The sequence below is a fragment of the Amborella trichopoda genome, chromosome 6 (genome assembly GCF_054954075.1).
Source record: "Amborella trichopoda isolate Santa Cruz 75 chromosome 6, AtrichopodaSantaCruz75HAP2 v2.0, whole genome shotgun sequence".
Lineage (NCBI taxonomy): Eukaryota > Viridiplantae > Streptophyta > Magnoliopsida > Amborellales > Amborellaceae > Amborella > Amborella trichopoda.
In genome coordinates, this window is record NC_142341.1 from 38,681,455 (window position 1) to 38,753,543 (window position 72,089).

The 72,089-nt window shown below is 36.9% G+C and overlaps 3 protein-coding genes across 12 annotated transcripts in view; 1 reads left to right on the forward strand and 2 right to left on the reverse strand.

The window, feature by feature from the left end:
* Positions 1-6,846, reverse strand: part of LOC18437204 (monocopper oxidase-like protein SKU5) — an 11,930-nt gene extending 5,084 nt beyond the window's left edge. Inside the window, exons 1-7 of the mRNA XM_006847420.4 lie at positions 6,314-6,846; positions 2,823-2,932; positions 2,462-2,732; positions 2,237-2,375; positions 1,748-2,117; positions 912-1,277; positions 750-828 (exon numbers count right to left, since the gene is read on the reverse strand). Coding sequence (XP_006847483.1) covers positions 750-828; positions 912-1,277; positions 1,748-2,117; positions 2,237-2,375; positions 2,462-2,732; positions 2,823-2,932; positions 6,314-6,454 — 1,476 coding nt within the window. The 5' untranslated portion in view covers positions 6,455-6,846. The remainder of the gene's footprint in view (positions 1-749; positions 829-911; positions 1,278-1,747; positions 2,118-2,236; positions 2,376-2,461; positions 2,733-2,822; positions 2,933-6,313) is intronic.
* A 19,344-nt stretch (positions 6,847-26,190) lies between these two features.
* LOC18437201 (transmembrane protein, putative (DUF2358)) lies at positions 26,191-51,867 on the reverse strand. 8 transcript variants are annotated; one of them, XM_088870501.1, is made up of 6 exons: positions 51,665-51,867; positions 41,910-42,188; positions 38,913-39,139; positions 30,809-30,889; positions 28,564-28,914; positions 26,191-26,401 (listed from the first exon to the last, which is right to left on the reverse strand). In XM_088870501.1, exons 3-6 carry the CDS (start codon positions 39,057-39,059, stop codon positions 26,300-26,302), a joined length of 681 nt encoding a protein of 226 aa, XP_088726627.1. In that variant the 5' UTR covers positions 39,060-39,139; positions 41,910-42,188; positions 51,665-51,867; the 3' UTR covers positions 26,191-26,299. The 8 variants fall into 8 exon arrangements, 4 of the variants coding, with proteins under 4 accessions (XP_088726627.1, XP_088726628.1, XP_011624493.1 ...); XM_088870502.1 differs by having other exon boundaries at positions 41,910-42,195; XR_016058324.1 differs by lacking the exon at positions 41,910-42,188 and having other exon boundaries at positions 28,564-28,910.
* A 13,795-nt stretch (positions 51,868-65,662) lies between these two features.
* The window catches only part of LOC18437197 (serine carboxypeptidase 1), a 7,578-nt gene continuing 1,151 nt past the window's right edge, over positions 65,663-72,089 (forward strand). For all 3 annotated transcript variants that reach the window (XM_088870504.1, XM_020669050.2, XM_011626190.3), the window contains exons 1-11: positions 65,663-65,884; positions 65,986-66,131; positions 66,938-67,014; positions 67,209-67,331; positions 67,476-67,578; positions 67,735-67,772; positions 67,880-67,981; positions 68,075-68,395; positions 71,644-71,709; positions 71,805-71,926; positions 72,065-72,089. The exon at positions 72,065-72,089 is cut by the window's right edge and continues 89 nt beyond it. In XM_088870504.1, coding sequence (XP_088726630.1) covers positions 65,736-65,884; positions 65,986-66,131; positions 66,938-67,014; positions 67,209-67,331; positions 67,476-67,578; positions 67,735-67,772; positions 67,880-67,981; positions 68,075-68,395; positions 71,644-71,709; positions 71,805-71,926; positions 72,065-72,089 — 1,272 coding nt within the window. In that variant the 5' untranslated portion in view covers positions 65,663-65,735. The remainder of the gene's footprint in view (positions 65,885-65,985; positions 66,132-66,937; positions 67,015-67,208; positions 67,332-67,475; positions 67,579-67,734; positions 67,773-67,879; positions 67,982-68,074; positions 68,396-71,643; positions 71,710-71,804; positions 71,927-72,064) is intronic.

Here is a 72,089-nt window from a genome sequence, read left to right on the forward strand (position 1 = left end):
CAAGGGAATTTCAGGAAACATGAGTATCAAACTGGGAAGTGTAGATATTTTGGATGGAACAAAGTACGATAAAGCCCAAAGATAACAAGACGTTGAGCATAATTTGTTAAATTTAAGAGTATCAAAATCACGTTAAGAATTCAAGAGAGGCAATTTAGGCAGAATATTGGTGAAGATTCATAATAAACCTATAGATCTTGGTTTCTCAATGTGGCATGCCTGTTAACTATGCTACATATATCTATGCTAACTATGGACATATTTCTGCACGGCACATTCACAGTTCATAAATGTCATCACATAGAGAAGGAATTGAGAGTTACATAGCCCAGAGATAGATTGATAGATAGATAGAGAGAGATGATAGAGAGCGAGATATGAGAATTAGCACATGTTGAATTTTTACATTTTTAGGTTTAAGTTTATACCACTCGTGCCTAGGAATTTCGATGATGTTTGGTTCCAGCTTAGTGAATGAGTATCTGAGAAGGGAAAGGTCTAGCAAGTCTGTAGAAGTGCAGAGAATGTGGATTAATATTCGGTTGCAACTAATGTAAATGGTTAGAATAGGAACTTAATTATGGGTTCAAGTTTTAGGTACTTGGGGTAGATTTAATTATGGGTTCAATTATAATCACTAGGAATATATGAGCAGAATAGTTGATAAATTTGATGTTGAAAGACATTAAATTTCAAAATTGTGGTGCTGTATGATGTCAGATTTTTTCAAGCTACTAGAATACACGTACTTGTGTTGTGCATCGAGCAACTCCATCCCATTTGTTATAAGTGCCTCTGCTGTTCTCAGTCCACTCTCCATAGTCCATTCTGAAACCCATATGCACAGCCGCGTAATGCAAGATTAATAATTTGCCGATAACATAAAAAAAAAATATCTCAATACAGCTTACCCAACAACAAAAAATGCATATCCATCCAAGTGGTAGCTTTGCACAGACGTGTCATTATTCTGGAAAATAATTTCAAAAAACCCTCTATATGTAGCATTGATTATAGATGTGTCCAGTTTCGGTGGTCTATCCATCATTTGGTTTGGGAAATCAAGCTTGAAAACTCCAGGAACATTGAACTGTTGGGCAAGCCTTAGAGGTGTTGTTGGTGCAATATATGACAACCCATTAAGAGCGGTCCGTGGCTTCCCATTTATCATCTCTGGAGCTCTATTAAGCAACACATACACATCTGTGACAGGAATCTGACCATACTTAAATGACCCCTGTGGATTAGGACGAGCGGCACCAGCAGAGACATTCCACCTGATCATCAAGTTAAAGTTCCACAGCTAAAGAACATGAAATTGATCAGAAAGGAAGTATGTGACAATCCAATCAAATAAGGAAAACCAAAGTCCAATGGGTCATCACTGCAAATAAATGATGGATGGTAATTTGGGGGGGGTGGGGGGACAGAGAGAGATATTGTGGCCATCTCCTGCTCTGGTGGGTCACTCACTCTCCCGGTCACCATCTTTCACTTCAATGGACAGTGGTTTTGCAATAGTCCATTAGATTATAACATACTCTCTCTGGATAAGAAAACAAACAATTCTCTCCACAACCATCCAACATTTCAATGGTTGGTGATAAATGATGACCCAATGGACTGACCATTCCATAGTCCATTTGATATGCTTTCCCTTCATTAAATCGAAAAGAAACATGTAAACAGAATACACACAATACATATAGATGTTTATATATGGATAAACACATAGAAATCTCCATACTTGATGGATCTTGCCTGGTTCATTGAGAAGTACTTGTCATATTCATCATTCGGAGGATCTGGAAGCGGACCTGACGCAGGACCCTGGGAATTGGAATAGTGTAAGATGGCAACACCAATTAATCCTGTCCATGATGCAGCTGGATTGAAAAGCCGAGGACTTGCAACAATATAGTAGTCACTACTAGCATTTTGATCCATAGTGACCAAGAATGAGTAGGACTGCCCAACATGGATATCCATATTTGTATAATTTTGTTGGATTGTGTAGGAACCTTCAGTTTCCACAAGGAGCAAATTATGATTCTGGATTCGGAAGTTTAGGCTAGTCCTCATGCCCACATTGTGAACTCGAATACGATATGTTTTACCTGATATTTACACAAAAATAATGCGACATCAATTTGCTAAAAAATAAATAAATAATTATACGAAATGGTAACTTAGTAATCAACAGAATTAAGTATTGGAAGAGGTATTTGCATCTTACCTGGTTCGACATCTATCTTTGCATAACTAATCCCGGCAGGAACAATAGTCTCATTGTAGCGATAGGGCCCCAATCCATTGAAGAGAATTCCATCAGGAATCCCAAGGTCATTGCCATCTTCAAGGGCCTTCCGCAAATCCTGTCATGCAGGTTGGTTGAAATGTTATTCTAAGAGGAAACTAGCTTACCTTATTTCATTGGAGATTAGAGAGCACTTAATATGACCTTATGGCTTCTGGTATACCAATCACTTATGAACAGTGTAATATCTCCATCTGGTGTCCCAAAAGGTACGGGAATAACTTCTCTATTGTTAACAATGATTCCACCGTAGCCACCAGCTGCTCTTTGGAAATGGATGGAAGGGAAATAAAAAAAGCTCCCAATTTGATCTTTAACTTGAAATTGATATGTCCAATTCCACCCAGATGGAATAGGGCAGTTTGTCCCTAAGACACCATCCTGCCAAGAGTTTCTTCTAACTTGTATTCCATTCCTAGCATCGTTAAGATACATAACTTAGGGGCTCTGAGGATATAGTTTCATTATGTAATACAATTATTCAGAGTAAATACAAAATACGTACCATGTAAGAAGTAAAGGCTCATCCAAATTGTTTTGGACATTTATTACAAGGTTCCAGTTTGTGGTTGCATTCACAGTAGGTCCTGGGAAGTTCCCATTAATACCAATAACCTACAATAGCAGCTGAAATCTGATTAACTGATGAACAAGACAGTCGCAAGTAGGAGAACAAGCATTATCAAGCAATACCATATTCATTGTGATTACCGCATTCACCCAACATGATCACAGCACAGATTAAGATACACACTTTGTGAGAAGTTACAATAAGCACTTTGTAGCAAATGGTTTTAAGTGTGACTAATGGTACAAACAAACTTACAAACAGATATAGCCATGTCCAGATGGCTTGGACAAACTATTTCAATAAGTTGTGTAAGCTATACTTTGCTGGTTCCTTTCTTGTTCTGTTTCTGACAGTCAAGGGATGTAACTTGGATATGTGTGCCCATGGTTGTTGGCATGTGTCGACGCGTATAGATCCAATATGCATGTCTAACACCTCAAAGACTCAGAAGCATCCGTGTACCCTTTTTTGCTAGGTAAGTCGCTAATCAAGTCAGTTACTCAAAATATCACCTTCTGCGCTCTTAATGAGCAATGACATATGGACTTGTTGCGTTTGAATGGCCATATTTAGGGTCTGTGTTTCTGATGTGGGTCTGTGCATTTTTAGCATACTTGTATTAAGGCCAGCCACCATATATTGATTCTTCTTCTCCTTATGTTTCCTAGGCAACTATGTTAACTAATAAATACTTTGTCAATTAATAAATATTCTTTCACAGAGATAAGTTGAAAAAGTCAAAAAGCAAGTCAACTTCGTAACCTACAACTATTCATTCTGTTATACTGATAAAAGAATTTTTTTTTTGTTAACTTAATTTCATTCCTAAAAAATTTTTATACTTCTCTATACAAATCGGGTTTGAAAATAGTTAGAACTGCTATATTAGTTATTATATTACAAAAGACGGTTTGGAGACCCCTTCCCCTGCCAAGAGATCCGCCAGCTACTCAGCTTTTCTTATATAGTAAAAATTTTTGCTTGATTCCCAAAATATTTGCCAAATGCTGTGGACATTCAGTCTCTTTGCAGCCTTGCATCTCCTTCTATTTGGACTTGCCTCCAGCTAGGATCTCAATAACCCGTGTAATAATGCTCTCGATTCTGCCCTTGTTAGAGACACACAACAACCAGTGCTCCAGAAAACCGCAATAATATTCATTGTCTGTGATCTATTGCTACTCCCCTACTCCAGCAGGGCCATAATTTCTCCCTTGAACTTGCACCAAACTTAAGTTTAATCACCCCCTCAAGATCTGTCTTAAAAAAACCAACAAGCTGGCCAGCCCTTTTTTTTTCTTTCTACTCTACCCCAAGCTATGTGCTGCAATTATGTTTGAATGTTCACTGTCAATAAACCCCAGAACTTTTTTTCTCAACCTTGGCCAAGATATAAAAGGATTTGGAATATAGAATTGTACACAAATTATTGAGAAGGATACAAAATTTAATAAACTCAAAGTCACAAACCTACGAGATAGGAAAAATGCAAAGAAAATGATATTTAGCAATCTATGTGCTATTCTAGATTGAAGACCAGAAAAGGACATCAGAAGCATTCCCCAGTGCTCAAAAAAGTCAGGCTCCGCCTTATGATTAAAAAGTTGAATTTGCCACTGGAAAATATTTAGAATATTTTCTCATTCAGTTGCAAATAAAAAAGGATACATACAACAAAAATGAAGAAAAAGAAAAAGAAAAAAATTAGGAAGAAGGGATTAAGACTGGATGAAATAGTTCCCCAGCAGTAGGATGAATAACCCCACTCCTTCCTCAACTAACCAATCAAAGATTTTGATGTTCTATGAGATAGAGCAGAAACAAACCCCAGCTGAGCAGTTGCAAGGGATGGTTTCTTCCATAAGGTCACCCAAACTCCAGGGCACATGGATTCCTGCCTCCCCACTTAATGACATTGCCAAAGAGTTAGCTACCCCACTGGCTTCCTGAATGTATTCAATGATCTATCTCTGAGCAATTGCCCATGGTCATGCATTATTCCCCAAATCCATCCTGTGCATGTTTCTTTAAGAAGATGCTCATAACCCACAAGGCGTCCTCTTCAGTTGCTCCATTCCTAAAAAGCATATGCCTTGGCAGAGCCTAATACCCTCAAACCAATGCTTTTCACAAACACGATGACAACTATGGCTGCTTCCATAACAGTTGCTTGAACATCTGTGACAATGCACCTGGCCTTGAACCCCTTGATTTCCACCTGCAACCCATCAAAGTTCATCTTCAATACACTAACTAAAAACTTCTCCTACTTTGGTTTCTTAAACTTCATCTTCCTCAGCACATAATGTCGCTTCATTGAAATCCTTGGGACAAACAAGCTCGTGCAAATTCACAAAACAACAAAATGTATCAGTCAATATTGCAGGGCAACTTTCTGCATTGATCTTAAGAAGACCACATCCTCTCACTTTAAATCTGCCAAATTTCACTGAAAGAAGCATTTTGTATTTCTCCAAATACTAGGATGAACTTCTACAAAAGCAGGAGGCACTTCTAATGTAGAGTAGTCATAGAAACTAAAATCCGTGCCCTTGAGTTTCTGGTAAAAGCTTTCAGAGAAGGCAGCATTTGTTTTTTCAATTGCATAGAAGAATCTGCGATGTTATATATGTTTAGTTCCAACATCAAGAAGCGAGATGAACCATAGCTGTACTCCCTAATCTTCAAACAGGGAAACCTGAAGAATGACAAGGACCAATGTCTTCCTTTTACTTTTCCCCAATTGGAAACCACTTTCTCCACCAGTTTCACCACTAAGCATTACCCTATCTTCTTATTGATTCTTCAGGCATTATCACAGATTAAAATACAGAGAAGGAAGCATAACTTCGATATGACACTCAACCCTCTCCAAGCAAATAGCACTTCATGAAAATTTTCAGCTTTGATTCTAGGATTTTCTAGTTCCAAGCCAGAGATAAAAGAAGCACACTGACAGAAAACAAATTTTCTAGTTCCAAGCCAGAGATAAAAGAAGCACAATGATAGAAAACAAAAAAAAAAAGAGATACCAAACAGAAATGCAAATGACAAAATCTACAGAACAAAGTAGACCCTCAAAAGGAACACTAAAGGTAAGAAAGAACAAAAAACCCACTTTCACTGAATAATTTTTCCCTTGCAAAGTACTCCCATATCATCAGAATACAGACTCGAAGAAAACGAAATCAGGGATTCATAAAGAGTAGAACACTAAAAGTAAGAAAGAACGAAAAACCCACTTCCACTGAATAATTTTCCCTTACAAAGTACTCCCAGATCATCAGATTACAGACTCGAAGAAAGCGAAATCATGGATTGATACAGAGTAGTGCAATTCTTGAGGAATTGTACAGTCTAATTGAGAATGCCAAATAGTCATGGAACAAATAGTAACATCTGCATAAATCTAAACAATTAAATACCTGTTGCTTCACTCCAAGGGGAGAGGCAGTGAGATAAGAGACTTCCCAGTTAAAGAAGGTAAAAGGGTCTCCACAGAGGCCAAGGCTCACGAGGAGGAGGAGGCAGAAGAGTACAGCGCAGAAGCGAAGGAAAAGCAGCATTCCTTTTTCTCTCTGTCCCTCTTCTCTTCTCTTTCTCTCTCTAAACGAAGAGGAAAGGCGAGCAGAGTTTGGGAGAGGAGCCTCTTCAGTGTTCGAGCAACTGCAAGGGAGATAGAGACTTGCCCGTAAGAGAGAGAAACAGTTTCGAATAGCGAGTAGACAGTGGGGTCCAAAGGCGCGTACATTTTCCAATTTAATTTAATTTTAAAAGGTCCAAATTCCACTTTCCCGTAAATGATTTTCAATGCTCTTGATTCTAGATTTTTTTTTATTTTAAAGGAGAAAATAATAGTGTTCTAAAAAGGAGAGCTCTTAAAAAGTACAACTAATGAGATGGTATTCTGCGAGGTAATTTATTTTTGGTACATAGATGTTTTGATACTGATGGATTAGATGTCAAATTGGATGATTGGGATGTATTATAAAGCTCGAGAATTCGTTTTTGAACTTGGAGTCTAGTTAATGATACACTTGGAGCCATAGGGTTTGAAATTTGATGGACAAAAGTATACCTGACCTCATTATATTAAAAGTAAAGGAAAAGTTTATAGAGCGCCTAGGCTCTAAACAATCAAATTAGAGCCTACATTAGTAGAAGAGGTTATTTTGAGGCCTAATTATCATCAAATTGATCATCTTTTCATCAAGATGCATGGACATGAGAAAAAAAATGGATTTCAAGTTTTGGATAGTGCATCTTGTAATACATGTTCGGACCGTGAAGATTTTTAAGTTTTCATAGATCTGATCGAACTACACTATATTTGAAGCTTAAATTTTATAACTAAAGATGAAAATATATTTTAAGGCTTTCATAAAAAATTTCAACAATAAAACCATATTTCTTGATATTATAAGAAGGCAGGCTTTAATTTGATTGTTTAGAGCCTTGACTCTATGAAAACCACACCTTAAAAGTAAATTGTCTCTTTATATACTTTCCCATAACAAATATGATTCAAATATTTTTCTTCAACTCCATTTTTTTTATTTTTTTCGGAGAGAAATTATTTTCCTCCGGTTTTTTTTTGGGTAAATTTCCTCAGGGTTCTATACACGAGACTATTTATCTTTGTTACAAGGAGGACATAGTTACTCTTAGGCATTAGATGTCAAATTAGATGGCTTGAAATGGTTCACAATTTTTTTTTATTTTGTTTTTTTGAATTTCAAGTCTAGTCTATGATACTCTTACAACTACTCGATTTGAAATCTTATGAACAAAAGTAATTGTGACCTCCTTGTATCAAAAGTATTTATGATCACTTTGTATACTTTTCCATTTTTCTCCCATATTGAACATTGAAACTTACCGAAAACTATGGAATAAACAAAATAGGGTGGCAACAGGTCTGGTTGAGACCCGAATCCAGACCCAACCAGACCCGGATAGTGTTTGGGTCCAAGATCTTGACCCAGACCTGACCCCACCCGTCGGGTCCAATTTTTAAACCCATACCCAAACCCGGATCGGGTCTACCCCTTGGATCCCAAGTCTAGTCCAGGTCCATTGCCATCCCTGAAGAGATGGCAAAGGGTTCAAATGCTTTGTGTTATGATAAAAGGAAATGGTTTAATAGGGTTGCAACCTTATCAAAATAAGTAAATCCTTATCTCATGCCTGATAGAAAGGCAACCTTATTAAAATAAGTAAAGCCTCATCTCATAACTTATCGAAAATTGCAATTCAAGGATTGCAAAACATTTACATCGATCATCCAGATTTGAACATTATGTTTATGAAAAAAAATTAAGATTTTAAGCTTTAAAATAGTGTATATTATAATAAATTATCTAGACCATCGCCCTATAAATAAGTATTTGCAGATCTGTGACATCTTTCAAATTTCAAATTTTATTATCAACGTCGAAAATTGCTTTTAGAGCCACCTTGGAGATTTTCGTTGCCAAAAGTGCTTTCCATACAAAGATTTGAGGTGAGGCTTTACTTTGTTTTCATAAATCCTAGGCCTTATAGAAACTTCATCAAGTCATTTAACATTGACACAAGGAGGTCACAATCACTCTTATCATTAAATGCGAAATTAGGGTGATAATGACTAGTTCAAATTTTACATTCAATAACTAAGTGATGAAGACTTTACGATATCAAATGTAAATGATTAAAAATATATATATAAGCTGCAACTTTATACAATAAAGGTAAGGTGGACCTTGAAAATCCAGTAGGAAAAGGTGTTTCGATGTTGAAAAACCGTCAAATCGATTGGCTCAATCGAGAGATCTATAGATATAAAAGGGAAAAAAAAATTAAGTCTTAAAAATAGTACATTTTGTAACAAGTTATTTGGAGCGTCTATGTTCAAGATTTTTTTATAGATTTGCTCGATTTGCACCGTTTCTTGAATTTAAAAATTCATAATTAAGATTGAACATGGATTTTCAAACAATCACAAAGTTTCTGACACTAGAACTACATCATTCAATAAAATGTAGAGTTGTGCATTACTTGTATTGTATAAGGTGGGCACATTATCCAAACCGTACAGCATATAATTACTAAAAAAAAAATATGCATTCAGCTCAATGTAAAAGGACATTACCATCTTTCCATGTGGACCAGTGTTTCAAAACCAGACTAGTGGGGCCGATCATTTACCCACAGATTCATGTCAAATAGCTAGATCGGCAATCTATATCAGATTTGAATCAATCACAATTAGCGTTCTAAAAAAATTAAAAATATAAAAAATAAAATAAAAATAAAAACAATGATTTATGGGGCAAGGATGTAAAAGGCACCTAAAAAACACTAGATAAACTTAAAAAAGGAAAAAATATAAGTGGGGGGTTTGGGGGGTGAATCGGGCCAAGACCAATACCATCTCGAGTCGGGTTGGTTCTGACCATAGTTAGCAAGTTGGGGAATAATAAAGTATCGGTAGACCAAAATATCGTTAATAAATCGGTTTTATTCCAAAAATTCAAACAAAAAAATCGAGTAAAAAATCCGGATCGCCAAAAAATAAGGTAAGTTATAATATCGTGAATCTTTCAGATTTGGTTCAAAAAAACAAAGTGAAAAAATTGGATATGTAAAGATGACACAATATAAGATTATAATTTGCAGGTATTACATAGATATATTAAAGCCATTAAACAATAATTTTATAGCCTTACTAGTGTCATTAGAGTAATACTTGACAAATTTTTGTGGAAACTTTTAATAAATCTAGCAACAATGCTTATTTTGTTGTCACAGTACAAAGCATATCACAAATTTATTAGGAGCATAAAAATTAAGCATCAACAACAATAATAAACACAATAACTAATTAGCAAATAACAAGGGTTGTGAAACCAACGTATAGGATTATTTTTTAAAAAAAAATGCCCTCAACATAGGATTGCAGTTAATTAAAAGAAAATACAAGACCCAAATATGTAAAATAGTGGTCCATCCAAAATGCTATGTTGTATAAACCAATGAAATAAAAAGCAAAAAATAAAGTATGAAACTAATCAAACTTCTCTATGCATAAAAAAAACAACAAAATGCTTAAGCAAATTCGAATCTCGTACTGAATTCCTTGCAACCTAAATTTTTTAGCATGATTGAATCTCTCTCTTGCCCTTTATAAGGATGTTATGGGTTTAAAGAAAAAAAAATTGAGTTACTCTTCTTCTAATTCTACCTATTATTTTAAAATATATGATTGTTTTGATTATTTTTTTGGGAGAATATATTGCTCAAATTTTTTCATATACTTTTTTTTTAAGGGAACTCATTGGTGAAATATTTTATGGAATTTTTGTTAAATCAATATTCTTAATTTACTCCCACTGTTAATATACTTATCTTTAAATCAAAAGTCAACAAAATTAAGTTAATGAAGAAATAAAATTATAGGGAAGAAATTCTTTAAAAAATTTTTTTTAAAAAAGATAAAATACGGATTTATATCAGTTTTATTAAAAAAACATGATTTTTTGAAGATCTTTTGAAAAACTTGGAGTTCTTAATGGATTTCAAAAAATTGGAGTTTTTATTTTTTAAAAAAACCTATTTTAAACAAAAACTTGCCGACCATGATTCTAACTAATTACCATCTATAAAAAAGGGATAAAAGTTTATATAAAATTGAGCCTCTAAACAATCAAATTAGAGCCCACCTCAAAAATCTTATTAGAAGAGGTTTCTTTTGATGCCCAATTATTTTCAAATTGATAGTCTCTACATCGAAATGCATGGACATGAGAAAAAATAGATTTCGAGTTTTGAAAATAGTGCATCTCATAACGCATTTTTGGACCATCAATTTTCAAGATTTTTATCGATCTGCTCGATCTACACTATTTTTTAAACTTTAAAATTTATAATTAAATTTGAAAATATACTTTAAAGCTATCACAAAAAATTTCATTATTGAAACCATATTTCTTTGCACTATTTGTTTTAGTATTGAAACCATATTTCTCTGCACTGTTTGAAGGTGTGTTTTACGTTTGATTGTTTAGACATTTCAAACATTGGTGTGAACCAGTGTTTAAAAAAATGCCGAGTCGAACCAGACTCGTCCGGTTCGACTCGGGAATCGCCATGAACGGATCGAATCGGCGAAAAAAACGGGAATCGTCCGGTTCTAGAGAGAACCGGATGATTCTGTACAGTGACTTGCCAATTCACTGTACGGAATCGGCGAGTCCCGTACGGAATTTTTTTTTTTTTTTTTTTTTTTTTTTTGCAATCCATGATAGATTTTTTTGTAATACTTCATAGATTTTTTTGTAATCCATGATCGAATTGTTTTTTTTTTTTTTGTAATCCATGATCGAATTTTTTTTTTTTTTTTGTAATCCATGATCGAATTTTTTGTAATCCATGATCGAAATGTTTGTTTTTTTTTCTTGTAATCCATGATCGAATTTTTTGTTTTTTTTGTAACCCATGATAGAATGTTATGTAATCCATGATCGAATGTTTTGTAATACATGATCGAAATATTTGTGTTTTTTTTGTAATCCATGATCGAAATGTTTGTTTTTTTTTTTTGTAATCCATGATCGAATTTTTTGTTTTTTTCTTTTTTTGTAACCCATGATAGAGTTTTTTGTAATCCATGATTGAACTTTTTGTAATCCATGATTGAATTGTTTTTTTCTTTTTTTGTAATCCACGATTGAATTTTTTGTTTTTTTTTGTTTGTTTTTTTTTGTAATCCATGATCGAATTTTATGTAATCCATGATCGAATTTTTTGTAATCCATGATCGAATTTTTTGTAATCCATGATTGAATTTTTTGAAAATTTGTGATTTTTTTTTTTTAATCCATGATCGAATTTTTTTTTGTAATCCATGATAGAATTTTTTGAAAATTTGTGATTTTTTTTTTTTAATCCATAATCGAATTTTTTTTTGTAATACATGATAGAATTTTTTGAAAATTTGTGATTTTTTTTTTTAATCCATGATCGATTTTTTTTGAAAATTTGTTATTTTTTTTTTTAATCCATATTATTCAAAGAGAAAATGAGAGAGATGATGATTCTGAAGCCACCTTATCCCAGCCATATTATTCACATATCGAGTCCCAACAGCAATAGTGTAGGGATGAGCACGACAGTGCAGGTGAGCATGAAGGATGGACAATCTTCGGGGATTTTAGATTGGGAACACAACAAAACACTAACACTCAAGGATTTGGGAATAGTCAGACGCCTGCTAATATCGATGATTCATTTTTAGATCGAATCAATGAATTGTTAAACGAATTCAATCAATGGCACCAGCGTGACCAAGAAGAACAATAACGTCATCTATCATTTTATTTTTAGATCATATGTTACTAATTTTATGCTTTATTGTAGTCCATGTATGTTGATATACTTATTCCATGATAATTATATGTTTATCCTTTGTGTGATGTAAATTAAATGCTGAATGGCGGTTCATGCAGGGAAAAAACATATCAATATTCGCATATTCATTCAAAAACATGAAAATTCTTAATGGAGTACCCTCATTTCTTATTGAATTTCTAGAAAACAATATTTATAATGAATTTTAATAATTTTTTCGGATTTTTTTTAAGCTTTATTCTAACCGATTCACCCGATTCCCGATCCGGATCGCCAATTCGTCGATCCGGATCGGTTTTTTAGAAGCCGATCCGGGTCACCGATCCGTTTTTTAAACCATTGGTGTGTATGTTCATTATTGCCGCCCAATCAAAAGATGGATATTGACGGAGAGGAGTGGAACCCACCACAGCATGACATCACCAAAGTAATGAGTTCCGCTCTATCTCCTTTACCCTCCTTCATTCCAAGTCTTTGTGATGCAAATCGATTGGGGCGCACTTGAAATCTCAAAGATGGATTTGACTCAAAACTTGGAATAAGAAATAGAAATCTTAGATTATGAAGAGATCTGATGTTTGGAGAGTATCTAGATAGAACCTAGGTTTTATATTTCCTTTATTTCGCTTACTTATTTGTAAGATGTAGATTTGGCAATTTCAGTACATTTTCGAGTTCTCTGTTTTCCTTCTTTTTCTTTTAGATTAAATTATATCATTTTTTAATTCTCCCCAAAGTTCTTAGGTTACATCATTTTCTATTTACTTTATTGTAATGTGATTTAATTTTTTAATAACTATTCATTTTTATTTAAAACTATGACTTTTTTCTTCGAAGATCAATTTTTTTTAGTTTCTCGATCTCCTAAAATAACATGATTTGGGCATTTGAAACTTAGAGCCATTGACCATTTGAAAAGTTTTTGCAACTCCTTTCTCTTCTCCAACCATGTTGTTTTATTGGTTCATGACTATTGATTGCGCTATTAGACCATGTTGATTGACTATGCTTATGGAGCATAAAATGATTTATGCATTCATGATATTGTTGGGTGAATGTGACCATTAAAGGCATTATGAGTGCTTATAAAATAAAATGATATAGTAGAACATGAACTCAGTGGGAGTGTAGTCCCTCGTAGACCATACTAAGCAAACAATGTTTGCTAATACCAAACTGTGCTTGATGTTCTAGGCCAGTCGGTTGGGAAAAACCTATATTACTTGGGCATAGAAAATTCACCGATAAGGGATTTAATGGGTCATCCCTTGATGATGTCGGAGTATGCCCGGATGAGTAAGCCGATGGACTGTGTGACCCTTGTGTGTGATGGTGGCCTTTAGAGATGGGGGACCAAAGCCCCATCCATGTACCATCACACGACATGCATAATGATAGACCATTTTGGGAAAGCGAATTACCTTTCATGGTAAAGCTTATGTATGAGCGAGAGACACCCATATGCGCCATAAGAGTTGTGGTCCCATCAAGTCTAGATGACATTGACCCGTCTTTAGGGGAGAACCTGAAATCCACAAACCCAGATTGCGACCCCTTGGATCATGGGCTAGACTTAGGTGATCCACTAATGAGCTCTTGCATGGACTGTGGGTCATGGGAAACACTGGGTCGGTTTCATAAAGCGAGTGTGGTCTGTGATCTACAGTTTAAGGTGGAGTGCCGCAGATTATTTATGCCTATACCATATGGATCCTTATCCCATCTAATGAATTTAATTGTGTTTATTTTATGATGATATGATTTTAGAATTATTATTTGAATTTTTCTAGATCTTTAGATATTTTATTTATAAAATTTGGATTTATAAAAATGAATATATTGATTTTTAATGTTTTAAATATTCAAATTAATTCTAAAATCATTTATTGATTTTTAAGTATTTAACAATAGCATTGGGGGCCCATTGTGCATATAGGCCCACCATGCCCTAAATTGGTGGGAGCAACAAAAGCCACCATATGGGTGGCACGCTCCAATTTTTTGGAGCTTCCTATTCCCATGGCGTGACACACCGTATTTTTAGGGGGTTTCTTATCTTTTATGGGATAAGTGGTTAAAGAAGATTTGAGTGAATCTTTTAAAAGGCTTAATAAAGTTTGTGCGTATTTTTGGATTAAACACAATATTATTTGATTTATATTTAATGGGATAATGGTCATAGGAAAGAGGGAGATAAAGGTTCTAGCATCTTCTATAATGTTGATAGCCCATCTATAGAATGGATACCTCAAATCTATCACCTCACAATTCACCCAAGATCAATGGTTCATATTCAATCTCACAAAAATAAGCAAACCAAAAAATCTCTACACCTTATCTTTCTATCTCTCTCCTAAGAAAGTTTCTCTCTCTCTCTTGAAAGCCCAAAGGGGGCACGCCCCACTTTCTCATCTTTGATCTCTCTCTCTCCCATATTGTAAAAATGGGCTAAGGGTTTAGGCTATGTGGTTCTTCTCTCTCTCATCCCTCAACTATGGATTTATGGCTAAGGGTTTTAGGCTATAGCAAAAACAGAATTCATCTCCCTCAAACTAGGTTGCTAAGTGAATTCAGTTAGGGTTTGAGTTTGTGATTAAAGGGGTTTATGTTTTATTGGTGTGGTTTGATTTAAACTTGCTTTCTCGAATGAGATTGAAAGTTGATCATTGATCTCACGCCATCAGATGGTGGTGAATCGGCGTGGGGTGTAATAAGCCCGGTTGAAGTAATCTCCGACACTCTCTTTTATTTCTTGTCATATTTAATTATATTGTCTTTATATTCCCAAACATAAGAATTGTGGATATTTTTTTTCTTAAAAAAAATTTAGTTTAATGGTATCAAGGTTTTTAATATCTTGAATTTGTTAGTTTTTATTTTATTTGAAGGAATAGTTGTTGTAATAAGACTACTTGTAAGTGATCTTTGCCAAAAGAAAAGAAAAATAAAAGAAAAAGGGTGAAAGAAGAAAAATAAAAAAAATATATTCCCCTGCAAGATGGCATTAGTCTTTCTTTCAGATATGAGATTGAGAAAGTTAACTTGGTTATTGATACTTGCTCCCTCGTTTGATATGTGTATTTCTTTTGTGGTTGAGAATGAATGCTTAAATTATTTCATTGTCTTTAAGAATGAGAAAAAAAAACGTTTATAAGGCATCCAAAAGCCAAGTGGAAGAATGTTGGCCATGCGGCCTTTTAAAGCCTTAAAGCCAATAGTTTTTCGTTTAGTGGGAATTAGAGAGAGAGACTGAATCTGAGTGTTTGGTGCACTGGGGCCCAGATTCATATATCCCAGGTATTGAGGCATTGAGAGTATGTGTTTTAAGATAGTGATCTCTTGGGGAGGTGTGAGAGTCACCTCCGAGTCAGAACTGTATTGATTAGAATGCCTCATAGTTGATGCGATTAATCAAGACTTGGAGAATCCAATTGATTATAATAGAACTTAAATATTTAAAAGAGTATTGGTCCTGTATGGAATGGTCATGGCGTATCCTGACATGAGACTTTTATGACATATACACTTACAGTCGCATGGGAAGTCACTCTTTAAAATGACGTATGCAACTTTGAAAGAGCTAGTGTAAATGTGCTTTGAGATGACCCCTGTAAATTAAGTAAAAAACATGTCCCACAGGGGTGCACTTGGAATCCATTGAGAACCAGATGATGGGAGGCTCTGGCTCAATGACTTTGATGTGGCCAATTATGTGTCTCTGTCATAGACTTTGGAACATAAGTCCATTGGGTCAGCTTGAGACTATCACGACCCCGCCCCCGACTCCATACCGGACTTGCCGGAGGGCAGCAGAGTGTGTGACCGCGACATGAGGTGACGAACGCCACTCAAATAGGAGTGGCTCCACGTATAAAAAGATGGAATCAAGAGCAAACCACAAGATAAAACTAAAATCCAAACATTTAGACATATATGAATCCAAAAGCACAGCCATTTCCATTAACATCATTATCCAAAAATGCTTTTACAATCAGTTCAAGGGCATTACTGACCCACAAAATACAGAGTTACATAAAACACTTCAGTGGTACAGCCACCAACACCTACTATGAAAAGCTTCTATAGAATCCTTATTCTTTAAACTCCAAGCTTCACACGTCCAGCACACAAGCCAGCTTTCCGATCTTCAGATCAGAGTCTATCACTCTATAGTCATGGGAATGAAAAAGCATGAGCTACAGCCCAGCAAGCATATCTATACCATTGCATCCCAACTTTATAAACAGCGATGACAAATAACAATACTCACTAGTTTACATAGATATAAAAAAAACTTCCCCCCCCCCGCCCCCCCTTAAGACTTTCAGTGCTTTAATAGTGTAAGAATAAATCCAATTCAATTATCAGGAATATACAATGCATAAGTCATGAATCATTCCATCTTAAGCAGAATAGTAAGGCTGACATATCACATTTTTACATAGTGAAAGCTAGAGATGCCTACTCCTGAAATTGAATTTTTATATATCAGGTCCAGTCAATCTTGTAAGTTAGAACCTCTACCCTCGTTCAGGAGGGAAGACAATTACAAGTGGGCGTCTCACTTCATAATGTCCTCACACACACACACACGTCCCCAGCACGCTTTGGGGTTTTCGATAGGCAATGGCCTTGTAAGATGCGACCCTCTCATATGCCCTTCCGACGAGAGAGTGTTACATTACCATTGGGTGACCCAATACATAGTGCCTATTTCAATTGGAGGATGCGGCCCACCCAATTACTCAGTTTTACTTTCCGACCCTAGTCCTATCATTGAGGTCGAGATACAGTCAACATTTGCCGGCATAACAGTATCCAACTACTAATGAGTACCCCATTACGTAGTGGTCAGTTTTACAATATATCACAGTTTATCCGTATCATAGTGTTTCCTCAGTATAACAGTGTCACTACCAATGGGTGTCCCATTACATAATGGTCAGTTTCACGTCAATATCCCAATATCCCATTATCACATTTTCAATATCACAGTATCAGTGTCACATTATGACGATATCAGTATCTCAATATGACAGTAGCAGTATTACAGTATAGCAGTAGCAGTATCACAGTATGACAGTAGCAGTATCACAGTATTAGTATCATAATTCACATTTCCTGTCATTTCAGACAGTGACGTCCGACGATAAAGAGGGTCATAACTTTTGATATATTTAGAATTTGAAGACGATTTCAAAACCAATATTACACTAGACACATATATCTTTCAAATGGGGGATTGGTTTAAAAGTATTTGGACCCCGTTTGACCCTTCAAAAGTTCAAAGCAATGGTAGTTCACTATTTGTGCTCTGCTGTGCATCTGAGACAGTGATATACCTCACTTAGCACCGCTATAACTTTCAATCTAAGAGGAATATCAAAATAATTTCTACATGCAACTTTAAGCCTACTCAGAGATATTTCAAATGTCGGTAATTTGAGAGAAAATGGACTTCATTTGATTAGTCAAAACCCATAACAACTGCGGTGATAGTTAAAATACTCAAGAAAAACAGTCAACAATGATATGCTTATATATATTGGAATATAATTTCACATTTATAAGGAATTTCAACAATGGGCGAACATGAACACTTTAATAGACTCGCATATCTTTCTAATAGCAGTGATTTGAGATCATTAGGACATCAATTGACAGTTCAAAAGCCTATTACAAAAAACATGTATGTTCTTGAAATTTCACAGTAACACTTAACATGCTTCAAAAACAGGCTCCATAACTTTCAATTCTCAGTGAATAATATTATAATAATTATTCCTTCTCAATATACACACATATATATACATTTTTCTTTCTACAGGATTTGTAAGCTATAGATTCATTCTCAACACCAACATTCATCATACAACAAGGCACCATTTCAATAAAACAAAGCATAGAAATTGCTACAATACCATAGAAATTGCTACAATACTTTCACTCTTTATCACCCATCTCATACTTGTAAATATTTAATTTCATGCCTTCTCATAATATTGGTGCAATGGCGGTTGATCCACTTACCTAAATCCCCTGCCACAACCTCTAAAATCCCTTGTCACATCCTCTTTCAAGCTCCTTTCAAGGCTCCAAAAGTGCAGTCACAGTGAGCTCACAATGGTTCTTATTATTAGCTTTTAGAGAGAGAGAAAGAGAAATGAAAATGGCATGAGAGTGGGTGTGAGAGGCTTAAGTACTTGCTGGCTGGGTGGCAGCCCATAGCTGGATAAGTGACAAGTATCACTCATACACAAGAACAAGTGGCGTGTATGGCACCCTGCATCTGGCAGGTGGCAAATTTTGTTCATGTACGGTAGTGTCACACACGGCGTTGCTCTTCTTTCTCTCTTTGCAGACGGCACTGCCTTCTCTCTGTTCGCAAATGGCACTACCCCTCTCTCTTTACAAAAGGCGCTGCCCCTCTCTCTTTACAAACGGAGCTACCCCTCTCTCTTCACAAGCTGCGTTGACTCTCTCTCTTCACAAACGGTGCTACCTCTCTCTCCACAAATGGCGTTGTCCCTCTCCCTTCAAAAAAAGCGTTGCCTCTCTCTCTTCACAAATGGCGCTACCCCTCTCTCTCCATAAACGGTGCTGCCTCTCTCTCTTCACAAACAGTGATGCCCCTCTCTCTTTACAAACTCCTACTGTCATGTGCCTTCTCAAGGCCGAGAAGTCTTGGTCCTTACAGAGACACTCCTGGAACATTATTTCCAACTAGCCCAATAAAGTACTTTGATACTTGCAATCAAACCCAAGATCTCTCACATTACTCTTAGTCCGATTTTATAAATAGAAATTATGTAAAAATATTAACAAATACTTTAAATATTTATTGTGATTTTTGAATAATTTTTCAGAATTTTTTTAATCGCCTAAAATGAGTTTTTATAATTTGTTTGAACCTAATACCATATAAGGACAACCTTGTAGGTGCCACATGGCACTTAAGTGGCCCTAGGGTGGCCACGTGGTGCCCTAAGGAACCACATGCTGATCACCGCCCATTTGGGCACTGATCTAAAGGCACAAGGACCCCCTTGGGTTTTGGTCCTTTGTTTTGTTACGTTTTATTGTTTTGAGTTGTTATTTAAACTTGTTATGATCATTATATTATGTTATAACTAATGGTACCATTTAGTCACATGTCAATTAGGCTCACACATGTGACAACCTTGGCATGTGTGAGGCTAAGGGAATTTGGTTTTGAATTTAAGGTTGGACTTGAATTTGATTGGATCGAGAAAATAGATCTAAATTTGTGATTGGTTTTCACATAGAGATATTTTCCCACACATGTGGGTTCCCTGTTTAATCTTTTACCCTTGCCTTTTAAAAATCTCTACTCTTATGATATTACTTAACAATAAGGGCAATGTTGTACGTACTATTACGGATGAACTTGGAATTAAAATATGGAGTCAAGGACAAAAAGAGAACGTGGCTTGATTTAAGGTTATGGAGTGGTAATGGTGATTAAAACACATCTCTTCATCCTAGTGGTTGGATGGAGATGGGTGACTAGATACTTTGGCCTCTCATGTACCTTAGATTAAGTACATCAAGGGTAATTATCCAACATCTACTTACACTTTCACTATAAATACAAACACAAGGCCTCAACCCTAGTTACTTGTGAGAAGTTCGAATTTTCCAAAGAGCTAAGAACTAAGAGAGAGATCACCACACACTAGCCCTTGGTCTTTTCAATCCTATGGTGATCATAAAATGTGATGATGGTGCTATTTCCTTTTGAGATCTAGCTTATCTTTTCCCATCATCAAGGTATCCATTTAATTTGTTTATCTACTTAGAATTTCATCTTTTGATCCAAGCTTGCTGAAATCACATGTTTATAGAAGCTTTAAAGCTCCTTGATCATTAGTTTTACCATCTCCAAGTATCTTTTACATTGCCTTGTTCCATCCTTTAATTAAGGGCTTTGCATATTGATTATGTATTGAATTTTAAGCAATTCGTTATGCTTTTTTGAATTGGAAATTTCTATATTACCTATTAGTTTGTTCCTCAAATTTTTAGAGATATTTGAATATTCTTAGAGCTTAGATTATCCATTAGAAATTATCACTTTTGCATGAAATGTTATTTTGGTGGATCGGTAGACTATACTACATAGTTTGCCCATATCTTCTTCAATATTGATCCAATCTATATAGTTCTTTTTGCAAATGGTTATGAACTGATTTTGTGGTTGAATGATGATCTAATGAAGTGTTTTTGAAAGTGTACATGCTTCCCTTTTGGATGAAATCCCCTTGAGTCAATTAACCACTCTTGTACTGATCTGAGGGACAAAATTAAGTCCTAAAAAATGTTGGGTATATGTGGTCATTAAAAGCTTTACGAGTGCTTGTAATTAAACTTTTGATATAATGAAATTTTTTCTAAGTATGGTGGGGTTGGGCACAAGATTGAGTTATGTCGATCCATTTTTGTCTGGAAGGAATCTATAAAGCCCAAGGGAGGTAATAACAATTTAGCAGCTGTTGTATTGCCGACGTGAGAAGAGGGCTGAAAAGTGGTTAAGGGATGTAGGCAGTTCCTCTAGAAGAAAAAAGAGGTGGGTACTAGTTTTAATGTTTTTCAAGCTCTTAATGACATCAATGATTGGGCTCGAGAGCGGGCTGATGGATCTTATGATCATAGCCTAATGCATGAGGAAATACTACAAGGTGACAATGCCCTTGAGGCTGATGTACAACTTGCTACTGTACAAGGAATTGATGATTTTATGGACAAAGGAAGAACCAATGTTGATGATCTTAATGCAAAAATTGAGGCCCATCATGCTGCTAGTGTTAGTATTATTGGTGCACACATTGAGGCAGGTAAATATGAGGGAAACAACACAAAGTAGCACGTCTTTGGTAGAGAGTTCATGCCTTTCCAATGTTACTTATTATTGGCGACTCCCCCTAATTTTTGGCACGCAAGCAACAGTTGTAGAGAGAAAGGGCTATCAGCAATGAACTATTTGGTGTTGGTATGTCCACTATCAGAAATGAATAAGGCGAGTCTTGTGGATGCACCTTCAAACAGGGACGTTGATGAGGCTCCGTTATATAATAGCACCGAGCATTGAGGACGGTGCTGAGGGTAAGAGGGTGCAGATACAAGAGAATGTGTAATGTATAAGGCTAAGTTATTGGAAGCCTCAAAAAACCCCACAAGTTTCTCTGATGGCTAGCAAAGGTAAGCCTACTTCTAGCAAGCTTTTTACTTCCTAGTTTATATATGTTAGTCATAGTATGGAATGTATGTGGCCTTCAAAGCCATGGTAGGATATTTGATATTGGTGATCCTAAAATTCAAAATAATGTGGGGTTATTATTTTTTTTAGAGACTAAATTGCCAATAGATTTGACTAATATGTGGTCAAGGAATTGAGATTATATAGTAATGTGGTTGCTATCAATGTGAATGGTAGATAAAGAATTATGCTTCTTTGGAATCTATCTATCTACTCCATCAATGTTCTTTATGTTAATGATCAGATGATTATTGTTGGGGCCACTAGTTTATGTAATGGTTTTACTTCAATTATTTTTGGGGTGTATGCTTTTAATTCTGTATCTCAGATGGCTCTACTTTGGGACCATATGAGATGTATTGGGGCTGATACTACAATACCTTGGTTGCTATTAGGATATTCCAATACTTTATTGGATAATTAAAAAAGAATGGGTGGTAGTGGTTATTTACCACTGGATTCAAGGGACTCTGGACATATTATATCAAAATGTGGCTTAACTGACCTTGGTGCAGCAGGGGGTTGGTTCTCCTGGTCTAACAATCAGCCTATTAGGAGATGTGTCCGAAGAAGATTGGATCGTGTTATGGCGACTATTGATTGGGTGCTGGCGTATCCAGAGTCCAAAGTAGAGCTGATCCAAAGGGGAATTTTGCGCCCTCCGCTAGTATCCTTGTCAGATTTTGGTCCAGTCGGGCCAAAACCCTTCAAATATTTTTTGACTTGGGAAAAATCTCCTAGATTTTTTTATATAATTTTGGCATCTTGGCAAGGTAGAGTGGGGGTACATCTATATTCCGCTTTGTTACAAAGTTGCAAAGACTTACGGGGGGATTTGCATGCTTGGAATAAGTGTTTAGTCATGTTAATAATTCTATTTGGAAGTTCGGCAAAAATTATCTATATGTATGACAGCCGCATTCTGGAAAGAAACCCTATAGCGGGATACGTGTACATGTACATAGAGAGAATTCCCTTGCACTATAGTGATATGTGCATGCGACTTACTCTTAGGGGAGATCCTGTAATTCACGTCCTACAACTACAAGTTTACTTAGCCAGCTTTGACGGGCCAATCATGAGTCATGCGCATGACTATAGGTCATGGGTCCCATTGAGTTGGTTTGAGATGTGGATCACTGGTTCTTGCACAGTTAGAATGCCTTGGCAATCAGGTGCCACAATTACTCTATGCATCCTTCATCTCTAAGTGGTCTACTTTTTTAAAGAACTGTTCCGAAAACAATGTCCCATTGGAAAGTAATATGGATGATTGGCAATGCGTTGCTAATTCCCCAAGCCCTTTTTTCTATTCTTGTATGATATCAAGAAACACATTTACTGGCCCTTATTATCATTGGGTTGCTCTTCCTTGGAGGGAAAAAAAATAAAAATAAAAAAATAAAAAAGCATGCGTGTTCCTAAACCCTATTTCTACACCTGTCCGCATAGGATTCAGGAGTTTCAAGCTTATTACAGTTCTTCTCATAATGTTATTGTATGTCATCTTAACCTCCCTTGTTTATCGCAGGTGATGTTTGCTCAAAGATTAGGTCGATGGGATTTACACTGCCTGGGAAGGCTGTTTGCTATAAATTAAAGATTGTCTACAAAGATATGAATTATCTTTTGTACATAGAAGTCATAATCATTCGTCTATTAAATTTCAAAATGGGTAGTAGTAATAGTAACATAGAATATGCACAAATTTCCAAAAAGAAATTCTTAGACTTCGTGACCCACCCCAAGCCATCTGATTTAACAACTATCAAGTAAGAATGATGACTTCCAGCATTACTTGAACAAGTAGAAGGAGTGAGACTCTTCCATATTGTTGATGACGAGATGGTGTGGGAGGCTGAATGTGATGGTTGTTTATCCATAAGATCGGCTTATAGCCTGTTGTATCATGACAAAATTAGATGGAACAGAACCTCCTTAAGGAGGATCTAATCATGGAGTATTCCTCAGAAGGTTAAGGTGTTCTTGTGGATACTCTTTCAAGACTTTGACTATAGATAACCTTAAAGAAAGTGGGAGAACCATTACAAATGTGTGAATCTTTTGTAAGGATAGTAATGAGACTGAAGATCACATGTTCCTTCATTGTTCGCTTGCATTCAAACTATGGTGCTCGCTATTTAGATGATTCAGAATTGTAAGCTCTTTGCTTCAACATCATACTCAAATTATAGAATTTTTGACATTCCATGGGTTACCAAAAGTTGGGGGATTAAATTTTTCGGATTGGGAGGGTAGCAATTTTGTGAGAAGTTTGGCTTGAAAGAAATAGGCAAGTTTTTTAAGGAATGGCATTGGAGAGTTCTATGATTAAGAGGATGATCATGCACACCTTATGGAGTAGGTTTTCAACCACAAAGGAGGGGTTTGGTGTTTACAAAGTCGATGTGGAAGTGAATTTCCAAAATCTTATAAGTGAATTTGCAAAATCTTATATTGCATAAAGTAATCAAAATGAGACCAAAAAGGCATTGGGAAGCTCCAGAAGAGGGTAGTTTGAAATTGAACTTTGATGGCAATTCATTGGGGAATCTGGGTTCGGTTGGCACGGGAGGTGTAGCGAGAGATTCTAAAAGGGTAATTATCATATGTTTTGTTGGGCCTTGTGGTGAAAAGACAACAAATGAAGTGGAAATCTTAGTAGCTTCGTAAGGATTGAAAATACTAAAGGATAGGGGATTTGAGCAGCCGTGTGTTATTGAGAGGAATTATTTGAGTGTTATTAATTGGTGTAATAACATTTCAAGGCCTCCTTGGAGGCTTAGATTGTTATGGTTAGCTTTGATGGAGATCCGAAATGACCTTCGTGTAACCTACAAAACTGTCTACATGGAGGCCAATGAGATGGCAGATTCTTATGCAAAAAGAAGAGTCGCATTGCATTCTCTTCTGACCTCGGGAAGTTCTTTTCTCTTAATTCTATTGTAATCCACTTTTGAGAAAAAAAAATTTATAACATTGTCAAAAAAAAAAAAAGAGCTTAGAGAGAGCTAGAGCAAGGGCTAGGGTTTCTGTTTGGTCGTGAAATTAAACGAAGAAAGGGATTTAGGGTTTCAAGTTTGGGTTAGGGTAAATGGTATTGGGTAGGGTTTAATTCGTTAATCATGATTTTAGTTTACTAGTCAAATTTAATTTAATTGATGACTTCTTAAAATTAATAATAAGGTATTGATAGATGATTAACTGTGTGATTTGTATAGAGCGTACCTTCAAATAGAGTGGAGAAATGTGGTTTCAATACTGAAAATCTTTGTGATAGCTTAAAATATATTTTCATCTTTATTTATAAAGTTTAAAGCTTCAAAAATAGTTTGGATTGACATATCTATAAAAACTTGAAAATTGATGGTCCAAAAATGCATTACAAAATACATTATTTTCAAAACTTTAAATCCATTTTTTTCTCATATCCATACATCTTAATGTCGAGATGATGAATTTGAAGATATTTGGACATCAAAACAATCTCTTCTAATGAAATGTTTGAGGTAGGCTCCAATTTAATTGTTTAGAGCCTCGGTTCTATATAAACTTTTCCCTTAACTTAATCTTAAATATAAAATTAATATATTAATTAATATGTAAGAAATCCTGGTCAGGTCCATTGGGACTCGTACTCGACCAGGACATGTTTCTGGTCAGTTAGAAAGGACTCGGACCTGACCTGTTGGGTCCAAGTTTTGGAGCCATACCCGGACCCAAGTCAGATCTGCCCGACGGTTCTCGGGTTGGGTCCGGGTCTTGCCAGCCCTACTTGTTTCATGGGCAGCATAGCCCACAAGGAAGAATAGATCTGAATTCAGCAGTACTCAATAAGGGCCCATATCAACTGATAGTTGAGAAGATGAGAAAGAGTAAGGTGCGAGAAAGTCGAGCAGGAAATTCAAGACCATTCATTCAAAACTTTGTTCTCTAAGAACATGTAAAATTGTCTCTCCATAGAAGTTTCTAGAAACTCTTGAATAATGATGAGTGAATATTCTAGAGTACGTCCATACTTTTGCATTTAGGTCTCCGTTTTGTTTTCAAGGTGTGTGTTGAGAGAATATTTACAAGGAATTAATAAGCCTGAGGAGTTGAGGATTGTATTAGGTTGTGATCTAAGAATCAAATAAAATAGTGATCGTTAGTTTCTCAAACTTGTTCTTAGAAAGCAACCCTGAAAAATTAACAGGTCACCATGTTGCATCACCTTGAAGTTTACACTAGAAAAATCATCATGCTACCGCAAATCCGACACAACTTGTATAACAATGATTGGCACAAAATAAACACTAACGTGATTCAGTCAATGGGAGGAAGTGTTTTTGCCCATGCAATACAAAACAGTTCTTCCTAAAACCAAAAGCAAGCAGACTTTTTTACGCCAGAGAAAACTGGACATAAAAGTAAATGTCAGAGTATTTTATGATGCATCTGGAAACAACCAAATAGATCCCGCTGTGCAAAATTGAATCACCAAATATGATGGCAACAACCATTGTAACAAGAAAGCAATAGCCATGACAGAAAGGACGGGGAAATGTGACCTGTTTCTCTCAAAAGGACGAATTGCCCTTGCCTTAACATGCATCAGAAAAAACAAAAAAAAAAAAAAACAACCAAATATTCAACATATTCACAAGGCAAAAGGCAAAGAATCCCATTCAGACGAGAAGATAAAGTGCATACCATTACATCATTGTATACAACATAATTACAAGAAAGAATGCGAAGTTCCTTTCATTCACAGAGTTAGCCTCAGAAACTGTACAATAAAGTAGATCACAGCCAAGAAAAGTGCAATCTGGTAGGCATCTCTTTGGAAATTATCATCCGTTTGGAAGTACTGATCAAAACGAAAAAAATAAATATAAATTTTCAGAACACGCGAAAGTCAAGTAATACATGCTTTCAAGTAACAAGTCTAGCTTGACATAACCTATTCATTTATGCTTATAATAGATCCTAAGAGGCAAATTCATGGAACTTTATGTAGTTTTATGTCACAAATGCAAAATGCAATGGAATAATCCATCAAAATCTGAAAGGAAATAAATAAAACAAATTCAGGAAGAAAGAGGCCCAGATAGGTCCCAAGATCCATATCCTCACCCTCTAGAACCTATTAAAAAAATTCTCTTGCCAACTCTGTTTGGAGACAATTGTGGTTAGTAATATTTAATCATATCCTAGAATTGCAAATAATTCCTCTCATATGGGCCTCATGAAAGGTGGAGAGTCTATTTTCAAAAATTATTAAATGACGAACACAATGGAAACATAGTGGTAGAAGGGACCGTACATACAAGTGAAAACGGAGGCCATAGATACATGCGTAGGATTAGGATGTTGGAAGTGAAAGAAGCTTTAAAAATTATGAAGATAGGAAAGGCTTTGGGACTAAATGGTATCCCAATAGATGTTTGAAAATACATGGGGGAAATTGGCATTGACTGAGTGACGAAGTTGTTCAACGAGGTGTTGAGAATAAAGAAAATGCCAGACAAATGGAGGAAAAGTATTGTGGTACCTATCTACAAAAACAAAGGAAACATATAAAATTGTGCAAACTATCGAGGGATAAGCTTATGAACCATACTATGAAGCTCAGGGAGAGTCACTGAGCAACGACTAAAGCATGAAACAAGTGTATCTGAAAATCAATTTGGTTTTATGTCAGGAAGGTCAACAACTGAGGCTATTTTCCTACTTAGGCAACTGATTGAGAAGTTTAGGGCCAAGAGAAAAGACCTCCACATGGTCTTTATTGGTCTAGAGAAAGCTTATGATAGAGTACCTCGAGATTTGATTTGACAAGTGTTGGAAAAGAAAGACGTCTCTAGACAATACATTTGACTTAGTGAAAGATATGTACGATGGAGCGCTAGCTAGGCTACAAACTAGGGAAGAGACGAGTGAGTTTTCAGCGACAATAGGCCTACATAAAGAGTCAGCATTGAACCCTACCTCTTTGTCTTAGTTATGGACGACTTAACTAGGCACCTACAGGATGAGGTACCATGGTGCATGTTGTTCGCAGATGACATAGTTTTGATTGACGAGATCCAAAACGGCGTCCACACAAAGTTAGAACTTTAGAGGAATGCTCTAGAATCCAAAGGTTTTAAAATTATTCAGACTAAGACAAAATATATGGAGTGCAAGTTTAGTAATAATAGGTGTAGAGACAAGGAAGTAGTTAAGATTGATGGTCAGGAAGTAAAAAAAGACCGCACTTTCGATATCTTGGGTCGATAATCCAAAAAAATGGTGAGATCGAGGAAAATGTCGCACACAGAATTAGAGCTGGGTGGGCGAAGTGGAAATGTGCAATTGGAATTTTATGTGATCGCCACATACCAATGAGGCTGAAGGGAAAGTTCTATAGGACAATGGTGACACCAGCTTTGCTCTATGAGGCGGAATGTTGGGCGAACGAAAAACAATGCTCATAGAATAAGTGTAGTAGAGATGAGGATGTTGAGATGCATTAGTGGCAAGACAAGAAGGGACAGAATTCGAAATGAATCTATTTGAGAGAATTTAGGCGTGACACCAATAGACAATAAAATGAGACAGTAGACTTAGGTGGGCTGGCCATGTGTGGCGCCGACCAAGTACAGGAAAGACTGAAACGGGCAAGAGGCAGGCCCAAAAGGATGGGGTTGGAAGTAGTCTGAAAATATATGGGTACTTATGATATCACTGAGGATATGGCCTTTAATAGAGCAGAATGTTGAACCAGGATTCATGTAGCCGACCCCAATTAATTGGGAAAAAGCTAAACTGATGATGATGATACGGGCACATGAAATATAACTTAAAGCCTTGGTTCAGAGAACAAAAATGGCTATATGGTGCCAATCAAGCCCTACCCAGGGCTTTTGGGCAAAAGAAGAAACATTGAAAAATTATTCAATATCATTCATTGTAGGCATTGAAAAATAGCGAGCAATTTTTAGAGATTTCACTTCTTCCACATCAAAACTAACCTGAAGCGTGCCTTACCTTTGTTGGATCACCGGAAGGATCTGGATATACATCCAAGTTCTCTTTTTCTTTAGTAAACCGGCTTGTGATATCTGAAACAGTTTCCACAACATCTTTCCCAGATTCAATTGTGGCATGTAGACGTCGGGAAATCCAGAAGTACATGTGAGCTATTGCAGATGATGCAGAGAGATCCCAAACCTCCTCATGTTGAAGTACTTGACCACTTATCTGATTTAAGGTAAACACAGAACTAACAGAAAGAATCAAATCACCCCCAAAACTCGAAACAAAGAACTTAGGCTTTCCTCTGATTGTCCATTTGATGTTCAGCACACTGGTTGAGAGCATCACCATCTCCTGCACTGTCTAAGACAACACTGGATTTGTATCATCGATTTGACCAAGTCAGAACATAACCCTCCCAAAAAAACAGGGGGGGAGAAATACAAGTACAATAACAGCAATCAAATTAAAAAGAAAAGTCAAAGCAAGTTCTGGATTTACAGGAATGAATAACAGGGGCAAGATAACTATTTCAATTATAAACAAAATCTCCAGTTCCAACAGATTATTACTTCCCTTGACCAGCCAATATATGTTTATGCTTCCATGACATTAAGGTTTATGTAATCAATGATAAAATATTGTGGTTATGTAAATTATTATGCGTACTTCGTTTGTACTGTGAGAAGAGTATGCAATGGGTTACATAGATAGAGTATGCAATGGGTTACATAGATATAAAGTATGTCAACCCAAATTAATCAAATTATCAGGCATGGAAAAATTACTGCATTATACATGCAACAATTATCCATTATAGATAACTATAAGTTGTATGGCATACTCGCAATTCCTATACTAGTAAAATTTGCAAACTTTATGGGCTTGTAGACAACTTCAGCAGATGTTTTAAAAAGATATGAATACTTTCTGAACTTTCAAGCACAGTGGAGCAAGAATGGGGATATTTATGGGCTTGTAGACAACTTCAGTGGATGTTTTAAAGAGATATGAATGCAAAAATGGGGATATTTATGGGCTTGTAGACAACTTCAGTGAATGTTTTAAAGAGATATGAATACTTTCTGAAGTTTCAAGCACAGTGGAACAAAAATGGGGATATTCTACTTCCACGGAATTCTCATACCTATTCCGTGGAATTTCACAAGACGAAAGCATACTTTTGTCACATGTCTATTTGCTTCTTCTCAATTGTATCATAAAACAATGTTTTTATCTTAATTCTCCATAAAAATTAAATTATCCACAGTGGAGATGAAGTATATCATATGACAACAGCCAACAGGTAGCCAATTCATGAACATGTTTTAGGTGAAGTTTTAAGTCCAAAGAAGGATAGAAGAGATCCTTTTCAAATAGTTCTTTTGATGACCTTTTAAGATACAATGTATATAGGATTCTGTGATCAGCAGGATCATGCACAAACTCACACAATCCCAATACCATAAATATGATGAGATATGAATGACTGGATAGAATACGCTAAAGATTAATAGACATAATACTAAATATAATACCAATGCCTGCCTGAGGCTATTACCAGAAAAATTTAATGGACCACTATATTTGTTACAAGTCATAAGGAATGGCCCACAAAAAAATAAAGATTTGCATAGGACAATCTTAAGTTTCTTTAGCCAAAATACATAAAAAAAGCAGTATGTTACATACAAGTAGCAATATAGAAACGTGCGATCATTGTTTCTGCACGTATGCGTATGTACAAGCACATTAACATCAAAACCTTGAGTGTGTACCTACAAACAATCTTATCTTTTGAGTCATTGACCACAAGCAACACAGTAATTGTCTTATCAAATGGATGACTAAAATAAAAGGTGAGGAGGTAGTGTGATCTCAAAGCACTTGAAATACGCAACATTCTTCCAAAGGACAATATAAATGGTCATTTCAAATTAAAATATATAAATGTTTTCATTGGACAATCTCAAACATTCACTGCTGAAAATTTTTCCCTCCTCATATAGCATCCCTTAACACCCATCCATCTCAAAATATAACATACATCCATTTCAAAATATAACATAACATGCATAAAGTAAGCTCTCGTACAGGAAACAAATTTGGCTGAAAATCATACTTTACAGAAGCTAAATTATATCCAAAAGCACAAGGAGTTTGGTGACTCATGAAATGTGCAAGTTCACATGCAAAAGGGACAAGTTTCAAAGCACATAAATATACTAAGTCAACATGTTGTGTACCAATTACTCACCACAGAAGGTTTATCCAAAGCTCCAGTTGCCCACAAAGGTCTCTTATACTTCTCCTGACCAGTAAAAGATCTAACTGGATCCTGTGCTAGATATGACAAGAATATTCAACATTATAGACAAGTAGACAAGCTATGACGCAAAATAATGACAAATATAGAAGCAAGAAGAAGGCCAGATATATGAAAGATGCTTCACATAGTCCCAAATTAAAATTTTCTTTGTTTATCTAGCTAACAAAATTGACTGCATAGTACCTTTTCAATCATTTACCATAGGGCTATCAACATGCGAAGCCAGCTCACAAGCTGGCTCAGCTCAGCTCACAAGCTGGCTCAGCTCAGCTCACGAGCTGCCAAGCTTGAGCATTATGTTTCTGCTTGACAACCCAAGCCATGCTGAGTTTCACTAGCTTGATTATTGAATAAGCCAAGCTCAAGCTTGGCTTGAACATGCATTGTGTTTTCTGTTTCTTCCCCCCTTTTCTTTTTTTTTTGATAATTAATGATCTTGTATTGTATTGGTGATATAAACTTACAAATTGATGTCATATGGACTCTGGACAAAATTGTGTATACAAAGCCAGGAAAAACTTAACACTAGATAGCTGTAGCCATGAACAAGGTGCAACTGTTTCTTTGGCTAGGTTATCTGTGACCTCCTCAAGTTCGCATTCAGAGTGTTGAAGATAACATTTAAGCCTTGTAAGATATCTTCAACCTCAAGGTTTCTTGGAGTCCCCATCGGCACTCTAAGGGGTTTGGGTCTATCTTATAGAATTAACCGAATCCCCTTGCACAATAAGAAGTCCCCACTCAGATCTACACATTGAGTAATAGGTACTTGGCCCCAGCTTCATTAGCGTGCAAGTATCTGCCAGGCCAGAATACAAACACAAGCTATCCCCCTGGTGACTACGGAAAGTACATCCATACCAGCTGGACCTAGATTGCCCCTCCAGCTGCCAACAAAATGTAATTTGATATCAATAGGGGGAGGTGGGATCCAATTCTAGCTATGACAGTATGACATATTTTTCTCTTGAGGGTACAAGCAATATTTTTCCAATTTAGATGTAAATTTTTGTGAGTATATCCCCATCCTTCCCTGTAAATAGCTCGGCTTGACCTAGTTTAATACATAATACACATACCACAGAAAAAATGATGCATATTATATTAGATCATATCATATTAGATGATATTGAACTATATTATATTATATTGACCTCACCTTGAATAGGAAACTCAAGATGTTTTATTCATAAGTTATAACATAAAGATTATATTGTCTATTGCTGTGCCTATGAGTTTGTTCTCAGCTTGTTTGCGGCTTATCTCAGTTAGTTTACAAGCTACTTTAAATAAGACGCCAAGCCAAGTTCAAGCTCAGTTGAGCTCAACCCAAGCTCAAGCTAGTTCTCACCCATGCAACCTGAACTTGAACATGCTCACATATGGCTTGGCTAGGCTCGTTGACACCCTTATTTACCCAGTTTAGACCTTAATAATTTGTCATTATTAAAAGAGTAATGAGAACTTTACCCCCTTTCCCCATCTGGGTCTCCCTCTGCCTCGGCAGACCAAGAAAGGACCAAGGGGTTGAGGTTGTGAAAAGGGTTGAATGCAGATTGGCAGCAAGGTTTCTCTCTTAAGGGGGGAAAGATCAACTTTGATAAAAGACACCCTTCCAAAAATCCAAGTACATCAGATGTTGCTTTTCAGGTTGCCAATGACCATCAACAATAGGCACCCCTGACAGGAGACTCGGTGGTTGGGGATGGTTGGATTTAACAAATTCCATCTTGCAACTTGGGACACTTTGCAAGTCCAAAAGGGCTTAAGGACTGCGTATTAAGAAGCTAAAAGACAAACACTGCCCTCTAGGGAAAAGTGGTGGTGGAGTTTGCCACACGAGGACACTTGTGGCAGCAGGCCACCTGCCATTGGTATGGGCTTGATGACATGGGTAAAGCTCAGGCCTCTAGGGTTGCAAAGGGATACTTCCTCCCACTCGCCATTCATGAGCCAGGTGATATTCTCGGTAAAAAAGGGAACCAAATTAGGCTGTAGAAGGAGAGTTGGCTGGGAAATTCTACTATGGAAGTGCTTTTCCCAAATTGTTTTCTTCTAGAGGTGGACAAGAGATGATTGTTTCTCACTCATATAAATCCTTGGGTGGCCACTTGGTTTGATCGCCTAGGACTAGGAGGAAACTCATTGACACAGAGATACCAGACTTGGGAGGCTTTGTTGCTCCTTCTCAACTCTCAGTTCATTCCACAAAGTGGTAGGGACAAAATGGTGTGGGAAGCAGTTCCCTTTGGTTCCTTATCAATGGAATCTTTTTCCAATTGTTCTGCTGCCTGACAGTGAGGGTGAAAGTTGGACTATATGATCAAGCACAGTGTATATGAATTAAAATTTTCTTTATTTTTCTTATTCTTACACCGACAAGACCACTCACAATGTCCAATTACAAACAAATAACTCTTGAAACAAATAAATAAAAGAAAAGAAACACGGTTCTCACTTGCTACCACTATTGAATATAATTCTATAGATCAAAACCTTAAATTCATTGCTTTATGGGAATAGAAGAGCTCATCAAGAAAATAAAATTTAAAGAAGTAAAATTGCTGGAGGTTACCTCAACCTGGCTTAGTACATCCCACGCCGAATCTACTCCTTCCGATGATGCTTGGGATTTATGATCAGTCTCTTCAGTCTCCCACTTATGGAAAAACCCTCTCAATGACATATGGATCTCGATCTAAAACCAACTACCTAAACCCTCAATGCCTTAGTCTTGCTCAAGCCCTCTTGGCTTGATCTTTAGAGAAATGAGAGATAGAAATCAAAGAGACTGGGAGAGATCTACTAGCAAGGAGATCCTCCCCTCTGCTACCTACTATCAAAACCACCAACTCTAGCCTTACGCGTGACACCTAGAACTCACAAGAGATGGAGAGATGGCTTGGGTGTGCCTCCTTTAGAGAATTGAAGAGAGAGAGAGAGATCTTGGTTAGGCGTGCCCCCCTTAGAAACTTGGAGAGAGATATGATCTATCTAGGTTGGGGCATGGCCCCTCTTGAGAATTGGGAGAGAGAGATAAATCTTAAAGAGAGAAAGAGAATTGGTTTAGAGATTTATGAGGTGGGAAAGCCTCCTTTTATAGATTTTCTATGCCTTAGGGTTTGCTATAATCCGTAGGATTAAATCTTTACGGTCGATCTAGGGAGACTTGTGGGTTGAGAGATGTGAGTCATCCATCCCTTTGAATCACCATCAAGATTCAAAGGGATGTGCTAGAGCCTTATCTTCCATTTCGTAAATCTATTATCATCAAATCTTTAAATAAAGAAAGTATATCTCTTACTTTTATTATAATATATCCATTCATTATTTCTTGAATCATGTAAATTGATTCACAAGATTTATTAAATATTTTAAATATTTGAATCTATCATGTACGTTGGCTATATCCAAAAAGAAATGCCAACCAACAAGGGGATAACTATCACCTAGCTTGGTGATCAAGTTAGTCCCTATGGGTGGGGCGTGCCACCCTTTGGTGGCCACACATGGGCCCCACCAAATTCTCACATGTTCTAAATTAGGCCCTCATATTTATGGAGGGTCTCACATAATTTTAAAAAATATTTTATTTTAAATTTAGAATTTTAAATCTCATATTTTATTTAAAACATTGAAAAAATAATTTCTCTTAATTATAAATCCAAATGGCAAAAATAAAATATCATAAAATTCACAAAAATTCAAATAAACATTCTGAAAATCATATAACATAAAGTTAATTAAAATTAATTAATTTTGATGGGAATTGGATCCGTTAGATCCAAGAATTTATCAATATATGGGAGCACTCCACCTTCAACTGCAGACCACGATCCACCTAGCTCTCTCAAACTAACTCAGCAGTTCCCATGACCCATAGTCCATTGTAAAGACTCATGATCGGACCACCAAAGTAAACCAATAGACTAGGGGATGCAATCCCAGTATACTGATTTCAGGTTCTACCTTAAAGGTAAAAAATATCATGGTCCTTCAGACCATAATGCAACTAGGACTCTGTTGGATGTGTATGGCTATTAAAAGCCTTATGAGTGCTTGTAAATGAACTTATTGATATAATGGAACATGAACTCAATGGGAGTGTGGTCATGTGTGGACCATACTAAGCAAACGAGTTATAAGGGTTTAAGAGCTAGGTAAGTTTGGTTTGAAAAAACCCATGTTATCCAGGCATAGAGAATATACCGATAAGGTTTATAAAGGGCCATCCCTTGATGACGTCAGAGTATGCCCGAAAGAGTGAGCTGATGGACTATGTGGCGCATGTGTGTGATGGAGGCCTTCAGAGACGGGGTCAAGGCCTCATCATCTCCATACCATCACATGGCATGCACATATGATAGCTGTTTTCGAGAAAGCGAACTACCTTTCAAGGTGAAGCTTGTGTGTGGTCGAGGCCTTTAGAGATGGGGTCAAAGCCTCATCCGAGTACCATCAAACGGCACGCACATATGATAGCCGTTTTCGAGAAAGCAAACCACATTTCAGGGTGAAGCTTGTGCATGTGCGAGAGCTAACCCCTATGCACCATAGAGCAATGGATTGCATCAGGTCTAGGTGACCTTAGTTTCGTCTCTAGGGGAGAACCTGAAATCCATAGACTAAGACTACGACCCCTTGCCCATTAGCTTGACTTTGATGACCCACTAATGAGCCCCTGCATGGACTGTGGGTCATGGAAAACATTGGGTCGGTTTAAGAAAGCAAGTGGGGACTGTGGTCCACAGTAGAAGGTAAGAGTGCCCTAGTGTATATTTATCTGTTCCGAGACCATATGAATCATTTTCCCATCAAAGTATTTAATTATGATAGATTTGACATTATATGATTTTTTAGAATTGTTATTTGAATTTTTCTAAATCTCTGAATATTTTATTTATCAAATTTGGATTTGTAAAAATAGAGATGTTGATTTTACATTGATATAATTATTCAAATATGATTTTATGAATTTCTAAAAATCATATATTATTTTTAATATTTTTATATTGCATGGGAAGCCCAATAAGATAAATTGGCCCACCATGTCAATTGGTTGGGGACCATAGGGTTCCACCTAAGGTGGTACGCCCCACCTTGAGGAGCCTTCTATTTTGTGCGATCACGCTCATGGCTTGAGGGAAAAGAAATATTGTGCTATGGAAAGCTTGTGCTTTGAGGAAACTTTGAATCAAATTTTGGTATGTGTGAGAAGGTTTGTACATAAAATAAGAAAGTACAATATTATCATATATCATTTTTTTATTTAAATTAATTGATGAGAAAATGGTTTAACAAATGGGGGATAATAGTTCTAGCACCTTTCATGTGATCTTGATAGTCTATCTATGGAACGGAGGGTTCATATCTCTCACCCCACAAGTCACCCTGACTCGGTGTGAGGTGTAAGAAGCCCGGTTGAGGTAATCTCCGACGCTTTCTTTTGTTTCTTACTTATTTACTTATCGTGTCTTTTTATTCCCAAGAATAAATTTTGTCTTTTCAGACTCTATGGTACAAAAGGATAATCTCTCGCACATGTACACGTTCACCCTCATTGGTGAATCTCAATACGGTTATTTATATACATGTCGTGTGATGATATAACGATGAGGTTTTAAGCCTATCTCTTAAAGCTATTCATCACACGCAAGGACTACACAGTCCCTCGACTCTCATCTGGACATACTCCGACCTCATCAAGGGCTAACCCACTAAACCCTTCTCAGTATATCCCTATGCCCACGTATCTTGGGTTTTTCAAACTCGGCTGGGCTAGCATGTCGAGCCCAGTCCGAGTATCGGCAAATAGCATTTGCCCAGTATGGTCCACACAAGGACCACACTTTCACTGAGTTTATGTGTCAGTACATAAAATGCTTACACAAGCTCTCGTAAGGCCTTTAATGGCCACATAAACCCAACAGAGGCCTTTTATCTGGCTAACAAGAGCTTGGTTCGCTCCTGCCCCTCTGAAGGTCCACATATTTAGCTGCCTTGTCAAAGCAAAAGGGCTGGTTAACAATCTTCAGCAGAGGGTATTCACCTAATGAAAGCTAGTGAGGAAACAACAAACCATCTGTTCCTCCATGATTCTGTCACTGGTCCTCATTCTTAATCTTTTCGATGGGTGTTGGGTACCACCAGGATCCATACAACAATTATTTGCAGCCTATTTTCCATATGTTTCCCATCCTTAGGGCCTAGCCTCCACCCTCGCCTCAGTATGAACCACAAGGATCGAACTTAATAGGCGGAGCTTCAAGAGGAGTCTCAGTTAGAGGTCATCACGAATAGGATCAAGGAGACCATCATCTTTTGGGAACAAAAGGAGTTTAGGTTTGTTTTGATGTATGACTTAGCACTTAACAGGAAATCCATCTTAGTGTCCAGGATCCATCCCTAATATATTATATATTGTTGAAAACATTATTCCAATAGATTTAAGCAGCAAATACATTCTTATGAGGAAATGATGACTTATGTAGTAGCCTCCAATAAAAAACTTTTATCCAAGATGACCAGATGAAACCTCAAAGCAACTATACATGAAACGTTCACAGCACACAGAGGTACTAATAAATGAGCTATATAATTGGAGAAGAAACTTTATTGTGTTGTAATTATTTTCTAAACTCTCAGTCATTAAGGGACAGTAAAGTATATAACAATAAGAATAACAAATAATAAATAATGACTCTGAAAATAATTAAAATTAAAAATGTTGCCTAATGGAGAAAAAGAGAACAGTATCATTGTAAGAAGATTACATGTAAAACAATAAAGAAAGATAACACGAGTTGTCATACTCTGGCTGCCAATGGTATAACTGAAGTACTTTTTCAACCTAAGACGGGTGTCCTTTCTCAACACATTCCCATTTTTTGGAAAGAACCTTACATGCGCATGGCATTCTCTCTCTTAAAACTAACGCTTCAATGATTAACCCTCAAAAGATTATACATGATATATTCTCTACTCGTCCAATCCACAATGACACCAAGATGAATTTCCAGGCATTCTAACAACTCAAAATTATTTCAAATAAATGTCATATCCTTCATTACATCGATTCACAGGAAGCAATTGTCGACCACGATCACAAACAAACCCATCCTTACAATTGATACTTTCAATATGACAACAGGTAACAACCCCAAGGTAAAAAGGGAAATGATTTCCGAATGCAAGGGAAATCCTTCCTCCCAACTTTAATCATGGGAAAATACCCTCCATTGCATTGTTCCTAATAATAAGGAGACTCTAGTTAGAAATAGAGGAAGGGAACAAATGGTGGCCTCAAAAACGACCTATTTTTCCTGTTATTTCGTTATTTCTATAAGAAGCGACACCTTGCCACAACACCATCTCCATCAAAATCAATAATCATGTCTTCATCCTGGCACATTTTACATGACACATCCAACAGAAGATCTATGTGAATATCGAACAACACATTTTGAACAATGTGTCAAATATGGAGAAGTATAAAATCAAAACTGACAATATATAATAAGAAACCATAAGCTTCGATCAGCATTGAATGCTGGGCCGTTTGTTGAAGATAAGCATACATCAAATCCATATGAAGTCTTACCATGAGCGGATTGTATCCATTGGGCAAATATAGGTTCGATCAAGATTTGTTTTTCTGGAGTACCAAAAGCAAGCATGACGTCGTTATGAACATAGAGTTCCATACACATTAATACAACAAACAAGCATTAGCAGTCCAAGTACTAAATAACAGATGAGAGTTTGCAAAGGGTGCAAAACCAATGAAATTAACCAAATAACCAACAAAATGATACAAGTTCCGGTAGGTTATTTGAGACAGCAACTCAAGAGGAAAACATACAGTTTCCTTTACATAATTTCGCAACTGACATAGCTTTCTAGTTGATAGAAAAGTCTGGGTCTGTCAGTTATTTAGCAGCATTGTGTCATGGAACTTATCAAAATAATATTCAATGGCAAGCAATACTTATCCTAAAAGCTTCTCAACACAGCTTTCAAAAGAAATGTCAACCTTGTACTTGACCGATATTGAAAAAGTTCCAAGAGAACGATTGCCTTCTCGTAACTCCAGAATATCTCGTGCAAGCTGCCTTGCTGTAGATTCTACAGCAGGGCTACTGATGCACTCAAACTCATTACATAATTCACCAAAATCCATGCTATCAACAAGTCTGTCAGCTTCAGATCTTTCATTTAGAGAATCTAAGGATACTTCAGTCCCTTTTGAGTCATTGAAAACTGCCATTATCAAGAAAAATAGCTGTTAATCATTGTAGCAGTTGGTCAAATAAATAAATAAAAACTGTCAATGAAATACAGTTCAAATCTCTGCCAGCTTCTCCATCATATCAGCAGTGTAGTTTTCCACACATAAAAGAAGCTTAGATGCAATCACTGACATATATCATAGTACATCAATAAATTTCCAGCAACCATACCAGGAAAATGTATGAGCTAATGGTTAGAGCATGTTCTTATGATGGCAGCCTAGTTTGGCTGCCTAGGCTGGGGCGATGCGCCCAGGCCTTTTGGACCGCCTAGGCATTAGGCAGTCCATGTTTTGACACACTGGCATTGAGCTCAAGTCCAAAAGTCTTAAGGACTCAGCGACGGCGATGTCTTGACATCATTGGCAAAGGTGACTCTTAAAGCACATGCCAAAACAATGTTTTGAGATGAGAAGGAGAGATAAAAACAAATGTTGACAAGAAGAATGAAAAGCAAAAATTTCTCACCACAATTTTTTTGGGGTTATGTGGTCATTTAAAGGCCTTATGAGAGCACGTATTGAAATTATATAGTGAAATATTGGCTCCAGTGGGAGTGTGGTGAGGCATTGCTAATGTCGAGACTCACCTGAGTTTTGACAGCATATGGCTCAAGGTGATGTCTAAAACCCGTTATCCTGAGCATTGTGTGAGCAAAACCGATAAGGGCTTTGATGTGGAGTCATCCCTTGATGACGTTGGAGTTGCACCCAGGACAGATACGCCAGGGGACTAAATGTGAACCTGGTGTATGGTAGTTGACCAGATAAAACAAGGACCTAAAATCTCATCATTATTATCACACGACAAGTACACTAAAGAGCCATCCGGGAATGGGCCCTTTGGTTAAAGGTGTGTGATGTATACATGTGCGGAAGAGATGACTCCCTGCCACATTGGCCTGTGTTGGAAAGACCTATGAAGCATAGTGCTAAAATGGGGCCTGAACTTGTCCTCAGGGAGAGACCTGTAATCTATGGACTAGGATCGTGTCTCCTTCATTTATTGGATGACTTTGACAGTCCAATCATGAACCCCTGCGAAGGGCAGTGGATCATAGGAATTGTTGGACCAGTTTGATAAGGTATCAGTGAGATCCGATCTCTAGAAAGGAGGGAGTCCTCAATATATTTGTTGTAATCCTAACTCTGTGGATCCAATTCCCATCATATCTTCTTAGATATGTTTTAATATGTTTTAATTATTTTTCAGATAATTAAAATGAATTTCTAGACCTCTCGGGGTATTTTATTTTACTGCAAAATGATTTTAAATAAAGAAAAATCAATTTTTCAAATTTATTTTAATCAAAGAGGAAAATCAAATACTTAGTGGCTTTATAAAATTTACTTTAATATCTGTAAAATATATTTAATGTATTGGGGGCCCATTGGGATTTACTAGGCCCACCAATTAGTGGAGCATGGCACCCAAATGACCACCCATAGGGTGGTGCTGCCCCACCTCCTTGTTTCTTTCTATCCTATTTGAGGCATGTGTCAAAAGCATGCATATTGATTTGAAAATTTTAGGAAAGAGTTTGTGTAGAGATTATAATTGATTTCAAAAAGGGAACGTGTAAGAGTTAAGTAATTTCTCTATACAAATTTGATGGGAATAAAGTTATGGAACCTAAGGGATAATGGTTCCACCTCATTCCTTTAATCATGATGGTTGACCTAAAAAATGAATGCAAAAGATCTCTTCACCTCACAGGTTTCCATGATCAAAAGTCAAGATTAAGTCTTATAATAATATCAAAACCCTAACCTTAGAAACCCTAGCCTTTATGTTATATAAACCAGCTATGGGGGCTCATTCTCTACACCTCGTATCTTAATCTCTCTCTCTCTCTGAGCCAAAAGAGTGGCATGCCCCTCTCTAATCTCTCTTCTCTATCTAAGATTAGAGTTTGGAAAGGAAAAAAAAACCCTGAAGGAGTGGCACGCTTGAGCCACAAAGCTTAGCCATAGGTCTTGGCCTTATGCTATGTGTCGAGCGTTGGTCGAGATTATCCCATGTTATGCTCTCTGCTGGTTTTGTCTAGGCTTCCCAAGTTGTGAAACAAGTACTTGAACCTATATCCCATATGCCATTGGTGGAGGAGACCCAGTGTGAGGTGTACGAAGTCCTTAGGGGTCACTTGAGGCAAGGTATGTGGTATTTCCTTATTTCATGCTTTCTAGATTCAATTGCAACTTTTATGTAATTTTTAGATTCATTTTATGAATGTAATTTCGTTTGATGACAAGCAAGTAAGAGTCCTTGGTATTCTTGTGTTTTTATTCTGTATTAGGACACTTGTATGGTAATACATAAGAAAAGATTAAAAAAATTAATCGGTATTGACTTGCCCGGTCACATTGTGCTTTCAAATTTATGGCAGAGAATTGCACTAAAACAGGTGCACCGAATTAGCAAAGAATACATCATGCACTCTAAAAATTAGAGTTGTTAAGATAAGAATCACTTGTTAAGATAATAATCACTCTAATTGTCAATCAGTGAATATCTAGAGAAGAAAAACAATAAGAATCAATGATTCCACATGAAATGCAATGCGGCAGGATGCCACAAGAAAGCAAGCACCAAAAAAATCCATCAGGTGGTCTAATGTATAATAGAGACATAAAGTACTTGCGAAAAAGCATGCCAATAAGTTAACCACATCATATATATCCTAAGTGTGTGATAGAAAGATATACATATTCCAGTTTCAGCCATTAGCAAGTAGCTCAAACCTGATATCAATCAAGTGCTTCATGTCAAGCTAAAATTCTTAGGAAATTTTCTCTGACTGAGTTTCTGCCATGCCAGACTCCCAAGATCCTTTGGCGATGCATGGCGCTGTTTATCCACCACTCATTCTCCTCCATTCCATATTTGTGAGCCAATCAACTCTTTCCATAGAAGGATGGTGTTTTAGGCATCTCATCACCACGGCTTCCAAAGCAATGCCTCGTAGCTCTTTTATCTTTCTAATGCTCAAGCCCCCTTGTTTATTGGAAGGCACTGTTCACCTGCATACTAAATGGAACTTGTGTTGACCTTGTGAACGCCCCATAAGAAATCACTTTGAAACCTTTCAATTTTTTGGCTACAGATGCAACTTCTTACACGGGGACAGAATAAATTGGTAAATTTGCTAAAGTGGCCTTGATAAGGCTGATCCACACCCCCAAGGATAAGTAGTCAACTTTCTCTTAAGCCATTCCACCACTACATCCATTTACTTAATAGGTACACATAGAGAGGCAGTCCCGAATATTTACTTATTAATATGTCTTGCCTCAAACCCAGTCCTAGCAGCTAGCTCCTCCAACGTTTATAGACTCATATCAACTTATATGAGCTTAAGATTAAATGAATTGATTTAGAGATAGATGTAACTTCAAGTACCAAACAGTCACATATTAGTATTCGCCTTTTCTCTAGTTCAATAAAGATCAGGGCATCGTCATAGATTTGCAGATGCAAAATTACCAGCCCTTCAAGAGAAGCTTGAAAAACCATGGATCACACGATATAGCTTTCGCTATTTGATCCAACACTTCTCAGTCTACAAGGTCGTATCTTTTGTCGGTGTCTAGCTTGCATATGACACCTGGCACTTTGTTTTTGTGACTATCATTTCATGGGTTGTCAAAAGCCCATCCAGGATCTGGTGGCCTTTCACAAATGCCCCTTGCAAGAAGATACGGCATGATGCAACACTTCTATTAATCTAGTTGCCAAAACTTTCACCAAAGATCTTATAGGTGCTAATGATGAGCCTTATGGCATCTCTGTTTGTGGATTATAGCAATAAAGGTCGCATTCATAACTTTGTGTTTGTGGATGATCCTTCATTTACCCTGAGAGGCTTCTTTTCTATCATCAATAAGTTGGAAAATTCCCAAGGAGATCATTTAAAAAAAATAATAGAACTTTAGCATACTAGTTTCAAAGAAATCATATGTTTTATATATATCATGATGTAGAAACTTGAAGCTTTTGATGTGCCGATATCTCCCTTTTGAATCAGAATCAGACAACTCATATATTTATAGTTTTTTGAAAAAATTGACTATTTCAGGGAAATACAAAAGGCATACAGATTGCGTGTAACAGAATCAGTCCAAATTCATGGAGAGAGCACAGCAGTATGAAAAAAAAAGGATGCAATATTTTCTAGTTAGGATAGAGGTCTACTAATCGCAAAATTGTTCCCAACGGCACTGTCTTTCGCAAGGATCCACAACTGCATTTGCCTATAGCCAAGAGACAATCCTCTGCAAATCTCAAAGATCTAGACAAAAAATTATTCCAATATCTAGAGGCAGGGGGATGATCTTTTTGCCCAATTTATGACATTCTTAGAACCAATCCCCTTTGACTAGAAGTGAGTAAACCTAACTTTTATTGGCCTTCCAATAGGTCTTGATCCCAGGCCAGAGTCCAGGTAACAACCCGTTTGGGCCCACTAATATGACAGTAATATTCCATATGAGACACTTTTGAATGTGCCCACAATACCTACTGGTGTTGGGACGGCTCACATATTAAATATTATGCAGTTCAGAATGTCGGATTAGGGCGGACATTGTTTTTTCTTTTGGTTGGGAGGGGGGGTTAAATTCTTCTTAATCTGTTGTCTTTGCAACACCTCCCTCTTGTTTGTGCAAGGAGACAAAAGAGGAGAGAAAGAGAGAGGACAAGATTTCTTCAACATCAATGGCAGTTAGTGTTTTTATTCTCAAGATTGTTTCTGTCTAAACCCTGCCTTCTTCTTTCTACTTCTTCTTCTTTTTCTTCTTCGTACATTTTTACTTTCTTTTAAAGGAGATTATGCACTTTTTACAATGGTGCAAAAATCTGCCATCAAACTTTAGGAACCCTATCATAGCCTTGTCGGCATCAATCTCAGCTTTAGATTCTGTAGAAGAAACCCGCCCTCTTACACCTCAGGAAAGAGATTCTAGGTTTCAGGCTAAATCTTCCCCCAACACTTAACCAAGAGGAAACCTATTGGTTCCAGCGTTCTAGAATCAATTGGCTCAAAGAAGGGGGAAAAAACATTGCTTTCTTCCATAAGACAGCCAGCTCCAAACGTAGGGGGAATGCAATTAATCAAATTTCAGTAGGGCCCAACTCTTTCTCCCAGCCTTCCCAAATTAGCAAAATGTTCATTAGGTTCTTAAAAATTCTTTTCTCTAAACCCACCAACAAGCGCCCTACTCTGGGGGAATTAACCTTCCAATCCATCTCCAAAGCTGATTTAGATATATTATAAAGGCTTTTTTCCATCGAGGAAATTCACAGTGCTGTTTTTAACCTCCCCAAAGACAAGGCTCCAAGACCAGATGGTTTCCCAGTAGCAATATTCTAGAACATTTGGGACACAACTGCCCTGGACCTCTTGGCTTTCTTTGAGGAGTTCTTTTATAAAGGGCAGCTAAACTCAGCCATAAATTGCACTTTCATATCTTGAGTGCCCAAACAAGAAGGAACCAATAGGATGCGAGACTTTTGCCCAATTAGCCTACTCAACTCCTCCTATAAAATCCTCGCTAAGGTGCTCGCTTCCCGACTACAGGAAGTTCTTAGTTCAATCATTTACCCAGCCCAATCTGCCTTCGTGGCAAATAGGCAAATCCTAGACGGAGCCCTAACAGCTCATCCACACCCGGTTCATATCTAGCCAGAAAGGCCTAATAATCAAATTAGACTAGGAAAAGGCTTATGACATGGTGGACTGGGAACTACTAGACTCTATTCGAGTCTGTATCGGCTTCGGCCGCTCTGAAGAAAGTGGATACGAGCTTCATTCGCAATCCTTCTTAATGGAAGCCCGGAAGGCTTCTTCCAAGCAGCCAGAGGGCAAGGAGATCCCCTTTCGCCTTTCCTTTTCACCCTAATAGGAGAACATTTTCTAGAACCATTTCTAGATTATATGACAGCAGTCTCATGTCGGGTTTTAGGTTTTCCTCACTTGGCCCTATAATTTCACATCTTCTCTATGCAGATGATACCATTATCTTTTGTAATGCCAATCCATTGGACTGCCTATGAAGATTCCTCAAAACTTTCAAGCTATTGACTAGCCAAAACCAAAATGATAAGTATTCTGGTTGAAAATGCAGAGTTAGAGAATCTAGCCCATCACTTAGGCTGTTCAACAGAAACCCTCCCCTCCTCATACCTAGGTCTGCCTCTTTGTCTAGGAAAACCCAGAAAGCACCTCTAGGATCACTTGATAGAAAAATTTACTCGGAAGTTTGCCTCCTGAAAAGGCCGGTTCCTTTCTTTTGGGGGTAGAATCACCCCAATTAGAGCCACACTCACTAGTATTCCCATCTACTACATGTCATCTATCTATAAAGAAAGTATAGGATCAGAGGAAAGAACAAAAAAGAATATATATATATATATATATATATATATATATATATTAGAGCAATGATCCAATGCAACGGATGTATCATAGTATAATGCCATGACACTTCTAGAAAACCATGTTTGTGGTATTTGTATGACCCCAAATTTTGCATACACACTCTCTTCATCTCAATAATCAATCCCCCCAAAATAAAAAGTTCAATTTGAACCCTAAATATGGTCAAAATGAGTCCCCTCCAATAACGAATCTAGACCATTCATTTTGTGAATTTCAAGATCTTAGCCTTTATAAACTCAAAATCATTTTTTCCTTTTGTAGAATTGTTCATCTAATGATAATAAAGCCATCCAAAGAAGTTAGAAATGAAAAAATCCTTCTAAGGCCTAGATCTAAGCATCTCCCAAAATGAACGACCTATGTTAATTGGACTAAAAAATACTTTCTAAGTTGTGTTTTCAATTTTTTCTCTTTTTTGTGATTGCTCATTAGAATGAAAAGAGTGTATATTTCAAATTTTGGATCAAACAAATGGCCATAAGAGGATTTTTAGGGTTGTTGCATCATATTACTATATACCGGTTGCATGAAATCATTGCCCATATATATATATATATATAGGAAAAAAATGAACAGCGATTTCGTCTACCCTCATCTATATATATATATATATATATATATATATATATATATATATATATTTATATATATATATATATATATATATATATATATATATATATATATATTTATATATATATATATATATATATATATGGAAAAGTCTTCCCAACGCCTATAGGAAAAAAATGAACAGTGATTTCGCCTACCCTCATCCCCATACAAAGTTCATCGCACGGTCACGATTGTCCGGTAGTGTTTCATTTTTCATTTGTTTTTCTACAAATTGGAATGATCTGAAATTTGGAACGTGCGTACATCTTAGTGAGGCACACCTAATAAAAATATAAAAAAAATAATTCGTGAAAAAAATGACTAAAATACCCCCAAAACTTTTATGGGGTATTTTGGTCAATTTTTTTCATGTAAAATATTTTTTTGATATTTTTCGTAGATTTGCCTATTTTTTATGAACACACGCTCCAAATTTCAGGTCATTCCGATTTGTAGAAAAAAATGAAAAGTGAAATACTACCGGACAATCATGATCGTGCGATGAACTTTGGACGATGATGAGGGTAGGCGAAATCACTGTTCATTTTCGCCTATAGGCATTTTGGAGTATCTTCCTATATATATATATATATATATATTCTACGTTATTGATTCAATGATTCTAATTGATGAGCTAAACCAGATAGTTATATGAGTGAAACAAAACTACTTTTTTTTATGGATTTGTAGTAATAAAATGGAGTCTCATTTCCTATGTACAAGAGGGACCAACATAAGCAGTGGAAAATCTGCTTGTGCTGGCGAGGACCGCTATGCTAGGGCGGGCCAGAGGAGCAGCGATATTCATTGATGTGATTCTTTGTTCTTCAACAGCCCTAATCATTGAAGCTTTGCCCTTTGCTTTGCCCCATGTTGCCTCCCTCCATTCTGATTCATTCTAATCAAGCTTCCTTCCTATTAATGCTTTAGTTCCAGAGCCAAAGACCGTAGTTCTCGAACGAGCAATCAAAAAAATTCTGGAGCATCCTCTTTCCTCCAACGATCGTGATACCAAGTAGTTCTTGACGAGCTCTAATATGGTCGGATTTATAAGTAAGCATCTCTTGTAAAATATAAGCAACACCAAATCCCTCTCTCTTTCAAATCCCTATCTTTGTCATCCTCCAATTGGAAAAACTTATGCGAGATTTTTTGTGGTCCGGAACGGTAGGTCACAAAAAATACCACTTAATAGCATGGAAAAAATTTTGTATTCCAAAAAACTTTGGCGGATTGGGAATAAAAAATTTAAGAACTATGAACCTCACCCTTTGGGTAAATGGTGGCGGAAACTTTCTTCATTTCATCTTGTCTATTGAAAACAGGTCATTTGTACTACACATAGAATGGGAAATGAAGAGTGGTTGGGTAGATCCCCACATCATAGGTCCTCTGGTGCATGGAAAAGCATCTCCTTCACCAAGAGTGCTTTCCTTAATCACGCTAGACTCAAACTAGGCAACGGTCATCGCATAAAGTTTTCGCCTAACTTTGGATTAGTCATACCCCTCTCAACATATCTTTCCCCTCTCTATATTTACTGGCTAGCAACCAAGCAGCTCTTATAGCTGAATATGTATAGTTCAGTGGGACCAACCTTGAATGGACCCCAATTTTCAAGAGAAACCTCTCAGAGCAAGAATCAAACTCCTTTACCTCGCTCCTTCAACTTCTAGACCCCATCTTTAGGTCACTGAATCAACAAGATGCCCTAATATGGTCTTTGACCTCCTCGAGCTCTTTCACAATTTCTTCTTTCTATAGTTCATTCCTCTCAAATCTAAACTTCCAACCCCAACACAACAAATCTTGGTCGCTCCCTATCCCCCATAAAGTCCAAGCCTTCATCTGGGTCCTCCTTCATGGAAGGACACTAACCTTATACCAACTACAACGTCGCAACGTATCAGTCCCCAACCGCTGCATTCTTTGTCACCAAGAAGAGAGATGATTCCTCAACTTTTCATTCACTGTGGAATCTCCATGGGACTTTGGTCATCCCTCCTTAATCTATTTGGTCTGCAATGGGTCACTCCCCCAACCATGACTATCCTTTTTAAACCCCCCCCCCCCCCCCCCCCCCCCCTTTCCCCGTTCACAAAAAATGGAAAACAATTATGTCATTTATTTATTGTGACTCTACTATGGAGTTTGTGGATAGAGAAAAATGCAAGAACTCTTAGAGGCACACTAAAAACCCAGCAATCTATTGTTGAAACGCTATCAATCATAATCTCCCTTTGGGTCAAACCAACACCTATTTTTGCGAACATCCCAATCTTCCACTTTTTGACAAACTGAGACTATTTACTTAACCTATCTACCCCTTCAAGTAGACCTCGGCCTCTCTGGTCACACCCCCACCCCTTGGTTTTCTAAAACTAAATGTAGATGGCTCTTCCATAAGGAATCCATGATATTGGAGGGCTACTTTCAAATTCAAAGATTCCACATATGCAGAGGCTTTGGCCCTACTCTAAGGCCTCAAGAAGGTTGCACTTATGGGTTGCAATGCTCAGGGGATTATTGTAGAATCAAATTCCAAAACCACCATCCTTTGGGCTATAGGATCACCCCTGGAGGCTCAATTCAATGTTTGAGCATATTTCTTTCATTTGCAGCACCCTCCCACAAGTCCTCCCTTGAAACCTATCCCTCCCTCTCTCCTCTCTATCTCTCCTAATCTTCTCCCCCCTCATTCAACTTTCTCTCCCCCCCCCCCTCCCCAATTTCATCCAAGCTATGGAAGGGGAAAAAAAGAAGGTTGGAAGAAAAAAAGGAAGAAGAAAAGGAAAAAATAAAGGAAAAAAAAAAGGGAAAAAAAAAGGAACAAATTTGTCGATTTTTTACAGAAGTCTTTCTATCTCTCTATATCTCTACGTCTCAGAGCTCTCTTCCCTATTCATCATGTTTCTTCTCTCATATCTGCCCCCTCTACAGCTTTCTTCTCTAATTCTCCTCTCCATGGCTTTTTCTTTCTAACACTTCTCCTCCTCTCCCTCTTCATCTAGTTTCTTCTCCTCTACAAGCCCCTTTCTCATCTTACATCCCTCCCCTACCTCTCTCCTTGGATTTGTTCTCTAACTCTCCTCCTCCTCCTCAGCTTATCCTCTCTTTCTCTCTCTTATTCCATCCATAGTTTGAGTGTATCCTATACTCACCCTCTCCCCCACCCACACCCTACGAGTATCTCTGAGTCGCAGAAAGTTGTAGCAGAGGATTGTTCCACGCAGGACGAGCCCACAATCTCTCCCCTCCCTCCCCTCCCTCACTGGGTCTATATTTGCCCTGCTGACTTGTTGCCACAAAAGAAGGCTGCTTTGAGATCGGACCAGACCACTCAACAGACTCTCTCCCCTTTTACCCCTCTCTTGCTCACTGGGACTACCTCTGTGGTGCCCATCAAGGCCCCGTCTTAACACTTGATTCACAAGTTTATAAGATACAACCACGCACCAATATATCCCCGCAAGAAGCTCAGCTAGTATACCAACAGAAGCATCCCTCTCCATCTTAAATTCCTTTTGTAATTTTCCCATCTTTAGTGGTTTCAGGCCTGTATGGTTTTGAAGACTTTTTAACAAAATTTTTCGACCACCTTGTTAGGCTTTTTTAATTACTAAACCACCTTCCTCTTCCCTGTATAACATTCGGGCCCTATATAAAACCTCTTTAATTACTAAACCCCCTTCCTCTTCCTTGTATAACATTCGGTTCTATATAAACCTCTTACTTGTTGTAGTCTGATCTCCCAATTTGTGGGATGTTGTCTGTAAATTAAGCACCTTGTAAATTATTTACCCAATATATAAAAAGTTTACATATTTCAAACAAAAAAAAATAGTTTTTTAAAACAGGGCTATGTCTTTATTTTATTTTATTTTTATTATTTATTTTGACAAGATGGCACTAGATGGGCACCGTGGCCCTCCTAGGTGCCTGCCTTAAGCTTGCCTAAATGCACGCCTAGGGAAAAAGGTGGCCGCCTAGAGCGCCCACCTAGGGCCATCTAGTTCGGCTTCCTGTATAGACTGCCGAGGCGGCCAGGCGGCTGAATTTTTTAATACTTAAAAACACAAATATGAAGCCCTTGACACATGTGAATTACATGATAAATTATTAGGGAAGTCCTTTGAATATATCATGGGTAGTCCCTCTTTTCTATTTAGAGCAAAGGGTTTCTACTCCCCAACATATGCGTCACATGGAGCTTTTAACAACACGCAATTCCCATTTCTCCATCCATTCTGGTGTGTGATTCAAACCCACTATGCAATGCTGATCATCTGATAAATGACATAGTCTCAACATCTACAAAAAAAAATTCTAAGACGCTGATCTCATCCTTGGCATTTTTTTCACCTATGTAATTTGCCATGCATGGAATTAGTATTCAGCAATCAGCACATGTTTGATCCATGTCAGATGCTGACAAAGTATCTGTGTCTTTGTATCATGGTTTTCACAAAGGAACAGTGGAAAAAAATTGAGCATTAGACTTGAATACCTTAAGTCTTTTAGAAAATGTCGATATCCCAATAGCAGCATTTTGGATAGCAAGATGAACAACGGGATTTTGTTCATCATCACTATCATCCAAGCCTTATCCCAACTATTTGCCTTCATTTCAAAGATCAGAAAAAAAAGGGGGGGGGGGGGGGGGGTTGTGTGTGGGATAATGCAGAAAAACATGGAGATTATACATTTTAGATACTGATACACATCCACATGAGGTGAGGATTTCCATGAGCAATTATTTCATTTGAGATAATATAATCTAAAATTTCCAACATCCCAGATACCAATATGCCCTTATTCATTTGAAAAAATGAACTTGTCGTCAATTCGTGCAACTAAGACACCACATTCATTCCAATGTCCATGACATTCTACAAAGCCAATTGAGCTCTAGGTCATGATAGAAACTAATATCTCAGTGTCTGAGATAATGTTGTTGGCGTTCAAAAATTTAAAATGAAGAAAGCGTAGAGAAAGAAAAAAGAAGCATAGCAACACAATACTCACATTCATATTTTAGAGCCTTAGAGGACTTTAAAGACCACAATTTTTCCAGATTTATCAAAATCAATACCAACCAATTCCGCGCCATTTTTCACAACTCTCAAATTCCTTTTTCTCTAGCGAACCATTGTACTCAATACGAGGTAAAGACCAATGGTGGGGAAATAAATGGCAAGGCAATCATGATTATTTTTCCATTTATTTCCCCTGATTCTCATCACCATTGTTCATTACCTCATTCGAGTACAACGATTTACCATAGTTGAAAAACAAGAAAATCGGACAATATTTCATCCAAAAATTCAAACAAACTGAATCCACAAATGGGAAACTGAGAAAAGAAAAAAGCAACGGTTACAATATTAAAAGACTAGGAATTCTAGGAGGAGGAGGAGGAGAATGAGAAAAAGAAAAAGAACCAACCTCTTTTGAGAAATGGTGAACGTGGGTTCAATGTAGAAATGGATGAGAGAGCTCTGCAAGATTTTGGGCAGTTGTTGTTCGAAATTGGCCTTCCAAAGGAGCACCCGGCAGAGCTCGGAGGAAGCGCAGTCATCTCTGTCTCTCTCTAAGCTTCTCTCTCTCTCTCTAGGGTTTCCAGACCAACAATTATAGCGCCTTGCCCACCAGCAGTTCCTCACTCTTCTGTTCATGGCTTACCCCAATTCTGACCAGAAGTTTCTCGCTGCGGCTCCCTCAGCCTCTCATCTTTTCTCGCGCATGGAGCGTACTCCCGAAGGAGTACTGTATACACTTACTCTCTCACGCAAATTACTTCTTGTGTTGGGTAGTTTGATAACCGTGAACATATAGGGCAAAGTCACGAAACTTTCCTACCTTTTCACGGTTGAGCTGGTTTCACTCGTTTGTTTCACAACAAATAATTTCAAATTTGTCTTCAGGATCTTAGCTTTTCACGGGATTTCATTGTCAAAAATTTGGAATGTTTTGCTGTCATTTTTTTCAAAAAAACGTGTATATATATATATATATATATATATATTGAATTTCTTTTTTGTTCTTTTTAATTAAAGCCCATGGATTCGAAGTAGGGACCTAGGATAGCAATCGATACTTGAGTCATTCAAGCCCAAGCTTGATTCTTTTAAAATTGCAGGTCGACTTGTTTGGTAGTTTGGGACAAATTTAACAGGAGCTCTATCAAATTCGCCTAGTTTTGGATAAAATCTTTAGGTTTTTTATTGATGCCGAAGTGAAGTGAATCACTCCCTCCTATATTTGAATCTATCGGTTCTATTTTAAATAAAGCTTATGATGTTCAAAACTTACCCTATCTGATTTGGGTGAAAACAAAAAAAAACTATCATATGAAAAATTAAAAGATCAGGGTTAGCGAAAACATAGTTTGCAGTTGCGAGACTTACTGCTCCTTTGTTCTAAACAGTAAGTATTGCCGACTAGATCTTGCTCAAATGGCTAAAACCTTAAAATTTTAAAATAAAGAAAAATAAAACAAATTTAAAATTAAAATTGAAAACTAAAACTAAAATCAGGTCAAAGCATTCAAAAAAATAAAAATAATGAAATAAAAGGAAATTAGTGGGAAACTTACCAACAGGACCCCCGCATATGCCATCAGGTGATAATGTTGAGGAGCCCTCGTCCTCACATGCTTTCAGCAAAACGTGAGAGTCCATCTTCCTCCTGGCATCTCACAAGACTATCTTTGACCTTAACAAAAAAATAACTCCAAAACCCTCTTTGGAAACTAGGTTTATTGGGCGGAGGCCTGTAGTATAGGTTTTCACGACTCTAGACACCTTTTCGGACTCTAGACTGCTCAAACCTATCGAGTTACACTGGGCAAGCTAAACTTGCTTGTATCAGATGGACCTAACTCATGGAGCAGTCGAATTCATCTTATCTCAGGTGTCACACTCTCTAACCCATGCCAGACTTGTTCTCTTCGCTCACACATGTTATATATTAAGTACCCCCATTCAATTATTATGACAAAGGATTGGATAAATACAGCTCAATAAGTCGTTATTCGACACTAATCGCTCTTTATTCTAGATCTCAATTTGAATATAATTACAGTGTAGGATTTTTTCTAGGCTCAGATACGTGCCAGAATTCCTGTAAAATTAGTGTTTATACATCTACAAACTAGAGAAAGAAATAATCCCATAAAAAATAATTCATCACAATTATTAGACACTCATTTATCACTCATTACATATTCTCTCTCTTTAATCATTATATTAAAAGTTCTTATTCAGCCATTGTTTTATATCTATATTTCGCTTTGGTGGTTGACAAGGAGAAAGTGGGTTGTCTTTTATTACACTAAGAGATTGTTGTTGATCTGATACTGAAATAATACCCAGTAGTAGATCGCAAGTTGTTTGGTCACCGGTAAAGTCGGCATCACAATTTCCAACCAACTCCTATTTTTCCCTCTCACACAACAATCCGTAGTCAGCGATAGTTTTGATGTATCGAAAAATTCTGTGAACGGCTTCTAAATGAGGTTTCCTTGGATTCTGCATGAATCGGCTGACCACTCTAATTGCATGTGCAATGTCAAACCTAGTCAATGTCAGATAGATCAAGCTGTCGACAATTTGTCTCTATATGGTTGGGTCCTTGAGACCTTCTCCTTCATCTGCACTTAGCATCACGTTTGTCTCCAGTAGTGTCGATATTGGTTTGTAGTCGATTATACCATACTTTTGTAATAGGTCTCTAGTGTACTTTTGTTGACACAAAAGAATGGCCCTTCCTTTACTCGATCATCAATTTCAAGACCCAAAAAATGTTTGAGCTTCCTAAGCTCTTCCATCTCAAATCTAACTGGCATATTCTTCTTTATATGGTAGATTTCTTCAGCGTAAACATGGACAAATATAATAGATAGTCGGTCATCTTTGAATTTGACAAACATGCTTGAGTCAACAGGTGTGACATAGTATCCATTCTACACTAGCAACACCGTAATCTTGTCATACTAGGGCCTCGGTGTCTATTTTAGTACATATAAGGTAGTATTGAGCTCGCATACATAATTTAGTCAATTCCTACTCTCGAAACCTTTTTTTTGCTCTATATAGATGTGTCGATCGACCTCTCTATAAAGAAAGGCATTCTTTACATCCATCTGCCACAATTTCCGCGACTTGCTTGCTGTCAGTACACGCATTGTCGTGATTTTCGCCACAATACTAAAAGTTTCCTCACAGTCGATCCCATACTATTATGAAAAGCCTTGGGCCACTAGTCTAGCCCTATATCTTTCAACTGACCCATCGTTACGAGTCTTTACTTCGTACACCCATCGACAAGAGATAAGTTTTACCCCTTTCGATTTAGGAACCAAATCCCAAGTCTAGTTCTTTTCTACTGCGAAGATTTCCTCTGTTGTGGCCTTTTGCTAGTTTGTACTCTGACGGACATCTTTGTATGCAACCACTTCTCGTACATCATCTACCTCAACTAGTACAACATCCACTTATTTAAGATTTAGTTTTTTTCTCTGTTTGAATCATTGTAGTTGTGGCTCTTCAACGATCTGTTCTATTTGACATGGTCGAGCCTCTTCAAGTGTCCTTGTTTGGTGGATACCATCTCTCCGTGAATTGGAAGATCTTCTTGGTGTGACTGGTGAGTTGTGCTACATCTCATTCTTCTGGTTTGGTTCGTCATGCTCTCCTTCCAAAGTCTCATCGGTCTTTGGTCTTTGTTTGTCTCCAGTATCTGATACTTTTACAATTTCTAAAGTCCACCAAGGCGACACTTCATCGAACACCACATCCCATGATGTGTAGCATCGCTCGGTTGTGGGGTCACAACACCTCCACCCTTTCATTTCGGTGTCATATCCCCCAAATATGCACCATACCATCTTCTTCTCGAGCTTGTTGGGCAAATGTTTTGGAATAAGCACATAGCATATACAACCAAATACTTTTGAAATGACTTACAATCGATTTGATCTTCCATAATCTCTCGTATGATGAGATAAATCCCAATTTTAGTTGAGGTAACTGATTAATGATATGAGTTTTCTTCATACACTCCCCCCAAAATCTACCTAACATGTTTTTGGCATGAAACATACTCCTGCATGTATCATCCAAGTGTTGATTCTTCCGTTCAGCTAATCCATTTTACTGTGGGGTGTGGGGACAGGTTAGTTGGCGTCGAATGCTAGCCTTCTTTATATAGGATGAGAATTTCATCTGTGTACTCTCCTCCATTGTCAGTGTATAGGTACCAAATCTTCTTACCAATCTCCCCCTCGACCTTTGTTTGAAATTCTCTGAACTTTTTGAAGATCTCTGACATTTCCTTCATTAGATACACCCATACATACATTGAATAGTTATTGATGAAAGTAAGCATGTATTTCATTCCTTTGACCAAGTGTTGCTTATATCTAAGTGGATAATCTCCAGTAGCCTTGTAGCTTGATAATTTGATTCAGTGTATGGTTGTCGATGAGCTTTGTTAAACTAACAACACATACACACAACATATGTTTGGACTTCTAGCTGAGCAAGTCCCCTCAACATTGATCGATCCATCATAATCTTTAGCATGCAGAATCCTTCGTGTCCTAGCTGAGCATGCCATAGATCGGCATTCTCGCTTCGTCGAGCCTTCTATACATAAGCTGGCTCAGTTGACATTACGAATACAAAGTTCAGTTGTTGGCCCTTCATAATTGACTGGTCTGGCAACTTCAACTTCGACACACCTTGACATCATCTCGGCCAAACATGACGAAGTTGCCAGTTGTTGTCAATTGTGATACTGACAGCAACTTTTTCTTCATTCCTGGCAAATGGTGCACGTCTTGTAGTTGGGCCTCTCCTGTACTAAATCGAGGCATACATGGGTGATAGGCAACCTTGCATTATTGTTGAAACAAGAACTTTGCCTCCCTTGTACTCAACCAAGATGAGGAATTTAGCTTTGTCTCCTATCATATGATTAGAGCACCCTGAGTCAACAATCCAGTCTCAGTTGTATAGATGACTTCAGAGCTATAAACTGTGCTGAGCGCTAGCTCCTCAGGTTCCTCCAATTGTCATGTTTTTTCGTAGGCCAATCACAAGCTTATCAGTTCGGTCTCTTTTGCTATTGTAAGGGATGATTGAACATCCCATTCTTCTTTGATCTCGCCTTGATGATTTGTCGCCGTCACCGTATTTCCTTCATCTAACTTTTTTTTTCTTTAACCAGTAATCACAATCAATGTAGCACTTGACATCTCGTCGAGACCTCTTTGGTCTCCGATCTGCACCGGTGTTGCCTCGTCTAGCTCCCCTTGTTGGAAGCCTTCTCTCCTTCAGCTGGTTTCAACAGTCTCTCATGTCTTCTTTTTTGCAAAGAGCATATTTTGCAACATTGTATTAACACCAAAGATGGGGAGTTGCCTATTAATGGACCTACATGAGCCATGTTGCTAGAGTTAAAGCTTGAGGGATTTCATCTTCGTAATTGCGGCAATATAATAACTTGGTGAGTAGACATAATTGGCTCCTCTATTGCCGCTTCTTAATTTTCTCCTATGTTAGCTCGCTGCCTTTCTCCAATCTTCCTTCTCTTTAGCCTTTTCTCTCTTCCACCTCCTGTCAACCAAAATTTATTAAAACCCTACATTACGATCGCTTGTTTGGACTCCACTTTCCACTAGGATGCTGCCAAGATTTTGCCGACTTCCTTATAGGTGCCGTCAGAGTTAGTGTAAGGTGGTGCACAATCCCAACCTTGGCTCGAGCTGTCATTGTATATGAGATGGAGTTCATTGAGGGTCATGGTGTGAGGTTTGGGTTGAGTGGAAGAGGTCAAAGAGCTAATGTTCTACGGAAGGTACTTTGAATAGGATAGTTGGGGTCCTTGGTTCATTAGCAATGTAGGGACCATCGAGGGTGAGGAGTGTTTGTGTTTGTTAGTTTAGGATGGACATCCCTGGAAGTAAAGACATGTATCTCCCTATTTCTTCCTCTTTTAACTATTGCAACTATGAAGCCTTACTCTCTTATATTTAATGTAAGTTAATATGAATATACAAAGAAAAAAAGGAAAAAAGAAAGAAAGAAAGAGAGACATACACATTAGTCCATCTGAAATCCAAAGTCCTCAAAATAGTTTGCAGTAAGAGCCAAGAACTATATCCATGTTTGAAACCTAAAATATCAAAAACCTTCAGCATTGTATGGTGTGACAGATGCAAAAGTCGGGTAACATTAAGGTTGGACTATTGGGACCCACCTAATCGAGATGGTATTACTTGTTCTAATGAATAATAGTAATAGTCCAAAAATAAGTATGTGTCATATCGCTTTATAGAGCAAAAGAACATCAACATTGGCCCATTTATGTTTGAGTCTAAGAAATGGTTTATAAGAAGAGTTGAACTAGTTATATTCTGCCTGAAACCTAAAGTATTTTGAAAACTCAAGGCGTTTTTAGTTATTTTATTACAACGCCAAAGTACACAACATTTATTAATATTTTTTTCTAATTTTTGTAATTTTTTCAATTTTGTGACTTTATTTTAACAATTTTGTGACACCCTCAATATTTCATTGTTTCTAGGTTTCTAGGGTTTTGATAGGGTATGACCATGATTGGTATTTTTAAGTCAAATTAGGAATATTGCAAAGGGCTAGCTGGATTGCAATAAGCCATTTGCACATATGTGTGGACTAGTATTGAGGAATGTCCTTTATCATTCGCAGGTGGATCATCATGAGAGGCGGCTGAAATCTTATATATTAAATCTTATAAAATATTAAGATTTATGGTTGATTTTGATTGAGCTAGATATTAGATCAAGGTTTAAAAATATGGTATGATGACCTGCACCACCCCTTAGGAATATCTATACATATAGGAAGATTGGTGATCCAATCGAGTGCATCGGAGAATAAAAAATAAAAAGAAGTTAGAAAACAAAAAAATTGAAAAAATATTTTTAAAAAATACATGTGGGATCGGTTCTCTAATAGAACCAGTTGGTTCTTGATACTTAAGCAGAATTAGATGGACCGATTCCCTATCTGAACTGACTGGTTCATATCCGGTTCATAATTTTTTATACCTTAGATAAGATTGATCAAGATTGGAGAGAAATATATCTTTCCTTATAAGGCCAAACACATTTACAATTTTGTGTTATTTATGACTTGCATGAGCAGCCTAAATAATGTCTTTTTCTAGTCATTAATAAGCAGGGGTATAAACAAGAATATTGGTTGGTTAATTGTCTTGAGATTAGGCATATTTCATTAAACACAAATAAATACAATATGCGACTATAACGATGGGCTTAAAACTGAATGTGAGGGGGTCAAACCGGTCAAATTACTAAAATGCCCTACTTATTCAAGATTCTCAACATTGAAAAATGAATATTTATACATGTTTGAAGATATTTTTGGAGGAGGCTTTAATGAAATGAAAACCAAAGGCTAAACTATATAATATTAATTAAGATATTTTAAACCCTTTAGTGATTTTATAAAAGTCCATGATCCCTTAAATGATTGAGTGTAAATTCAATAGCTGGTTAGTGGACATGCCAAAGCAGTTAATGAACTCAAAGTCAAAGCAATTTAATGATTTGAGTATGACTTCTAAGTGAATTTTTTTAAATAATGTATTATGGGGAACCAAACCCTACTCATCAACCGCGCATGCTACAATGCTACGGCCAAGAATAAAATATTTATCAGTAAAAATAATGAAAATGTATTAATATATAAGAGAAAAATGAGTGCATCTATTAAAGTTGCCCAACTAGGTAGGTTGAGTTGACTCAACTTGCTGCTAAAAAATGGTGTATCATTCTTTTTTCTTTTCCCACTCATAAAAGAGTTTGTATAGCGATACATGGTAACACATACCAGTTGTCTACCATTTATCCTTTGCCCACAGGGGATAAAAGACATTGTTTTGCATTTAAGTTATCTCTATAATGATAACTTATCTCGACCTTTTGTTGATGTAAATGCATGGTGAATAGACGGTTTATGCGGTTGACTCCCAACGTGCATAGTACTAGAAACCTTTTTTTTTCTTTTTTTTTTTTTTTGTAGAATTACAACTGTAAAAAATATATTGGGAAAGAGAATCCAAAAATTAAAGGAACGTTCAATAACTTTCTAGGTAGTTACCTCATAAAAATCCCAATTGTTGAGTTTCCTCGAATCAAAAAGAAAAGTGAAAATTAGTAGCCTGAAAGCTGAGAACCTTGTTTAATAACCTGTGGTGCTGTTATTTTAGTTGTTTGACATTGGGAAAGCTAGAAGCTGCCTAATTTAGCCGTTTATTATCTATTTCACTGATTTGATGTGTGAAATGCATATTTTGAATCGTATTTTTTTGCTCCAAACTCTTCTTATGTGTTTGTTATAAAATGTACAGTTCAGATTGAAGTTTCTTCTTATCTCTATGTAAATTAAGAGTGGACAACAATAAATTGAAGCTGCATTCACACAAGTACAATGCAAAACATTAGTATGTATCCATATCAAAAGGTTACCAATGAGCAATGTCTAAGAAAATATTGTTGAGAGAGAGAGAACAAAGATATACCACACGCACACATACAAATACATTAACTATTATGATGCCTTTGGTATGTAACTCACATTTGTGTTGTAATTTCCTCTATCAGTTGTACTCCGAAATTATGGTCAGACCTACTTTGAGAAATTGAGCTCCTTATAGACATCACCTCTATTATTCTTTCCTAAAGCATACTATTAACAAAAACTCCCCAAGAAATTTTTTTGATCTGGGTATAATATGTATTCAAAGATTTCAATCTATTTTTTATGCTTAATTTATCAAACCATATTGCTTACACGTTGTAGCTATTATTTTAACATGCAGCTCTACCGAAAACGCCATTTGTCCTTATACCATGTTTTACATAATCTGCCATGGCATCTAGAAGGCTCTCATCCTGTGGGGTAATGCATTGGTAATTCCTCCCAATATTTTTAGATCTCATTCTTATATGGTCAGAAACAATTAAATATATCTTATTATAATTTAATATAAATCACACATCAGATTGATTTCACTAAATAAATACTTCATCACAAGACAATAGCATTCAACCATATGAGAAGTACATTGCATTCAACAAATACGTGTTTTATCATAACATATTAACATTCATGTAAATGACTCACATTCCATTCACTAAATACATCTCATATCATAATATCGCAGTGTTCATATAGATGACCCACATTCAATTCACTAAATACACAAACATTGCTTATAATTCATTCCATTCACTAAATAAAGATGTCTAAAATTGACACAATGTCACAAAAAAATGTCTACTGGAAAAGTCACGAGATCAAACAATAAAAGATCAACGCCATGAATCTACGCAACAAAAAACATTGATTGTTTCAAGTCCAGTTCCCAATCATGTCAAATACTTTCAAAAACGATTTGAACATAACTAATGTGTTGGTTACATATACGAAAATAAAAATTGTTGCACACACCATAAGGCATCAACAATTGGATTTTGAATAATATTTTGTTTTAGATTCACCATGACATGTTCTTGCAATTGTTGCGTTTGAATCTTTTATTGTATGTTGCGATGCCTTAAGTTAATAGCATAGTTTATCCCTTCCATATATTTATCGCATTATTAAAATAAATAAATTTTGGACAACGATAAATACAATCTACTAGGGTTAGAGGGGTTAATACCCCTATGAAATTTTCCCAAACAATTACAACATAGGGGTGACCATGTGCTGCAACTTTTCTTAAAGGAAGAGTAAAAGGGTTACTGTGAACTTCCAACTTTCCCAGCTACCCCCAAACAAACTAAGGAAAACTATAGGAGACTTAAAGGTCAAAAATTTTCCCCACTTTTCACAGCTATTAAACATAGCCTTAGGCTCATGATCTACTCATGTGTCACACTAAATCCTTTATTTATCTTTACCCTACACTCGTGGGCTATTAGTATTAGTGTGATGGTCAAAGTTTGGAGCTTCTTTATGTGCCTCAAAATGAGAAAAATAAAGTTTGATGCTTATATATCTATTTTTCAACCTAAGTTAATGGATATAAATAAGCGTCCCGGATGAATGTTCGATAAAGAGCACTTGGTAGGATCACAACTATCTTGTTGAAAGAAAAAGTTTATATAAGGTGTATACTATTGAAGTAAGGCGCACATAAAAAATTATCTAGAAGGGAGTTTTTTAATATTGGAAAACTTTTCAATTGATATTCTCAATCTCAAGATATATGGATATGAAAAAAAATAATAATAATTTAAGTACTAAAAGTAGTGCATCCTGTAACAAGCTATGTGGACCGTCTAATTTTTTTCAATTGTTTATTGATATACTCGATTTGGACCATTTTTAAAATTTTAGATTTTCTAAGTAGTGATGAGAACATATTTTCAAGCCATCATGAGGTTTTCGACACCCAAACTAGTTCTCCATTCAAAATTTAGAGGTATGCCTTACTTTGCGCCTTGTACAAAGCTCCCCCATATTGAATCTGTTTGCTAGCTAGTGATCAATCTAATGAGGCATATCCTAAGATAAAAAATTAGAAGAAAAGCAAAACCTACATATTTATAAATCTAAATTGCCAAGCAATTGATTTGGATCTGCCAAGTCCGACTTGGGAGATTCATCAACATATATGTAATAAATAAAATAAATTAAAATACAAAAGCACTAAGTTAGGCAATTCCTGGGTTTCTTGAGCTAGAATCCCTTACCTCCCAATTGCAGTCTAACTCGGATGATTTTGAGTTGAATGGGTATTTTAAACCATAGAAAGAATTTAAAAAGGTACTTATAAGGTTGGTCCCACCATCCCACTATAGAATGTTCAGCGCATGATCTTTGAAGAAAAATAGGTTTTTCGTAAAATTTATATAAGGTTGCAATCTTATACTATAGAAATAAAGTGCACCTCAAAAATTTAGTAGAAAAGAATTTTATGAAGTTGGAAACTTTCTAATTGATCATCTCGACCTCAAGATGTATTAGTATAATTTTTTTTTTTAAATCATAGTAAATACATCTTATAGCAGTTATATGAAATGTCTATTTTCAAGATTTTCAAATGTTTATGGATTTATTCGATCTGCTCCATTTTTAAAACTTTATATTATATAATTAAAATTGAACATAGATTTTTAAGCCATCGTAAAACTTCGGACACCATCACTATCTCTTCTTGCAAGATTTAAATATACGCCTTACTTGTACTGTATAATATAAGGTGGGTAACTTATACAAACACACCGTTTAATATAAGGTCGGTAACTTATACAAACAGACCCTTCCATTTAACCTAGCTGAGAAGGAAGAGAAGAGGATTTCTTGATAATCTCGTCTCGGTGTAGGGGTAAGCACCAAATTAATTGACTAGAAGAAAGACAGTGTCAACCCAAATAATTATAGTAGGGCCCACCTTGAAATTTGAAGATGCATTGGAACAAGAAACCGCAAAAATGACCTAAAAGTCAGTTTCCACCCTTAATTATGAAATATAAAATACCAAAAATATTGTAGATCAAGTAGAACAAGTAATAGAAAAACTTGAAAAATGGATAGTCCAAAAATGTAGTACAAGATACAGTATTTAAAAACTCAAAATAAGTTTTTTTTAATAGAAATAACTCCTTGTTGCCTTGTATAACCTTTTTTCTAGGTGTGGGAAGTCGACCCAAACCGTATGTGGTGTCGACATGGATAATAGACCTGAAGAGTTGGCTTTGGTTCTACTTGACCTAGAGCTTACCTGGTCCATATTTGGGTCCAACTTTGGACCCTATCGGGTCAAGGTCGGGGTCAACCTAACCAGAGCCAACCTAATATTCATATGTATAAAGTATATATAAAGGAAAAAGTTTATATAGAGTCGAGGTTTTAAACAATCAAATTAAAATGCATCTTGAGAATTTCACTAGAAGAAGTCGTTTGATGCTTAAATATCTTCAAATTGATCATCTCGACATCAAGATGCATGGACATGAGAAAAAATAGACTTCAAGTTTTGGAAATAGTGCATCTTGTAATGCATTTTTGGACAGTCAATTTTCAAGTTTTCATAGATCAGCTTGATCTACACTATTTTTGAAGCTTTAAATTTTATAATTAGAGATGAAAGTAAATTTTAAGGCTATCACAAATATTTCCAATATTGAAACCACATTTCTCGATACTATTTGAAGGTGCACTCAACTTTAACTTTTTAGAACCTATACAAACTGCACTCATATATAAGATATAAAGTAATTATGTACAATAGAATATGTAACATTTTTTTATTTTTTAACTTTTAGACCTAGATCTGAGCCGACCTAGTGGGTCGGGACTACGTCCAATTGACTTGGAGCTGACCCATTTTGTATTGGCATAGATCCAACCTAAACCTACTCAAGTAGGATCCCAGTTAGGGTTTAGGTCAACCCGGACCAATCCGACCGAACCCGAAACCTACCTTTTTCCAAGGGAGAATTACAAAACCCCAAGACCACACTTTCTGTGCAACTTACCCCCATGTAACTTTTTCTCACTTTTTTTCTCAATACAAACTTTCTATGTAGATACCCTCAAAGAAAAAAGTTTATATTTTTAGACGGAAAATGTCGTTCCCATACACAAAATTCAATTTGGCCAGATTTGACGTTGACTTTCGGACCACATTGCCAGAGTGCACCATTGCATTGACGGACCGAAACTGAGTACTGTCGCACCGGCCTTTGCAACTGCCAGAACCCAATGTTTCAAAAGTTCTATTGTTAGATTTCCATTGGAAACTACCATAACGTTGTGACTCTAAACATGTACTGCCAGACCGCACTTACACATTGTCGGACCTCTGTGAAGCCAGAGTGCTCCACTGTCGGATCGCGCTTATAGAGTGTTAGAGTACTTGATCCACTGCCCGACCGAGGACCCCTATTTTGGTGGGATAGAGGAGAGAGAGGAGTGGATAAGGATAAAACTAAGAGAGAGTAATTTAGGTATTTTTTTATTTATTTTTTAATTGCGATATTTGCATAAAAAAATACATTTTAGAAAAAAAAGTGAGAAAAAAATTAAGTTGGGGTAAAGTGTCGTCTCGAGTTTTATTTTTATTTTTTACTTTTCCGAATGAAAGCAATGGTCAATCTCAAGTGACCGGTTAAAAAAAAACTATCTTTTTCCCTACCCCTTCTTGTTAAATTTCCTTCCAAGGAAAGGCGCAGTGCAGCAGCCTTTTCTAAGAAAAGCAAGAACGTTGCAAAGACGTGACCAATCAAATGTCTTATTCTAAACGATGATGACATCGTTTTTAAAAGATTCAAAGAAGGAAGATTCTCGCACGCAATTTCACGCGTTTCTGTTTTGCTTATGTTGCGTCTCTCTCTCTTGAATGAAACGTTACAGTTGGCCCGATTAGTGGGCCCAGTTTGAAAAAAAAAAAAGTAGAGCAAAGGTGGTTCTATATTGAGGGCTTGCTATAATTTTTTGATAAAAGTTTATATAAGATGTTATAATCTTATAATGTGCAAGTAAGTTACATTTAAAAAATCGGTTGTTTCTATGTTGAAAAATCCTCAAATTGATCATCTCGTCCTCGAGTTTCATTTACATGAAAAAAAAGGAATTTTCAGTCGTAAAAATAATTTATTTTCGAACGTATTATCTGGATCATCTATTTTCAAGATTTTAGAGATTTTCTTGTTCGTAGCTGTTCCTTAAACTTTAAATTTCATAATTAGGGGCAATGATATATTTCTTATCATTGCAATGCTTTGCAAGCACAAAACTATATTTTCGGCATAATTTTGAGGTGCACCTTACTTTAATAATATAAGGCTCATACCTTGTATAAACACCATTTTTGTTTTTTTTAATTTATTTTTTTGAAAAATTTTGTATAGAATCCTAATTCAAAGTATTATTTTATAGTAGATTTTTATCTTTTTTTTCTTTCAAGCATCATATTGATTTTTTATCATAAAAATTAACTCCAACAAATTTTTTTATATCATTTCAACTCAAAAACTTTTTTGATGGGTGGAAAGAAAAAAATATGGTTAAAATTTATTTTGAAATAAAATAACATAAAAATATTTATTGGAGTTATTTTTTATGATCAAAAGTTCAAAAAAAAAAAAAAAAAAAAAAAAAAACGTTACAGATTTCCTTATGCGACCTGAAAAAAAAACAGAATGGGCATCGGCACCGATGGGCGGGCCACCGAACCGTTGCCACACTCACGAAAAGTTAGCAATAAACTAGCCGATTGCTTTAAGCCATGGAGTTTCAGTTCGATACATAAATACCCACCGTTTATGCCCGGTTCTATTCCTTCATTAAAACTCTGAGAATGGTTCATCTCTCAACTGCAATGATTCATTGATGACTACCCGACATTGATATCATATTGTTTTTGTTTTTTCTTTTTTGGGTAGTCGTCATATTCTCTTCCTTCGACAGGGATAGATTGCGGCTCTGAAACAATGGCTGAATCACGTAGTGTAACAGTGTTTGCCCTGGTTATTTGCCTTCTGGTTTGGAATGGTCCCTTAGCTGAAGCAGCTCCTGAAAAAGCTTTGGTGACCCATCTTCCTGGATTCAATGGCACACTTCCTTCTCAACATTATGCTGGGTAATTTAATGGAATTTCAATTAAAAGAGCCATCACTGTGTCACAGTTTCTCTTAAAGTCTTAATTATCTGCTTCTCTATTTTTCGGGCTTTTGGGTTCAGATATGTTACAGTAGATGAAAATCATGGGAGGCATCTGTTCTATTATTTTGTGGAATCTGAAGGGAACCCTTCTAAGGATCCTGTTGTTTTGTGGCTTAATGGAGGACCTGGTTGCTCTAGCTTCGATGGTTTCGTGTATGAACATGGTAATTTCAACAAATTTCTGTAATTTTTTTCTGATATCATCTAAGAAGACTAGCTCAAAACAATGGATTTTCCATTAGGACTGATACCTTCACTAAGTTGACTCATTATATCAGTGAATGGCTGTGAAATGGCTGCAGTTTATGTTGTCTTATTTTGAATCTGATATCAGCATTGCACAGTTACAGGAGTTTGCTTGTATCTTGTGAGCATTTTAGTATCTCTTATGACCTCAACTTGAGATCAGTTTTCGTGTTCTTTGTTTGACTGGGATTAGGTGTTGTTTTTGTGCATGGGAAAGATGATACATTGGGTTGATAAATAATTTATTTCTGTATTTTGCGATAAAAACTTATTTCTGTATTTTAGATGAGTGGTCTCAATTGGCAGAAAATTTCATGTTTTTTCAAGGAACAACGCAAAAAAACCAATAAAGTACTAAACTTCAACTTGCTATCTGATGAAACAAAGTACACTATGTCTTACCTAATAATGTCTAGGTTGCATTTTTTGTGGACCTGTATTCTTGATTATCTGGTGTATCTCTTCCAATTTCAAAGTCGTGGGTGTTGTCTGTTTGATTTAGATGGAAATGAAATTGTAGGAGTAGCGGAGTTAGTGAAACCATGTCTTCATTCTTTATTTTGGTTCTGGAATTTTTAGTTCTTTTATTGCTTCCATATGGCAGTAGCAGTCATCGAGTTCTCTTGTAGGAGAGCAATTTGCACTGCCTATGTTTATTCTAATCTCTCTTCTTGTTTGGCTTTTGCTTGGGAACATATAACCATATTCTGTGAATAATCCACAGGCCCATTCAATTTTGCATTGGCTAATAAATCTGGAAGCTTGCCACGTCTACATCTCAATCCATATAGTTGGACAAAGGTAGAATCCCTGAATCTTAATGATTCCATTTTATTTCTACGTTTTAGTTGTTGCATTTGCAAAGTGTTGATTTAGATGAATTAAACTATTAATCGACATAATTCATTAGTGGGTATTTGCTACTTTCTATGTCGTTTGATTTTCGGATGAAGAAATGGATTGTTATGTTAAAAAATATTAAGCTTTTCTTTTAGGTTTCAAGTATCATTTACATGGACTCCCCTGCTGGTGTTGGGCTTTCTTACTCGGAGACTTTGGACGATTACAGCACGGGTGATCTGAAGACTGCTTCTGACTCGCACAAATTTCTCTTGAAGGTTGATTTATTCTTTCACTAAAATTCAGAGATGACCAAATGAAAATATGAAATTCAAAAGAAGGAACACATAATAACTATGTATGTTCGATATGAAAAATTGATGGAGATGACTTTTAATCGGCTTTATTTTTCTTGCAAGCAGTGGTTTGAGCAATATCCAGAGTTCATTGGAAATCCATTTTACATTTCTGGAGAATCGTATGGTGGAGTATATGTACCAACTCTTGCTTCTGAAATAGTTAAAGGTACGTACTACTGGATATATATCAATTTCTTTTGGTGTGTGGTTTAAGTAATGATTAAAATCAGAAAACATTAACTAATCAGAAAGAAAAAACTAACCGACTCAAACAATTCGAACACATTTTTTTCCTGATTCAAGTTCCTCTTATGTGTGGCAGGAATTGAGACTGGTGCAAAACCTGCTATAAATTTCAAGGTGAGGCCTTTCAGTTTTACCATCTCATCCTCTGGTGCCAATTATAATATATCTTTCTGCTAGTTGTTTGCCTAAAACTTTGAAATTTACTCTTGCGATTATTTCAGGGTTATATAGTGGGTAATGGAGTCACAGATACAGTATTTGATGGTGATGCCCTTGTACCGTTTGCTCATGGAATGGGCCTGATATCAAATGATCTTTACCAGGTTCTTAGTGATCCCTTTGATGCTATTCATCATTGCTGTTTCATTTGTCAAGTTGTGGTTTTTTATTATCTAATTTTATGCTTGCCTATGTAGGATGTTAACAAAGCTTGCCATGGGAGCTACTGGAATCCCTCCAATGAAAACTGTGAGAGCAAGCTGAGCAAAGTCGATAGAGCAATCAGCGATCTAAATATATATGACATCCTCGAGCCTTGCTTTCATAGTAGTGCAATTAAAGAAGTTGGATCCCATCAGAATCGTTTGCCTTCTAGTTTCAGGCTATTAGGTGAATCTAAGAGGCCCCTTCCTGTGAGGAAAAGGATTTTTGGGAGGGCTTGGCCCCTTAGAGCTCCGGTTAGAGATGGGTTAGTTCCAACTTGGCCGCAGCTTGGCAAAAATTTGGTTCCCTGCACTGTAAGTAATAAGCATTTCTTAAAGATTTTTTATTTTTTTTAGAATGTTAACATTGTATTGAGTATAACGTACAAACTGTTACAAACTTTGGCCCCAAAAGAATGGGGACTGTGTACATCCAAAAAATGAGGCTCACCTTAGGGGAGCCCTATACAAAAAAGGAAGAGTCGAAGGGGCTGGACACTCCTTCAGTTGGAAATGATGACTGAGGCTGCAAAAACTTACTCAGTGACATAAGTATTAGCACCTTCTTTCGCTAGAGTGTCTGTGTGTGAATTACTTTCGCGCCAAACATGTTTCCAAGAAGTCAAAAGGCCCGAGCACAGGTGCGCAATTTCTTCGAAGATGTATCCTAGAGCCCAAGGGTAGGGGATGGAAGCAGAGGCCACGCGAATGACATTATGCAAATCACCTTTGGCGATAAGGGTAGAGGGCCAACTGTGGTCGAAGAGTCTAAGGCCTTCAAGAAAAGCAAGAGCTTCCGCTGTTTGGGAGTCAAAATGTCTGATGTGTTTGGAGTAGGAAGCCAGGATTTGGGCTTCATGGTTCCGAAACAAGCCACCAATAGCGGCCGGTCCGGGTTGCCCAGGGAACACCCATCAAAATTGAACTTGATGGCTCCAGGGTTAGGAGGAGTCCAGTGGGATGTTCGGGGAACCCCGTGGTGCGAGAGATTAAGGAGAGGTAGCCAGTCATGGTGAAAGGCCAAGAGGTGTCTTCCTTTGAAAATTTTATGGTTGGATTATGCCCAAAAAGTCACCAGAGATTTGATCTTGTCAAACAAAACTACGGTAGACTGGTATTTTCCTTGGAAGATCCGATGATTACGCTCGATCCACACAGTCCAAAGGAGCGTAAAGGTTGAAGCCTTCCAAAGGAGAATGCCAGGCTTAGGCCAAGGGTAGGGCTGGAGGGAGGAAAATAACCGGGGGATGGATTGGGGAGTAATCCTTTGCCAGTGAAAGAGGTGAAGAAGGAGGCTTAAATAACTGACACCAAAGTAATTCATCTGTGTTTGTGCCCCAATTGATAGTTATATAAGAGTTGTACTTTCATCTTGGTTTTGTGACCTCTTCGCTCCAAATTGTCATGTCCCCACTTGTAATGTCTATCTTTTCTTTTCTACTGAATTTTTGTCGTTTATGCAACAACCTATAGCATATTTTAGTGTCACTGAATCCACAATCACATCGATAACCACTTCATATTTCAGGGTTACTATTGATAGCCATGCAAAATCTTTTGAGCCATGGCATCACAATATTAGTTTAACTAGCTTGTGTCAGCAGCTCACCTGGTAGACTTGAACACTTTCAGAGTCCTATCTTTTGGGAACCACGCTTTCACTATTGCCCTTTCTAGTGTTTGTAATTGTCAGTTGTATTCCTTTCATTCTTCATGGTTTATTTCATTCATTCTTTTTCTTTTTTTGATATATCATAATTCATTTCATTTGTTTAGCATCACATTTATTCAATGGCTTTCATATGGTATCTGAGCTTGCTCAATTTGTTGTCTTGGTTGCACAAAGTGATAATCTGAGCATGCACCTACAGTTCCTACCATTGGAATCCTTTGTTCCAATTATTGTGGCTGACAAGGGCATGGGGTTCAGGGTGTTAGTTGCAGCTTGGTTAGAGAACTCAAAAACAGCCATCTTGCAGTGTATTTGCTATTGGGTTTGACAAGATGTGTTAATGGGTAATATTGTCACATACACTCGAACACAACACACATACATGCACACAGGCATGGGCAAACATTTATTTTTTAATTTTTGTACATTGTTTGCACTGTATTTTCTTCACTCAAAGGGCACTTTTGTACATGTATATCTGCCGAAGTGTAAAAGGGTCATTTAGTTTTAAAAGAGCTTTTTGTAGTCTATGTCGAAGGGCCTTGAGACAGATGAACATTCTCCTACGTCATCTTGTATTTTCTAGGATCTCCTTGCTCATCCTCCGTTTTTTTTTTGGATTCATCTTTCATTTTCTAACAAGATGGAAGAAAGGCGGTTGGTATTCTGGTCTTTGCTAGTGTAGGCATTTGGAAATGGGCTCAGGCATGACGCATAGATCTTCTTTCCTTGGGACTTTATTTTTGGTTGGAGGCCTGATACTCCATCTTAAGGGGTGAAGAAAGGATGGAGCAAATTCAAGACTCAAACTAGAGGTTTGACATAGACTAATAGGAAGGTTGGCACACGTGTTACGTTTGCAGAACAGGGAGGAGCTATTGTGAGGGGTCAGCAGATTTTTTATAGTGTTCGTGTCACCCATGAGTGTACTACTCAAGACACAAGAACGGAATGCCTGGGATTGCATGTGTGGTTGGCATGGAAAAAGGCAACGATTATGTAGATTGATGCCCTTTAGATTTTGTGATGAGGAAAATGGAGTATGGGAGAAGTGGAGGAAGTGGATTTCAGCCTGTGAAACCCTTCTTTGGTTTTTAGTGGTGGTGAATGGGTCACCACGAGGAATTTTTTGAGCATCTAGAGGTCTCAAGCAACATCATCCCACATCACCTTTTTGTTTATGATGGTTGTAGAGGTTTTCAGCAGTTTCCTCCGTAGGCAAGATGATCCCCTGTCACCTCCATGCAAGAACTCTTTAAATGAGATGTCACAATGATATTGAGAACCATGTGCCCTCATCTCCATGGATGCTCCAACCTTGAAATACCCTGTGGACATCCAGACTCATGCATGAGAGATTTGTGTAGTCCTAAGCTTCATATATTAAATTCCTTAACATTTCTCCTGAAAATGTAAGTTGTTAATGGAAATGGAAGGTTAGAGAGGTTGAAATATGTTGCTATTGTAGCTTAACACGGTTCATCCATTGGGTTCGAGCACATAACTCTATTGGAAGGAACATGTTGCCCTCTTTAAGGTTGAAGGTTCCACCAGCTACCAAAAGTAAAAATGTGAACTGATTCAGTTGCAGGCAACACAAACTTGGTCAAAATAAGCATATGCCTTCTTAGTCCATGTAATTCCATAAATAACAGTATTATACCTCTAGAAATCTGCAACATGTAGATATGGAGGTTGCTTGGACTTTATTTTCTTTTTCTTTTTTTGCAGAAGGTACAACAGTTTTTTCTGGACTTGTCTTAAATTCATTGTTGCAAATGATTTGAAGGAAAGAAGCTTTACATTACTTGGATTTTAAGCGAAATGCTTCAAATTTTTGAGATTGATTCCTTTTGACTCTCACGCCTTTATCTTGATTCTTGGATACTAGGATGACGAAGTTGCCCATGTATGGTTGAACGATGAAGGAGTCAGGAAAGCCATTCATGCCCAGCCGGTATTCTGGATTCTTCTCTTATATTTTTCATAAGAGTCCACTTTGGTAACCATTAACTCTCTCTCTCTCTCTCTCTCTCTCTTTCTCTCTCTTAGGAAAAGGTTAGTGGATCATGGGAGATATGTACTGACCGTATCAGCTTTATGCATGACGCTGGAAGCATGATCAATTATCACAAAAATCTGACAGCTAAGGGATACCGTGCCCTCATTTACAGGTGATTCCTCTTCATTACAGAAATGCATTGCATAGTTTCATATGTGCATTGCCACATGCACTCTCGCCCTCTCTCTCTCTCTCTCACACACACACACGCACATAACATTCTAAGAAGATCAAATACTGTATTTGGCAGTGGTGACCATGATATGTGCGTTCCT

Excerpts from the sequence above, each read along its gene's own strand:
- LOC18437201 (XM_011626191.3), bottom strand. The coding sequence starts at position 51,797 with ATGACTGCGCTTCCTCCGAGCTCTGCCGGGTGCTCCTTTGGAAGGCCA. Across the intron at positions 30,890-38,912 it reads CAATATCGGTCAAGTACAAG|GATCCAGTTAGATCTTTTAC; the intron begins GTTGACATTTCT and ends TATCTAGCACAG. Across the intron at positions 26,402-28,563 it reads CTTCCGGTGATCCAACAAAG|TACTTCCAAACGGATGATAA; the intron begins GTAAGGCACGCT and ends CGTTTTGATCAG.